General features: G+C 42.6%; 3 protein-coding genes across 3 annotated transcripts; all 3 read left to right on the top strand.

The window, feature by feature from the left end:
- The first annotated feature begins 15,014 nt into the window (after positions 1-15,014).
- LOC125554424 (protein neprosin-like) lies at positions 15,015-21,728 on the top strand. Its single transcript, XM_048717985.2, has 7 exons — positions 15,015-15,191; positions 18,176-18,262; positions 18,377-18,622; positions 18,728-18,895; positions 20,278-20,331; positions 20,444-20,590; positions 21,360-21,728. The coding sequence occupies exons 1-7, from the start codon at positions 15,021-15,023 to the stop codon at positions 21,726-21,728; spliced, it is 1,242 nt and encodes a 413-aa protein (XP_048573942.2). The 5' UTR covers positions 15,015-15,020.
- Positions 21,729-38,221: 16,493 nt separating this feature from the next.
- LOC147977277 (uncharacterized) lies at positions 38,222-47,800 on the top strand. The gene is made up of 7 exons (XM_087519235.1): positions 38,222-38,478; positions 44,501-44,574; positions 44,650-44,747; positions 45,969-46,075; positions 46,212-46,497; positions 46,580-47,114; positions 47,621-47,800. Exons 4-6 carry the CDS (start codon positions 45,971-45,973, stop codon positions 47,095-47,097), a joined length of 909 nt encoding a protein of 302 aa, XP_087375361.1. The 5' UTR covers positions 38,222-38,478; positions 44,501-44,574; positions 44,650-44,747; positions 45,969-45,970; the 3' UTR covers positions 47,098-47,114; positions 47,621-47,800.
- A 2,924-nt stretch (positions 47,801-50,724) lies between these two features.
- On the top strand, positions 50,725-53,120 carry LOC125554425 (protein neprosin-like). Its single transcript, XM_048717986.2, has 4 exons — positions 50,725-50,998; positions 51,094-51,339; positions 51,481-51,627; positions 52,997-53,120. Exons 2-4 carry the CDS (start codon positions 51,094-51,096, stop codon positions 53,057-53,059), a joined length of 456 nt encoding a protein of 151 aa, XP_048573943.2. The 5' UTR covers positions 50,725-50,998; the 3' UTR covers positions 53,060-53,120.
- The last annotated feature ends 18,969 nt before the right edge of the window (positions 53,121-72,089 follow it).

Genomic DNA, 72,089 nt, shown 5'->3' with positions numbered 1-72,089 from the left:
GAGCACGACATGCCTTTACCTATTTGAAGAAATCCTCACTTATATTAATTTGAGAGTTATTAATTTTGAAGAAATTCTCTCAAGCTTGACTTATATTATTTTGAGTGATGAAACTTGTATGCCCATGTTCTTCACTTATATCCATGTGAGCTTGTCAAAAGTAATTGCAATATATGAAACTAGTCCCAAACTGATAGATATTCAAGAGGGATATAATAAAAACTTTCATGAAGATCATTGGACAAATTAAACTTGATTCTTTGTAATAGTTTTGAGACATGACAATAGTGATATGTGAGTTATGTTGATGAGTAATTATGCTTAGTAAGAATATTGGTGTTAAGGTTTGTGGTTCCCTATGCAAGCACGAAAGTCAATAGTTGTGCTACGAAATTACATCCTACTTATGGTGCACTATTCAATATTAGTTATGCTTAATGCTCGCATATGTGATTTTTTTCTTTCTTGGTTGGATGCTTCTCAATCTATTTACTAGCCTTCACTTGTACTAAGTAGAAATACTACTTGTGCATCCAAAACCCTTAAAACCAGTTTTGCCATATGTGTCCACTATACGTACCTATATATGGTATTTCCATGCCATTCCAAGCAAATTTGTATGTGCCATCTCTAAATTTCAAAATAAATTTTCCTTTTTGTGTGCTCGTACCGCTCATGAAACGGTAGGGGGTGACCGATATTTTTCCATTGCACGAGAGTATGGCAGTAATAGGGACGCCCATTCCCGAAATGAAATGAAAAATAAAAGAAATTTATTTTATGTTATCAAATAATAAATTCCTTCGAAAGTGTTGGTATGAAAGGCAACCGCGGATTCGGCTAGCCATGGAAAGTGAAAGTATGGTGGAAAAAGGAATAAACTTTATTTTATATTTGGGAACCGCTTATGACGCATCTAGTGTGGAAAGATATTGAAAGCACTCAGTCGTTTTCGTCGATAGGAAAGGCATGCCACTCAAAAACAATTCTCTATCAATTTAAACACTTGAGCTCTGGCAGTCTGGCACCTCTAGAAATCCCTACTTCCCTCTGCGAAGGGCCTACCTATTTACTTTATGCAATTTTTTCTTTTTAATTTGAGTCTCCATCTTCTCTTATAAGCACCAACTAGGGGGCACTATGATCGTACTTGAGCATTAGGTATAGCTAATATTTGAGTGTGTATTATGAATGGATCAATGATCGAGCATGATGGGCTAGGGATAACTTGCTTTAGTGTTGATATTTTGAAAGACATGGTTGCTTGTTGATATGCTTGAGTATTAAAGTTTTCATGTCAAAACTAGACTATTGCTTTGCACTGGTACGCATCGGTGCTCTAGAAACGAATTTTAACCCCTTTCCGCGACGGCGCTCAGAACCGTCACCTAGTGAATGTGGGCAATAGGGGGGGTCCTTCCCACACGACCCAGAAACCATCGGGGATATGGAGCCTTGATGCATATAGTTGATCCTCTATAACCGTTACCGATGTCTCGCATATCCGAAACGCTTCATCCTTGCTACTCGTTTGTGCTCGCATTGCTACCACAGTCGGAGTTTTGTGGTTTTACCTAAACCCAGGCAGATTCCAGGCACGGGAGTTTTCTAGGTACGTACCAAACTGGCTCTACGTTTACGATGCCTGGCACATCACAAGCAGTTCATGATTATAAACCGTGTACGATAGGTAGACATTCACACACATTTAGTTTTCCCGCATCGTATGTGATAGTGTCTGACATCACACACGCTTTGCAAACAGCAACTGTGTGCATTGTTACACACGTTTCCACTCCATGACCGTGTAGGATTATGATGTATATCGCGCACGCTGTGCTTTATTAACCGTGTGCGCCATAAGACCTGCATACCGTAATTTCTCCATAATTTAATTGCTTCTATTTAAAATTGTACCTAATTTAGACTTGAAAGTAGGCTATAGCTTTATTCATATCCATCGGGTTCAAATTGTACCTAGTGAATGCTGTTTCGTGGCAATATGTACTTATTGCCACAAATTGGCATGTATCACGACGAACAATTTTGTTGCAATAGACCCAAATCCTTGTAGTGAACCAACGCATTATTCAATTCACAGGTACCTATGTTTAAGAATTACATAAGCACCAAATAAAGAATGATGAACCAGGGTTCTATAATTGTACTATTACAGATGGTAAAGAAAGAGGCGACAGACATTCTGGTTGCTGAATAAGGTGAAGCGGAATGGCCCTATCGTGCTCTCCTGGATGCAGAAGGCACGCACGACTCTAGTCCAACCCCTTGTGATGGCCGGCCGCCAATCATGTAGTTTGAGAGGTAATCTTGAGTAAACTGCTTCAGGATCCACTACAAAGGAAAAAAAGATTCAGATATTGTCATCTAACACAACTCATTATGGGCAGTAAAAAGAAGGTTACAGGGTTCTTACTTACCATCCTGCATTTCACTGTTGTCTTGCATAAAGTGTAAACATATAGTTCAATTGACATCTTTTGACCAATTTTAATAACAATCTTTATGAATTTCCTCACTTGATGCTGGTTCATGAATATCTCATTGCCCCATATGCAGAAAGGGTCGAAGTGTGGATCTTTGGCAATGACATGTGTACCTAAAAGCAGCAAGTTAATATTAGAAGTTAAACAACAACTACAAAATGATATAGTACAACACTCCCTCCATCCTATTATATAAGATTTTATACACGTATATCTAGAAATAATTAGAACATTAAGGTAACACTGTTCCTTGTTGCTATGTAGCCTGGGATTGCACATTTACTCATTTAGTACAATGCATGTTGCTATGTAGCCTCAGATATATTAAATATGGCCCTAGTTAACCTACTGATAAATGGGTTACAGATATATTCAGTGAAATGTCCGATTCGACGATTAATCCCTTATCAGCCCCTAAAGTTAATGTTGTAAACTTCAGTTTGATCAAGTCCAAAGCAGGTTGAACAAAAAGTAGCATGCATTCAAACATAAACATAGAAAGTTTTCATAACCGAACATAAAAAATAAATTTAAACTAAGCTAAACTACTTTCGGTCAAAGTAGAGGTCGAGCCAATCGTTCCTCGTCAGGTACGGTGTGCCACCAGCCGGGTCCGGGACGGTGCTGTCATCGGGGTCATTGGGGAAGGCACTCCTCCACTCGCCGATGTCGATCTCCTCGTCCTCACCGCCCACCTGGACGCCCTCCGTGCCTCCGTCCTCGCCGCCTTCGACCTCGTCATCAGATGGGAGTGCGACAACCTCGCCGCCCTTCGTGCCGGCAAAGATCGCCTACTCCACCTCACGAGCTCTGGGTGCTACAGGCGGAGCTCTTGCATGTAGGCGTCGGTGGCGGCCTCGGCCTCGAGGCGCTCATACGCCACGCGGTCCTCCCACTCCATAGCCGACCTCACCACCCCTGGCTCCGGCAGAACAAGGTGGACTGGACGTGTGCCGAAGGGGAAATTGAGCGTAGCCGTTGCGCCATGGTAGAGGACCTGCCAGCGGTCGTACTCCATGTTCGCGAGCTCTGCCATGTGAAAGCTACCGAGCCACCGGCGGGTGTGGGTCTCCCGATCTGTAATCTCGGCGACCCACGTCCCCCACTGCCGGACCCTGAGGTAGGACCTCGTCGGCTGCCGGGTCCGAGGGAGGACGCGGAAGTTCTCGAACCGGCGTTGGGGCGCGGCGGCAGGCGGATCGGGGGACCAGCGACGACGGATTGATAAAGAGCCCGCGGAGGACGACGGGGACACCTCAGCGGCCACCTCGCCGGCGTCGGGCGAAGAGGCCACGATAAACCTCTCTTGGGCCATTGGCTCCTTGAGCTGCCCGACACACAGGCAGAGGTTGAGGATGGAGATGGCGGCGATGGCGGCGACCTACCAATGGTTACGGGGGTGGTGTGTGTCGGTGAGCGCATGTTTTATGGAGTGTGGTGTGTGTGGAGGGGGGAAGGGGGCCAGGGGGCTTAAGGTGGTGTTTGAGGAAATACCGCGGCAGCTAAAATTTTTACTAGGCGGGAGTAACAAGGCGGGGGCTACTGAAAATTTGGATCAAGGGCGAGCAGATATTTTTGAGATTGCCAGGGATGCAGAGGCGGGAATATTTGGGGACCGAGCTATTGTGCTTGACATACCGGCTGTGGACTGTAGGCGATGCATCTTCTCGTGTAAGCCATAAGCGTACTATACACCGACGGTGCTCCAGGGTATTGTGTACTCCATCTCACACGGTTGGTGATAATAAACTGTGTGGCATCTACTTGATTTTTCATTTTGATTTGAATTACATAATGGGGTCACATCGGTAATGGACAGTGTTTGAATTGCTAGACCATTTATCTGCAGTGAACATACAACTATATGTGTGTCGTAAAAAAATGGAATTATTCAGGGTTCGTTTGGAAATTTTAAACATTAAATTGGTTTTCTAGCAATTTCAGGTGCACAATTCAAAATTAAAGCACATGCTCCAGTCCATAAAAACGGGTTGCAAAATCAAATGTTTGCCATTGGTTGCAAGCTTAGGTCACATGCAAGAAATGACAACGAATGCCAAACACCTTGACATTGTCGCTCAGCCGCTAACATTGAGATACATGGTCTTAAAATTCTAGTAAATCAAAAACTTGGTTGAAATTCATGAAACTTGACATGATATCATGGAACGGCATCGACATGCCGTGGTAAAAATATTTTCCAATTTGGGGCAGGTTTGTGTATAAGCTTCTCGCAAACCGGAGCTTCTCTCACAACAAGCCAGATGGTTTCGACAGGGAACGTGCCACCTTGGGGGACAAACGATATATGTTGCCTCTTCTCAATTTCTAAAATTTTCTTGTGTCAACATAGAACAACACGAGTGTTGTGTCATTTTCGGGAGTTTTCAGGGTTCGCTTGGACATTTTTATACATTAACTGAGTTTTCTATGCATTCATGTGCATAATTCAAATTTGAACTACATGCACATGCTCTAGTGCATATAAAGTGGTTCAGAATTGGAATGTGTGTCTTTGGTTACATGCTTAAGTCCCATGCCAGAAATGAGAATGAATGTCAAACACCTTGCCACCGTTGCTCGGCCGCTAACATTCAGATAGTACATGGTTTTTAAATTCTAGTAAATCAAAAACGTGTCTGAAATTTATGATCCTTGACACGCTAGCATGGAACAACATCAACATGAAATGGTAAAAATATTGTCCCATTTGGGGCAGGTTGGGGTATATAAGCTTCTCACAAACCAGAGTTTCTCACAACAAGCCTCATGGTTATGGTAGGGAACGTTTCACTTTTCTGGACAAAACGATATCCGTTGCCTCTTCTTGATTTCAATTCTTTTTCTAGTCACAACATAGAACAACATGAGTGTTGTGTTAAATTTTGGAATTTATCGGGGTTCGTTTGGACATTTTTATGCATTAATTGACCTTTCAATGCCTTTATGTGCACCATACAAATTTGATCTACATGCACATGCTCTAATGCATACAAATTGGTTGAAAATTCAAATCTGTCTCCTTGGATGCATGCTTAGGTCCCATGCAATAAATGGGAATGAATGTCAAACACCCTGCCACCGTCACTCGGCCACAAACATTGAGATACCTGATTTTTAAATTCTAGTAAATCCAAAACTCGTCTATAATTCTTGAAACCTGGCATGCTATCATGGACTGGCACCCGACATGCTGTGGTAATTTTTTTGTCCCATTTGGGGCAGGTTTGGGTATAAGCTTCTCACAAACCAGAGCTTCTCACAACAATTCCGAAGGCAAGATTTTTGTTGCTAAGAACGGAACCTTGCTAGAGAAGGAGTTTCTCTCGAAAGAAGTTAGTGGGAGGAAAGTAGAACTTGATGAGGTAATTGTACCTGCTATCAATTTGGAAAGTAGCTCATCCGAGAAATTCCTTCATGTGATGCCTACACCAACTAGAGAGGAAGCTAATGATAATGATCATGAAACTTCAGATCAAGTTGGTACATAACCTCGTAGGTTAATCAGAGCATGATCCGCACCAGAGTGGAACGGTAATCCTATTCAGGAAGTTATGTTACTTGAACATGACGAACCTACGAACTATGAAGAACCTATGATGAGCCCAGATTCCGACAGATGGCTTGAGGCCATGAAATCTGAGATATGATCCATGTATGAGAACAAAGTGTGGACTTTGGTGAACTTGCCCGATGATTAGCAAGCCATTGAGAATAAATGGATCTTCAAGAGGATTATAGACGCTGATGGTAAGTGTACTATCTATAAAGCTCGACTAGTCGCAAAAAGGTTTTCAACAAGTTCAAGGTGTTGACTACAATGAGATTTTCTCAACCGCAGCGATGCTTAAGTCCGTCCGAATCAGAAGGTTTTCGACAAGTTCAAGGTGTTGACTACAATGGATTCATTTAAGAAGTGTTGTATATGATGCAACCAGGAGGTTTTGTCAATCCTAAAGGTGCTAACAAAGTGTGCGAGTTCCAGTGATCTATCTGTGGACTGGTGCAAGCATATCGGAGTTAGAATATACGCTTTGATGAGTTGATCAAAGCATATAGTGTTATACAGACTTTCGGAGAAGGCTGTATTTACAAGAAAGTGAGTGGGAGCACTACAACATTTCTGATAAGTATATGTGAATGACATATTGTTGATCGGAAATGATGTAGAATTTGCTGAAAAGCATAAAGGAGTGTTTGAAAGGAGTTTTTTCAAAGAAAGACCTGGGTGAAGCTGCTTACATATTGGGCATCAAGATCTATAGAGATAGATCAAGACGCTTGATAAGATTTTTCAATGAGTACATACCTTGACAAGATTTTGAAAGAGTTCAAAATGGATCAGTCAAAAAGGAGTTCTTGCTTGAATTACAAGGTGTAAAAATTGAGTAAGACTCAAAGCCCGACCATGGCTGAAGATAGAGAGAGAATGGAAGCCATTCCCTATGCCTCAGTTATAGGTTTTATAAAGTATGCCATGCTATGTACCAGACCTGTTGTGTGCCTTGCCAATGAGTTTGGCAAGAGATACAATAGTGATCCAGGAGTAGATCACTGGACATCGGTCAAAATTATCCTTAGAGGACTAAAGAAATATTTCTTGGTTATGGAGGTGATAAAGAGTTCGTCGTAAAGAGTTACGTCGATGCAAACTTTTACACTGATCCAGATGACTCTGAGTCTCTATCTGGATACATATTGAAAATGGGAGCAATTAGCTAGAGTAGCTCCATGCAAAACATTGTAGACATAGAAAATTTGCAAAACACGTACGACCCTTAATGTAGCAGACCCGTTGATTAAACTTCTCTCATGAGCAAAACATGATAACACCTTAGTACTCTTTGGGTGCTAATCACATAGCGATGTGAACTAGATTATTGACTCTAGTAAACCCTTTGGGTGTTGGTCACATGGTGATGTGAACTATGAGTGTTAATCACATACAGATGTGAACTATTGGTGTCAAATCACATGGCGATGTGAACTAGATTATTGACTCTAGTGCAAGTGGGAGACTGAAGGAAATATGCCCTAGAGGAAATAATAAAGTTGTTATTTTATATTTCCTTATATCATGATAAATATTTATTATTCATGCTAGAATTATATTAACCGGAAACTTGATACATGTGTGAATACATAGACAAAACACCGTGTCCCTAGTATGCCTCTACTTGACTAGTTCGTTGATCAAAGATGGTTAAGTTTCCTAGCCATGGACATGTATTGTCATTTGATGAACGGGATGACATCATTAAGAGAATGATGTGATGGACAAGACCCATTCATTAGCTTAGCATTATGATCATTCAGTTTTATTGCTACTGCTTTCTTCGTGTCAAATATATATTCCTCCGACTATGAGATTATGCAACTCCCGGACACTGGAGGAATACCTTTTGTGCTATCAAACGTCACAACGTAACTGGGTGATTATAAAGATGCTCTACAGGTATCTCTGAAGGTGTTTGTTGGGTTGGCATAGATCGAGATTATGATTTGCCACTCCGAGTATTGGAGAGGTATCTCTGGGCCCTCTCGGTAATGCACATCATATGAAGCCTTGCAAGCAATGTGACTAATGAGTTAGTTGCAGGATGATGCACTACTGAACGAGTAAAGAGACTTGCCAGTAACGAGATTGAACTAGGTATGAAGATACCGACGATCGAATCTCGGGCAAGTAACGTACCGATGACAAAGGGAATAACTATGTTGACATTGCGGTTCGAACGATACAGATCTTTGTAGAGTATGTGGGAACCAATATAAGCATCCAGGTTCGGCTATTGGTTATTGACCGGACAGGTGTTTCAATTGTCTACCAAAATAAGCATTGAAGTCTTCTTGTTTAACAATAAAATTATCAAACTCATCCAAGCATTGACTAGCAAACTTAGTAGATGGGATTTCACACTTATCAAATCTATAGAGAGAATATACCTTTACTACCTATGTCGGGTTATCAAGACCATGTATCTCTTCAATATAGCTTTAATACCCTTTTCTTTCATAGATTTCTCTGCCTCTTGCATATCTTCAGGACTGAGAAATAGAATACCCCTTTTTTAGGAGTTGGCTTAGGAGTTTGTTCGGGAAGTGTCTAATCATTATCATTACTCAATATATTATTCAATAGCAATTCAGCTTGCTCAACAGTTCTTTCCCTGAAAACACAACCAGCACAACTATCCAGGTGGTCTCTGGAAGCATCGGTTAGTCTTTTATAAAAGATATCAAGTATTTCATTTTTCTTGAGAGGATGATCAGGTAAAGCACTAAGTAATTGGAGAAGCCTCCCCCAAGCTTGTGGGAGACTCTCTTCTTCAATTTGCACAAAATTAAATATTTCCCGCAAGGCAGCTTGTTTCTTATGAGTAGGGAAATATTTTGCAGAGAAGTAATAAATCATATCCTCGGGACTACGCACACCACCAGGAGCAAGAGAATTAAACCATATCTTAGCATCACCCTTTAACGAGAACGGAAACAATTTAACAATATAGTGATAGCGAATTTTTTCCTCATGAGTAAATAGGGTGGCTATATCATTCAATTTAGTAAGATGTGCCACAACAGTTTCAGATTCATAGCCATAGAAAGGATCAGATTCAACCAAAGTAATTAACTCAGGATCGACGGAGAATTCATAATCCTTATCAATAATACAGATAGGTGAAGTAGCAAAAGCAGGATCATATTGCATTCTAGCATTCAAAGACTTTTCTTTCAGCTTAGCTAACAGTTCTTAAGATCATATCTATCATTGCAAGCAAGAAAATCTCTAGCAGTATCTTCATCCATAACGTAACCCTCAGGTACAACAGGCAATTCATATCTAGGGGGAGAATCTTCATCATCATTTTCATTAATATCATCAGTTTCAGTAATTTCATTCTCCCTAACCCTAGCAAGTTGTTCATCCAAAAATTCATCTAGTGGCACATTATTATCAAGCAGAGAAGTAGTATCATTATAAGCATCATGCATAGCAGAAGTGGCATCACCAATAGCATGCGACATATCAGAATCAATAGCAGGTGTAGGTGTCGCAAGTTTACTCAAAACAGAAGGGGAATCAAGTGAGAGCTAGATGACAGTTCCTTACCTCCCCTCGTAGTTGAGAGAAATCTTGGTTCTTTGATCTTTCAAATTCCTCATAGTGATCAACAGATATAAATTCCAAGCGACTCAAATGATAGAGCTATGCTCCCCGGCAACGGTGCTAGAAAAAGGTCTTGATAACCCACAAGTATAGGGGATCGTAACAAATTTTGAGGGTAGAGCATTCAACCCAAATTTATCGATTCGACACAAGGTGAGTCAATTCAACCACACCTGAAAGACTCAATATCTGCAGCAAAGTATTTAGTAGCAAAGTAGTATGGAAGTAACGGTAACGGTGGCAAAAGTAATAATAGCAGTTTTGTAGCAATCGTAACAGTGGCAACGGAAAAGTAACTAAGCAAAGATCAATATGTGAAAATCTCGTAGGCAGTGGATCAGTGATGGATAATTATGTCAGATGTAATTCATCATGCAACGGTTATAACATAGGGTGACACAGAACTAGCTCCACTTCATCAATATAATGTAGGCATGTATTCTGAATATAGTCATTCGTGCTTATGGAAAAGAACTTGCATGACATCTTTTGTCCTACCCTCCCGTGGTAGTTTTGTCCTACCCTTCCGTGGTAGCGGGGTCCTATTGGAAACTAAGGGATATTAAGGCCTCCTTTTAATAGAGTACCAGACCAAAGCATTAGCACTTAGTGAATACATGAACTCCTCAAACTATGGTCATCACCGGAAAGTGTCCCGACTATTGTCACTTCGGGGTTTGCCGGATCATAACACGTAGTAGGTAACTATAACTTGCAAGATAGGATCAAGAACACTCATATATTCATGAAAACATAATAGGTTCAGATCTGAAATCATGGCACTCGGGCCCTAGTGACAAGCATTAAGCATGGCAAAGTCATAGCAACATCCATCTTAGAACATAATGGATACTAGGGATCAAACCCTAACAAAACTAACTCGATTACATGGTAAATATCATCCAACCCATCACCGCCAGCAAGCCTACGGCGGGATTACTCACGCACGGCGGTGAGCATCATGAAATTGGTGATGGAGGATGGTTGATGATGACGATGGCGAAGGATTCCCTTTTCTGGAGCCCCGAACGGACTTCAGATCAGCCCTCCCGAGGAAGAACAGGGCTTGGCGGCGGCTCCATATCGTAAAACGCGATGAATCCTTCTCTTTAATTTTTTTTCTCCACGAACGTGAATATATGGAGTTGGAGTTGAGGTCGGTGGAGGTCCAGGGGCCCACGAGGCAGGGGGCGCGCCGTAGGGGGGGCACCCCCCACCCTCGTGGACAGGGTGTGGGCCCCCTTCGGTTGATTCTTTCTCCAGTATTTTTTATTAATTCCAAAACGTGACTCCGTGAAGTTTTTGGTCATTTCGAGAACTTTTATTGCTGCACAAAAATAACTCCATGGCAATTCTGCTAAAAACAACATCAGTCCGGGTTAGGTCCATTCAAATCATGTAAATTAGAGTCCAAAACAAGGGCAAAAGTGTTTGGAAAAGTAGATACGTTGGAGGCGTATCATTACATAGGGACCCAAAACATAAAACTATGGTTAGTCATGCCTTCATTATATTTAGTAGTTAGCCAGGTTGGAAGGTGGGTGCATAATGATAAGAACATGTTAGTCATTGGTTTGCAAAATTTTGGCTTAGGCTCTATCCACATGACACCGATCAAACAATCAAATACATGACATCTAGGCCAATATTCCACAACCTTGAGAACCATCTAGTCTTCCTAAGCACCTTTGTCACTTCCGCATTCAACTAACTTTTATTGTCATTTAATTACTTAAAACTATGGAATCAATCAAACACATGATTTTCACTTAGTTGGTGGCTTTTGCACAATGTTGGGGATATCGCTTATCGGGAACTTATCGGTCGACCCATGATAAGGGGTAAATCGGCCAGTTTATCGGCATATTGGCTGATTTATCGCCATATCGGCTGATTAATCGGCCCATTTATCTTATCGGTCAGGCAACGGTAAGCGATAAATCGGCCGATTTATCGGAATATCGGAAGATATCTTGAACAGTGCTTTTGCATCATCCTATTTATTTCCACAAACTAATTTCTTCTCCTACTCATTGGGTTTGACAATATTAGTTATTGAAAATTCCTACAAAATACACCCTATGCTAGTGAGTATCAATCGCTAGGTGCCTTGCCAAAATCATGTGTCCTGGCCACTCCCGACCAAAAAAAAACCTCCACCAGAGAATCTTCCATGACTTTCGTCTTAACTTTTCTAGAATGTTAATTTTTGGCTTTGTCATTAGTTGGTAAAGGGTATTATAGTATTAATCTAATATTTTCCTTTGTTTATGTCCGACACTTTGCAAGAACAAACATGGACATGTATTAATTTAATAGTTTCCTTGCCCCTTTAGGTATCTCAAAGGAGTACAGCGTAAACAATAGCTAAGTGACAAAAACTTTAATAAGGATAAGGCACCCTAGTAGGAAGTGAGCTTCCTTCGTCGAAATATATTGCCCATCTGTCTCCATCAGTTCACCTTTTTGGAGCAACTCGTCAGTGCATGAATTCATTATGGTAACGGCCGTGTCAAGAGGTCTTGAGTTCAAGACCTGTAACCTCAGTATCGTAAAAAATATTCCGAGGTCTACATCGATCCCACGTGTACGAACTAAATAAGCCTAGACGTGAGGGAGTGTTGAAACATATTGCCCGTCTGTCTTCATCGGTTTAGACTTTTGAGTAACTGGTCGGTGCATGAATTCAATACTTTTAAACAATTGGACTTTTTTCAAACCGGTCCTTAGTACCCTTCCACTCCTTGTTCAGAGTCTTAAAATGATGGAGAGGGATACCAAAATATCGAAATGGGAGTGAGGCAATTTCACAACCATGTTGCACATACATACTCTCAACTTCTTTGGCCTTACCAAAGTAGTTGAGCTCTCTTGTGGACATTCATCTTGAGGCCAAAGAGTTGCACGCAGAGGTATAATGTTAGTTTTGTATCAAATGTCTTGGCCATGCCATGTCCGCATGTTGAAGGATGGACACCCCATTGTCCATTAGGTTTGGTGTCATGCCACTTACTTGCCCATCCATTTTAGCCCATGAAGTGAAGACATCTAACATATTGTCCACAACATTGAAGACGATTTGTGACTCGGGATCCCATGGCGCAAAAGCTTCATAATTTGGAAATAAATGATCGATGGAGAGTAGTATTTGTTGGAAAGCAGCTCTCCAGCTCCAAATTTCATGCATGATTTGGAGTTTAAAGATAAAACAAAGTGGATAAACATACACATTAGCAGAATAACAAAAAAAATCCCAAATGGATGCCTTTAATGGGCTCATTGTTCCAGCTCCAAAAATTCGTAGGGGCCAGAAATGGCACCAGCTCAAAACATTCTTCGAACTACTGTTGTAATTAAGTGTGGTAGATGCTAGCACACGGAAGTGTTCTCTATTTTTGGCCCTTTTTGTAGATATATTTCTGCATTTACACTTAGAAATTGATTCCATTTCTATTGGGTGATCCACCATACGAATCACCCTTGTAAATTGAACTGGTTACTGTGACGAATTCTGGGGTACTACAAATAAGGCGGTTTTCATAATCCCTAGTTAGAGACGGGACAAAAACTATTGCATCTAGCCTACAAATAAATAAAAAACATCACTGGAAATAGTTTGTGTAGTAGTGTTACCATCTAGCTCCCATTGTCAATACTAGGTATATTGTAAATATTGTATGTCTACATACTATAGAACACTTCAAACTTTGATTAATTGTTATTTTAGATGTTTGCAATGAAAACATAAAAATATTTCTTAAAATTAAGTTTGCCGAGTAGCAGGTGGTGGAAAGGACTGCAATAAAATCCAATTTGGCACAGCTCTAACTCCAAGATCTATGTATGATTTGGAATAGGCTAAACAAAGTAGTCACATAGACATTTACTTCGGAATAATACTCCACAAAAAATGCTATACTCAATGCCTTCAATGTGCCCATAGCTCTAGAACTGTCAGGTCTCCATGCGTCCGTAGATAAACCTATCCTCAAAAAAAAAGGAAAACGTAAAGACCTAACAGAACGAGGGGCTTCTACCAAAATTATTGGGTGTACATATGGATATCCATGTCCTTCTGTAGCTGCGCCCATGCCTCCAATGTGTCCCGTTTGTTGAATTGACATCTACGCACTGTATTGATGCTTGTCTCTTAGTCTGTTATAACCAGGTCCTCGAAGTGTGACACCTCACTTTTCAGTCTCCACCGTGGCACCTCTGTCGTCTATCTCTTGCTCTATCTCGACGACATCATCCGCACCGCCAGTACCACCAGCCTGCTTCAGTCGCTTGTCGACTTCCTTGCCGGTGAGTTCTTCATGACTGATCTCGGTGATATCCATCACTTTCTTGGGGTGAATGTGCATCGCTCCGCTGCTGGTCTCTTCCTCTCTTAGGAGCAGTATGCGCTTGAGATTTTAGATCGTGCCGGCATGCTTAACTGCAAGCCTATTTCCACCCCTGTCGACACTAGTAGTAAGATATCCGCCACCCATGGGGTGCCCTACTCCGATCCCACACACTATCGCCGTCCTGATCTTTCGTAATGCCATGCAGCAGCTTTGTCTCGTCATGCATGCCCTTATGGATGGTCACTACCAGCTGCTTAAGCGGGTTCTTTGCTAGCTTCGTGGCACCACACTCTGTGGGCTTCAGCTCTACCGCTCATCCTCGCATGATCTCCTTGCTTACAGTGATGCCGACTGAGCCGGCTGTCCTGACACCCGTCGTGCCACCTCGGGCTGCTGCGTGTTCCTTGGCTCCAACCTCGTCTCTTGGTCCTCCAACCGAGAACACACGGTGTCCCGATCCAGTACCGAGGCGGGGCACCGCGCGGTCGCTAACTGTGTGGCTGAGTCGTGCTGGCTTCACCAGTTTCTCATTGAGCTTCATCGCCCTCCTCGCCGAGCTACGATTGTGTACTGTGATAATGTGAGTGCTCACTCCATTTGAAGCTCTTCGACCATGTGAAGCTTTAACGGCCGCAACTAAAATATACGGTGGCGAGGTCAAGCCTGTAAGAAACAAGAGATGATTCATTCAGGCGTGATGTTCCCTTGGGATCACCTTGCCGTATATTTTTATTGCAATAGATCGATCCACGACCAGAGATCGTTTACAGAACGGACCGATTCCGTCATGGCCATCAAGGCCGTGTACATCATGGACTCCAAGTTCCTAGTAGTAGTCCTATACGTATTCTAACAAGGCCGACGGAGACGTCGATCGTCTGCACTCTCGGCTGGCCCTATAAAACGCCGGGACGCTCCGCCTCCTCTCGATCACTCATATATAGCACGGCAGCCGAATCTACGAACCTTACACCAACAGGCTTGCAGATAGCTAGCACAATGGCGGCGACGCGAGGGTGCTTGGTCGCGCTCGTTGTGGCTCTTACGTTTCTCTTCATGGAGGGCCGGGCGACGGCAGCCCGGATGTCAGCCGGGAATTTGGTGCAGCGGCGGCTGGAGGTGCGAAGCCTCCTCAGGCGGCTCAATAAGCCTCCTGTCGCAAGCATTCAGGTACATATGTAGCTGTGCCGCGTACTTTCACGTTCGGTTTGATTGTACGATGGAAGTCTTGCTTCTCTGGTGTTATGCGCTGCTCAGCACACATACATGGTTCACCATCCATGTTTAACTGGAGTAGCTTGCATTAATTTGATCCTTGTTTATCATTAGCTTGCGTGTTCTTGTAAGTGTTTAATGTCGCTCAGTCTTACAAACCATGCAGATGCATGCAAAGAAATTGGGAATGTAGAAGGGATAAATAAGGATTGGCGTAACATGATGTATATATTATCAAACCTCGAGTACGAATATATATTGAGCACAAGAGTTGAAGGGCAAGACACCTCCTAGAGATAATATGGAAATATTCTATCTAATCCCGGGCAATCCCTAACTACAAAACATATATCTAACATCCCCGCAATCGTAGCGGTAGCTTTGCGAACAACAAAAGCATTGTGGATGGTCAGACTGAATAGAATAGTAGCCGATGAACTGACATCCCCCGCAGTCATAACGATAGCACCGCAGACGGTGTCCTGTGGCGGACGCATTGACTGTAGACGAAACCGACGAGTTGCCCAAGCCAGGTGATAGCCCTTTACGCTGGTGTCGATGTAGCCGAGAGCGTAGGATGATGTACCTGTGGTCGAGGAAGCCGTGCGAGGGACGCCGTGGTCGATGTCGAGTCGGGGTGGCCGGTGTCGAGGTAGTCGCTGTGGATAGGAAAGAAGAGCGGCGGTGGCTAGGTTAGGAGAGTGTCGACGATGCTCGAAGTAGGCAAGGCAGAACCCGACAACGTGATGAACACGGGCGCGGACGCGACATTCTCGCGTCTAGGAAGGTGTTGCGGCGCATACCACAAAGAAGTCGGTGCGCGTGGACAGCGAAGTGGACAGCGTGCTACCCGAAGGGGTGATGCAGCGGCAACGCGCCGGTCGGGGCAACGGCGGGGAAGACCTCAGGGCGGCAGCAAGGACCGCATGCCACGCTCGCTACGATCCGATGGGGCGACGCAGCAGCCGCACGAGGGTCGGTGCAGCCACCGAGACGGTGGGTGACGGTGCACCGCGGGCCGCGGCACTATGGCCCAAAGGGGCGACGCAGCGACAGCACGCGGGTCAGTGCAACCACGGGAAGAACCGCGGTGAGGCGGCGAAGACCGCGTGCCACGCTCGCTAAGGCCTGATGAGGCAACACATTGGCAGTGCGAAGGTCGGTGCAGCCATGAGGACGACCTGAAGCGAACGACCACGAGACAAAGGTGGACCGCTGGCCGCGGCACTATGACCTGAGTGGCAACGCAGCGGCAGCACGCGGATCGATGCAGGCATAGGAAATACCATGGAACGGCGGTGCTGCGACTGATGGGACGACACAGTAACAGTCCGTTGCTCGATCGGTGAAAGAACACGCATACTCATTGACGATCTTTACGGAATTCGGCACAGACGCGCACAGGTGCGGTTGATCAGGCCGGACGACGTGCGTTTGGCAGCATGCATGACCCATGCACGAGCAGCGCTCAACATGCAGGATCAGCCACCATGCACGAACAGCGAGGACCACGGCCGAACCAGCGCACTGACTAGCGACATCCGTGAAGCCCGCGCAGTGTGTGGCCGTAGGCTCGGTTCCGCTCGAAGAAGTGGCGGCGACGGCCGGCGGTGGATGTGCGAGCGGAGTGGCATTAAAGCAGCGTCGGACGGAGCGTCGCCTGCCAAACCTCGTCGCACAGTCGAAGATGGCCGGTGTAGTCGCCGTCGAGGTCGGGGTAGAGGCGTGATGTAGGCGACAGACGGCGGCGGAGGACTCAAACCGATTTTTGTTCTGTCTTTACTCCAACACATATTTGTATGACCAATATTTTTATATGGGCATGTTCGTCACTAGCACATCCACGATATTTCGTTTATTCGTATGGCCAATAATTTTTATATTTGTGTGGACACGTTCCGACGAATATTTTTTGGAAGCAGCTTCCCACCACAATAAAATTATGGTACAAACGTGATTTTCTAACTCAGACTCATAAGTTGAGATTTTTTTAAAAGGAAAACATGATACCATATTTTGTTTCTTGCAATTTTGGATGTTTCTCACCACGAGATCTTCCAAAATAGATTTCATATGGACCGGTTCTGGTGGATAGATTTAGAAATCTACTTACTGTGTTGAAACACACAGTAAAGGTTCATGGTTAAAAATATTTTTATGAATCGGTAAACCGTCTATTTTATGAATAGCATGTGCTAACATAAATGTTCATGGTTACGAAATTATATATACAATTTACGAGTTTTCCCTATATCTTTCGAACGCGGATTAAGGTGACGGGAGTAACTTCTAATACAAACATGTATTGTATTTTTTTTCTATATTATCTCACTTTAACAAAATGATTGACTTATCATTCCCGTAGAAATTGGTCTAAGGTAGAAAGCATATTTGCACCACAAACGTGTTTTTTGTGACTCAATGTTTCCTTTCAAAACTATTTGTCAGAATAATCCCATGTGGGATTAGCTTAAAAGGTCTCGGTGTAAAACACTATGGAGAAATGGATTTTTATTTGAAAGTTTAGTTTAGAAGTAGTGCATTTTCTTAATATTGCAACTAATTTTGCATGTAGTCAATGTCATCTATTTTTGGCTTGGTGTCATTTTGTCAAAATTTTGATATGTAGTATGGTATGAGGCGCTCCTGAATTGACAAAGCTCATGAGCGCTCGTGAGCAGTGTCTAGAGATGTAATCCTATTTTTACTAACATATGAATTTAATCTAATATATTGAACCCTATTCATTTTAACAAAATTAAATGAATACAACGTATAGATATTTTATGCAGTCACCAAAAACAAATCACATTATCCTATTCTATATTATTCATTGTCCATAAGTAGAATGTAGGAAAGATCTAATTTTTTCTAGTTTGCTTGCACTATTCTCTATTTTTCCTATATTGTTACAATAATTAATTCCTAGAAATTAACAGAGCCCGGATGGAGATATCATAGACTGTGTGCATATCATCAAACAGCCTGCATTCGACCATCCTCTCCTCAAGAACCATACTATACAGGTAATACTTGGCACATCATTTTCATTTTCATATAACGATTGATTATAAGAAGTTGCACTGCCCCATAATATCACACTCACATATCAGGATATCACTCAATTGTCATATTTTAAGATGTGTCCTTCTTACAACCCAAAAGGTGTGCAACATCATTCCAATATCACACCCCATCTAATCACCCAAACATGGCATCAAAATGGAAAGTGCCCTGAGCACACCATACCAATACGAAGGACCAAGGAGGAGCATGTCTTGAGGGCCAATTCAGTTAGGAGGTTTGGCACGAAGATGCCTAGGAGCATCCCACTTGCCAATCCAATCAATGACACTAACACACCCAACATATTAAGGGGCCACCAGGTAAAACACATTTAAGAATATATGATTAATAATCTTCTTCTTAGATTGGTACTATTGTTATTGTCATATTTACACATTTAACTTTGTTTCTCTCCCATTAAGCAGTATGCCGCCGCATCTGCACGGTACGATAAGTGCTATGGAAGCAAAGGCACCTTCAATATGTGGAAACCAGCGATTGCCAGGGCCAACGACTTCAGCTTAACACAGCTTTGGATCACTGCGGGTTCCTACAATGACAACAACCTCAATACCATTGAAGTAGGATGGCAGGTGAGACCTGAAGTAACTGAGATTACTATTTAGGGTTACTGTAATGATAGTCAACATATTTAATCTACCTCTTATATTTAATGAATGACATGCCAGTGACAATAACAACTTAGGTTAAAGTATATTAATGCTATATGGCCAACAAAATGTCATTATAGATAATATATTATATTCATATTAAATTGTTGTAACATATTACATTGTAACACAAAAATTTTATTTTTTTTAAATATGCACTTACCATTCTTTGATAGCGGAAACACAACTTCTCCGTTACCGTGGTGTTGGCTAAAATGTTTGCTCATAACACTTTACTAATCAATAGTGGAGTGCATAATATAATATATTTTTTTCTTAACATTTTTTGTTTCAACTAAACACATGGATGAATAAAGTTATAGCGGATTAAACTAGGAAGCCAAAATTTTAACGGATGAAATCATGATGGATGGCTACAACAAGAGCTAACATAACTCAAGCTAAGTTTTCAAATTAGCACCTGTAAAACACATAAAGGGCCGAAATGCAAATTGGAAAAACTATCAATCAAGATGTGAAATTTAGTTTGTAATCGAAGTCTTGTTTATCGGGATAAAATTGCATGGTATATATACAAGATTGTGAAAAAAAAGGATAAGAAATTTGATTAGACATGGACCTCAAATTTTATCCACGAACATCCAATTCTTTTGTATCTTATAAAATACTTAAGTCTCTTATGCTCCTGTGGGAGCATGGGTTCATGGACTAGTGAGGTACATTAGGCATGTGAAATTATTTTTGACACTATTAAGTGCTATTGGAAAACTATATCATCAATATTATAAAGGAATTTACTAGATATATAAGCATGTATAGCGTGAACATTTAAAAAGACTCAACTAAACGAACAAGCAACCAAACTTCTATGAGCCATCACATGTGTTGAAGGGATAAGATGCAACTACCGAGGGATTGGAATAAAGAATTTGGAGAAAGGACTAAAAAGAGCGAGATTCCATGGGCATTTCTCATATTGGTGCCCTTTTTGGCATGGCATCACACTGTATTTGGATAATTGCAATGGAAGGAAGGGAGAAACAAGCTGTCTACAAAGACTTATTCTTGCTTGTTTTTGTTTGTTGTAGCAAACAAACAACTTTCTCTCTCTCTCTCTCCCTCCCTCCCTCCCTCTCTCTCTCTCTGTGTGTGTGTATGTATGTGTGTGTGTGCGTGGTATCAATTATATATCTATGTATCTCTTCCACCTAATGAATAAATCCCATGTGGTCATGCTTAGACATAGCTATTATACAAGTCCAAAACATTTTGTAATGGTCTAGTCAGTTATGCCTTATCTTTCATTGTGCCTAATGGCCTTATGCTCTCTACAAATATTGTAGGTTTATCCAAATCTATATGGTGATAGCAATACGAGACTCTTCATCTACTGGACCGTAAGATAAACTTCATATTCCATTTTATCTTGATAAATGATAGTATTGAGACCTTTCCTAAGGTTTGGAATAATACAAAAATACTAAATTTTTGTCGTATGGAATATTCTAGCGCGATGCGTATCAAACTACAGGATGTTACAACCTATTATGCTCGGGGTTCATCCAAACAAGCAATCAAATCACAATTGGCGGCAGTATCTCCCCAACATCCACCTATGGTGGCACACAATATGACATCGATATTTTAGTTTGGAAGGTAACAAAATAGAAAAGATTTCCAATCATAAATATTTTTAGTTGTGAGCGCCTACCAATTCAATCAAAGTGGTGAAGCTATAGGGGAAAAGTGGAAATTCAGTTATACTTTAATATTCCCCGTGATGTGCAGGTTCCCTTACACCGAAATGTTCAAATAGGAGTCTACTAAATATTTTTATTTTATTATATCCCCTAGGATTTAAACTCGAGACCTCTTGCTTTGAGTTGCATGCACCGGCAATTTCAATCCGAAAACTGTATGTTCACTTACACATCTTGTGAATTTTATGGGATGTCTGCACCACCACTTGATCCTCGGCTAGCATAGAAGGGCGTACTTTTACCCAAGATGCATGATTGCATTCCTCGCAAAAAAAAAGATGCATGATTGCATGCATCGTCAAGAGGACGTCTTGTTGTTGTAGATTCTCCAGTTACATAGATGGTTAGGTCTGTCTCTTTCCAGTTTGATTGGCGGACTCGAGTATTTTAGTGCTCAAATAATTTACCTTGCTTTAGTCCCATGGTTGTTGGAACATATTTTTACAGTGCAAGTCTTCTAAATCGCGAATTGATTAAACTACACATCTATAATACATATCATATTTGAGCTCACTAACAAAAACACTCATCCCTGTCAGCTCACCCTCGCCTTTAGTGTTCCCTTTTCGGCCTTGATTTTGACACTTACAGAATTTAAACAATATTCCCTCCTCATGTTTAATCATCTGTGTTCTATTCTATAGTAATATAATTTTTCCTTGTAGGACCGAGCAGGGGGTAATTGGTGGCTACAAGTTGGAGGATATAATGTTGGGTATTGGCCATCGTACATCTTCTCTGACTTGGCACATAGTGCCTCCACTATTATGTGGGGCGGCGAGATATTTTCACCTGATGTCGGCCAAACATCCACACATATGGGTAGTGGACACTTTCCAAATGAAGGGTTCGGTAAGGCGAGTCACATCAAGAACATCCAAGTGGTAAATTCATCCAACTGTCTCAATCTCCCAAGTGACGTGGGCTTGATAACTGAGAAGAACAATTGCTATAATGTGCAAAGTGGCAACTATGGCGACTGGGGAACTTACATCTACAATGGTGGCACTGGGAATAACCCTAACTGCCCATGACGAGTACCACTTTCTATACCTACTACTATTAAAGGGTGGATGATTTCATGGTTCTTCATCCGTCATCTCTTTGCATCCGTTAAATCTGTGTTAACCTTAAAGGTTAACGGCCGAGATTAAAAGAAACGCACACAACAATGTTTACGGCCGTTTCTCCTTTATATACGCAAGGCGTGCGTGAAAAAATTAGAGGAAAAAATGATCCGTTTTCAGCGGCGGTGCTCGCGTCCCAGCTCGTGGCATCGTGTTCTTCGTCGGGGCTGCTGCTGCGCCGGGTGTCGTGGCGGCTCGGGCATGTTCCACGTGGTGTGGTTCATATCGTCATCCATTTTCACACTGCTCATAGCTATCGCACACCGTGTTCACGTACGCGGCCACGCTGCCCCTGGCTCTCACGTTCCTGCTAATTGCAAAGGCCTGTGTCGCCGGCATTCTGTGCGAGGACCAGCACCAGCGGCGACAGGCATGCATGTCACTGCCGCCTGCGGCGCCGTTGCGCGCACGTACTCGAGTGACTCATCATGCTCTTGTTTGCGCAATAAGCCATCTCCTTGTGGTGGTGACCGGCGTCCGGCACGCCAGTTCTGGTCCCATGGAGAGTGTGGTCGTGCGTGTGTGTGTCTGGGCACGGTCTGACCATTGTACTGGCATAGTCCGACATGTCTATGGCCTCTGAGTGTGTGTGCGTATGTGGCGCGGGGTGTGCATGTGTGCGCACACTTTTTTTTGCGGGGAAATAGGGTGTTTTTGTTACTCAATCAATGGACAGTCCGCCTTACAAAGTTCTGGAACAATACCCGGACCCGATCGAATCCACATAGCAGTGCAATTCTCACATCTACCAAAATTAGCTAAAAAATGACTCACAACATTTTGATCACGCTTAACATGTGTGATCTTCACCTCTCTGCCCTCATGTAGGGATCTCAAAATAGTATCCACCATCATAGTGTATCTCGAGCGGCCAGCGTGTCCTTGAGACAGTCGGTCTCCAGAACAATCGGCGATAGTAGTGGGGGGTGGTCATGGCGTTCTGTTGGAGCCCGACTGTGTTGATCGCGTCTGTGTGCGACGTGGGCGTGAGCCATGGCGTGCGGAGCGCGTGGGCGTCGAGGAGTGAGGAGCGCGGCGTCATGTGGGATGTTGTACGTGTGGATTCGAGTTCGTGCTTCAAGGAAGAAGCCGTTCGTCCGGGGGCGCTCGTGCGCCGGAACCACCGTGTACTGTTGTACGTGTGGATTAGATTTCGTGCTTGAAGTAAGAAGCCGTTCGTGCGGCGGAACTACCGTGTCATGTGTCTCCCCCCTTCTTTCTTCTTCCGCGGTTCGAGAGAGAGAGAGAGAGAGAGCAACTAGAGAGAGAGAGAGGGAGAGAGCAACTAGAGGGAGAGAACTAGGGCTAGAATCCAACAATTGGCATCAGAGTTACCAGGTTCAGGCCCTTGGCGCACGGTGGCGAGCGTGGTGTTCATGGAGGACGCGGTGCATGGCGAGCGCATGGCAACCGCGACACACGGCTAGTCCACAGCTCTGCATGCGATGTCGTGCGACACGGAGGTCGCGGGGGCGAGGGTGTCGCAAAGGACCTGCACGGTGGCACCGCGGTAGCGACGGCTCGGTGCTACGACCATGGAGGCTCAGTGGCGCTGCGCGGCGGTGCACAAAACTATGGGCTGCTATAGCGGCAGCGAGCAACGGCTCTTGCCGGAGGCGCGCGACGACGTCATGGCTAAGGGGGTGATTGTTGGCGCAATAAACCATCTCCGTGCGGTGGTGACCGACGTCGGGCGCACGAGGTCTGGTCCGTGGAGAGTGTGGTCGTGTGTGTGTCTGGGCATGGTCTGACCATTGTACAGGAATAGTGCGACTTGTGTATGGCCAGTGAGTGTGCGATGCATGTGTGGCGCGGGGTGTGCATGTGTGCACAGATTTGATACGTGGTTTAGTTCGCGATAGTAGTGGGGGGTGACCGTGGCCTTCTGTTGGTGACCGGCCGTGTTGATCACCTCTGTGCTCGACGTAGGCGCGAGCCAGGGCATGCGGAGCGCGCGGGCATGGACGACTGGGGAGCACGGTGTCGTGTGGGTAGTTGTACGTGTGGATTCGAGTTCGTGCTTCAAGAAGGAAGCCGTTCATGCGGGGGGCGCTCGTGGCCGGAACCACAGTGTCCTCTGTCTCCATCCTTCTTTCTTCTTCCTCGGTTCGAGCCAGTGTGAGAGAGAGCAACCAGAGGGAGAGAGCTATGGCTAGACTCCAACAATTGGCTTCAGCGCAACCAGGTTCGTGGCCGTGGCGCGCGGTGGCGAGGTCGGCAAGCGAGGCGGACATGGAGGTTGCGGCGCTCGGCGAGCGCGTGGCAACCGCAACGCGCGGCAAGTCCGCGGCTGTGTGGTGTGATGTCGTGCGAGGCGGACATGAAGGCTGCGGTGCGAGGCGAGCGCATGGCAACCGCGACACGCGGCGAGTCCGCGGCTTTGCGGTCTGATGTCGTGCGTGCGGCGAGTACAGCGGTCGTGGAGTCGAGGAGGTCACAGAGGACCATCATAGTGGCGCTATGGAGGCTTAGTGGTGCGGTACGGCGGCGCACGGGACTGTGGGCTGCTAGCTGCAGCGGCAGCGAACGGCGGCTTGTGCCAGAGGCGCGCGACAATGTCATCAATTAGGATATGATTGTTGGTGCTGTTGGAAATTCGCCTTTAGGATCAATCACATAAAATTGCATGAACACACGCACACACAAAACTGATAGCCAAAGGGCTCTTGTCGTGCCCTCTTTTCTCTTTATTTTTTCTGGGAGTGTCTAATTTTCAGTCATCTGTTTTCCCATTTGGTTTAGGTCGTTTTTCTTGTCCACACAGTTCTTTACACGTGTCTTTGTAGTAGTTTCAGTCCAGACTGTAGAGCCAAAAAAACGATTGTTTTCATTTCAGTTTCAGGTCGTATTCTCCCTCCCCCTCGTCTACCTTCAAACACATGTTGGCGCCTCTCCCTAACGGGTCACTTGCAAACCCGCTACTGATTCATACCTTGACATTTTGTGTGGACATGGACTAAATGGGAGTGACAGTATAGCTTAAAAAAAGTAACAAAATAGGAGCCAAGTAAACATGATGCTGGATGCAAACCAGAGTCTCGCTTAGCTATATGTCCCTTGAACTTTCTTCTGTAGTTCAAAACTGACCACAACAAGAATATACTGGAGACCATAAAACTGAAGATTGAATAGTCACACTGAAAATGAACAAAAAAAAGATGCACAAATGGCAACCCATGTATCCGTTGGTCAATATAGTAGAGTTTCATACATCTTTGCACTCTCTCTTGCCTTCTTCTTCATGTCTTCCGTGAACACATCCACTGGTAGAAAAAGGGCCTATAGTCCCGGTTCCTGAACCGGGACTAAAGTGTCGGTACTAATGCCCTGACCCTTTAGTCCCGGTTCAATCCAGAACCGGGACTAAAGGGCGCGGCCACGTGGAGCTCCACCTTTAGTCCCGGTTGGTAACACCAACCGGGACTAAAAAAAATTTTATGATTTTTTTTAAAAAAAAATTGAAATTTTTTTGAAATTGTTTTTATTTTCAAACTTCTAAATTATTTTAACCTCTAGTCTGTAATCACCACCCCTCATCACTTCTCAATTTATCCTCTAATCACCCCTCATCATTCCAAATCATCTAACTTCCCGAACGGTCACCCATCCTCCCACTCACCCATCCTTTAGTCCCGGTTCAATCCAGAACCGGGACTAAAGGGCGCGGCCACGTGGAGCTCCACCTTTAGTCCCGGTTGGTAACACCAACCGGGACTAAAAAAAATTTTATGATTTTTTTTAAAAAAAAATTGAAATTTTTTTGAAATTGTTTTTATTTTCAAACTTCTAAATTATTTTAACCTCTAGTCTGTAATCACCACCCCTCATCACTTCTCAATTTATCCTCTAATCACCCCTCATCATTCCAAATCATCTAACTTCCCGAACGGTCACCCATCCTCCCACTCCCCCAGCCTGAGCACGCTTAACTTCCGGGTTCTATTCTCCCTCGCTTCAAGTCTACACTTGTTGTTTTCCTGACAATAGTAAGATGTCAATCCTATTAACCTTCAGGAATTTTGCTTGAGCATGAAGTGACACATTTCACTGTTTGAGTTTGAAACTATTGTTTTAAAAAACAATAATTATTTAGTAACACTAATATTTCTTGAATAATTAGTTTGACCATTGTTTGACCACAGTTTGACCAGATTTGACCAAAATTGAAATAACTAAAATAATTATTTAGTAACACTAATATTCTAGAATAATTAATTTGATCATTGTTTGACCACAGTTTGCCCACTGTTTGAATATTTTTCAATTTTTTCCACTCTAGATCTTAAAAGCCCCGTAACTTTTTTTCTATTAGGTTTTTGAGGATTTTGAAAATGTTTAACAGGGTATTTTTTGGATGTAACTTTTCGAGTAGATGATTTTTCATATAAAAAACTTTTTCATCCGAGTTAGTATGCAAAAGTTATGCCCATTTTTACAAATTTCAGAGAGATTTTGCAAATAAAGTCAAAATTCACATTTGCAAATTTTCCCAACAACTAGACCACATATCACATGAGAAACTTATTTTCTTTTATTTTTTTTACATTTCCATTATTTTCTTTTATTTTTTTTAAACTGAAAAGGCGATCCAAGGGGGGGGGGGGTAGAGTTTGAAAATGAGACCTTTAGTACCGGTTTGTGGCATGAACCGGGACTAAAGGTCTCAACCCCATTAGTCCCGGTTCGTGCCATGAACCGGGACTAAAGGTCTAATCTTTAGTCCCGGTTTGAGGCACGAACCGGGACTAAAGGTCATCGCACCCTTTAGTCCCGGTTCATGTCTTAAACCGGGACTAAAGGGCCCGAGTGAACCGGGACTAATGCCTTAGCCGCACGAACCGGGACCAATGCTCACATTAGTCCCGGTTCTAGACTGAACCGGGACTAATGTGCTGAGCCGGCCTGAACCATAGCCCTGTTTTCTACTAGTGATCAGCCTCAAGCGCTAGATCAGCCTGGTTGGGAGGTGGCGCAACCATGCAAATCAGCAATTTTGGCACTGGTCCATCGAGTACAAAATGGAGCAAAACTCCCTCACTGAGATTGTTCAACGTGATGAAGTCCTCCCACCCAACGCCACAGATGCAGGTCCTCCTGTGTTCTTTCCTGATCTCGGTGATGAATTTGCGCCCCTCAAATTCCTCAAAAAGCATGCCGCCAGTGGCGCAATTGAATTCGACCGTTCAGTGGCATGGGATAAACTGCAGGAAAAAGCAAAAAAAATGGAAAAGGAAGAACAAAAGATAGGCTATCCTCATGCTTGTTGGGGCATGAGACGTTTGCAGATGAGACTGACAAATAGCTAAACTCTAAAAATTGATAGACTAAAAAGGAAAATGAATGCAACAAAAGTAATGACCGAAAATTAGAAAAAAGAAATCTAAGAAAAAGCTAAAGTTGCTATAATTCTATCAGCTAAAAGGACTAAGTTTATATCTGAAAAGAAAAAAAATGAAATCATACACGAACTAAAGAAGAAATGAAATGTTTAACTGAACAGGACAACTATTATGCTATCACAAAACATACAGGGAGGTATGGTAATATCCACATCATAGCCTCCTATAAATGCGTGATGAATGAAAAATTGACCATAACAGAGAAGTAGACTGTAGTGATAAATTAATAACTGACCATGACAGGGAACTAGACTATACTGATAAATTAAGCATATTCAAAATTATGTTACCACTGAGCTTTCAATGTCTTCAGACAATCAAACACCAAAATTTATACCCGATGAGTGATGGCTAGCTCAGTCGGACTTGCAGATTGGGCACACCATCCCTGTTACTGTTACACATGTGGCAGAAAAAAATATATTTGTTAGCAAAAAGATGACTGAAAAATTAAGAATAGAAACTCACCAGATAACTAATTTAAGCTACAGGAATTATAAACACATATCAAGTCTAACCATTTCAAAATGAATGCTGAAAATACAAGAACAACAAAATAAATTGAAAATAATAAGCTGAATGGAAAGTACACTAATAAATGACTGAACATAAAACTGATAGACAAGAACAAACACTGACCAAATAACTAAAGAGAACTACAATGAGACACTTAAGATACTGAACAAACACTGGCGAAATAATAACCACTTAACATAAAGCTGAAGAGAACTGAGACTGATACTTAGGTATACTGACGACTAAAAATTGAAAATAATCTAACAAAAAACCAGTGCAGAAACTGAAAAAATTTAGCACTTACAGGAACATAAGATTCACAACAGAAATAATCATCTACTAAAAGACAAGACCCATGAGAGATAGGACTGAAGAAAGATGCAAATGATAATTAAATATGATAAAATGAAGACTGATACTATTAAGATAAACTAATATAAGACTAAGAAGGCAAGCTTACAGACCGACGAACAAAAATAATGAAAAATGAACACTTAAGAATATGAACAAAAAATGAATGTGATGTTTTCATGTTATTTGATAGAGATGCAAAGAGGGACTGATTCGAGACATCTTTGTTAGAGTCTTCGTAGCAGTAGTGAGAATGAGCATGGCATCTGTCAAAAAAGAGCGGCCCACAGAGTGAGGTTTTAAAAAAAATCACATCGGTAGAAAAGTGATACACACTGCAGAATGAATTAAGAACCTACTGGTTCGGACACTAAACTGACAGACGCGTAACATTAGAAAAACTGACACTTAAGATACTGATATGGTGGGGTACTGGTAGGTGGTGTGCAACAGGAGAGGTCCCAAGACTGATAAACCTACAAAACCTAACACTGAAGACTGACACCTGAGTAGCATAGTATAACAAACCTAACTTGATTACTGAATCCGAAAAGAAATCATAACAACCAGCAACACTACACTGAAATCGTACTCAAGAATACACACTGAATAAGTGAATATGACTTGAAGACCTTGAGTACTGAATCTGAAACAGATGACTGATAGAAAGAAAAAATCATATTGAGGAACGCACACTGAATATGACCTGAAGAACTTGATTACTGACTCCGAAGCAGATAACTGATGGAAATAGAGGACTGATAGAAAGAAGAACTCATAAAAATAACTAAGAATAATAAGACTGAGAAGAATACCAAGAAGACTAAGGAATGAAGATAACTAAGGACTGCTAAATAAGAAAAGACGACATGGAGACTGAAGAGTACTAAAATAAGTGGGACAAATGAGAGACTAATCTACTATCATTTTTAGCTGAAAAAGCTATGCTAACTGAGACCAAAAAAAGAGACAAAATACTGCAAAAAATGAAGAAGTGGAAATGATGAATGGCAAGGAAAATTAAGTGAAGACTTTCCATCCTGTATAAATGACAAGATGGAGAAGAACAAGGCGGATAAATGAAGAATGACAAGTAAACAGATGAATGAAAAAAAAATGAAATAGCAAGCCTACAGAATGGCAAACAAAGTCCAGATTGAAAAAATAGAGGGGGCGAGACTGAAGAAGGATGAGAATGAGGATTCGGTAACAACCATGCCTATCTGGAGCCACTTAAGTAGGACCCTCCTATTTATACACAAAAAATGAAAACTAAAGAAAAAAGAGTGAATAGTTACCAAAAGGATAGCCAATTTTAAGTTTTGAGCTTGAATTTTAAAAGGTAGACACTTAAGTAGGACACTACAAACTGATTTGCAAGAAGAATAGTAAGAAGTCAGTTGTTCATCTTAGAATTAATATATAGAGAAAATGCTAGATAACAATATAAGAGACCAAAACAGGAGACTTAGGAAGAAATGGACAAAAGACACTATAGTGAAGAAAATGAACAAAAACCACTAGGTCATGACCACACACGTCTCTAGCCAGCTGGCCAACACCTTACAATAGTGTATAATGACATCTACGATTCCGTGCTCGTGCAACACTAGCGATGTTCCTAGAAAAGATTAGCATATGAGAATGGGCCAGAGCTCAACTGATTAGGAACCAAGGGGGAACTTGGCCACCTCAAGCAATCTGGTTGAGACTACTCATAGAAAAAAAAGGAACTACAACTTTTGCATAAGTATCAATACATTCGTAGAAAAAAAAATCCCCGTATGAATTGGTTGGGGGGGGGGGATGTATATGTTTAACAAAACACTAGAGACGAAAAGAAAAAGATGGGGTTGCATAGACTACAACTTAAGCTATATAAAGTTGCAATGAAACCTTCTGACTTTTGAAGAAAAATAATGGTCAAGGGAAGCAACAAAAACTTATATGCATACTCCCTGTACAAGCTTAATGACCGAGAAACAGGGACTTACGCGACAAAAAAAAGAGAGAAAGATATAGAGACAATAAAATAAGATGGAACACCTCAGAGTATGTGATTCAGGGTACTGCTTGTACCAAATTGCTGCAGTTTTTCATATGTGCAGAATGTAACACAAGACTACAACATTCATGGACACCATGAATCAAAACAAACAACCTAGTAACTAGTATATGTAGTATACTATCTTTACAAGCTAGCACGACTTTCACATTAAATAAAATTGAGCATATGGTAGCATTTTAGTTCCATCTTGACACAACAAAATCATCACAAAGTGTCACATCACAAAAGCATTGTTGTTACCTTCTTTTTAATTGACCGCTGCAGAGACTTGAAAACTGAATTCCAATCAACCTGAAACAGCGGAAAGGGATTAGGACTTGATTGTTGCAGATTTGCAAAACTGAACCCGAATTAACCTATACAAAAACACAGAGAATTAGGATTTGAGATCTGCTTGTGTTTTAGGGTTCAAGAAGAGAGAGGACAGACTCATAGACACAAGAATAGAGAGTAATGAGGCGCCACATGAAGAAGGGAGGGGGAGGGGTGCCATGGGAAAGGAGAGAGGGGCACCATGAGAGGGGAGGGAGGGAGAGAGAGAAGGCGCCATGGTAGGGAAGGGCATGCTGGAGGAGAGGGGCAACAAATGGACAGAAGAAAGGGAGCAGATATGCTAGTGAAGATAATATCTGAAGGTTTACCTGCGCCGCCATCGCCAGGACCTCGCGGCCGTCGCCTCGAGCTCGCCGTCGTCGCCATGGATGAGGAGAGACCAGATCCTCCACGCGACCCTGAAAAAACAAAGCGGGTGCGAAAATAACCCGAACCGATCCACTGAGACCCACTAAGACAAAGCGGGCCCGAAAAGGACACCGCACCAGCATAGATCTCAGAACTAAATCCAACGATTGAAAATTCGACCTGAAGCCAATATGAAAACAGACGACTGATTTTTAGTAAAACTGTTTTTCTTCTTTTCTCTGTGGTGTTACAAATCTCACGTTGGGGCTGTGCATATATAGCATATAAACCACCGAGCCTTTGACCTCTCCTAAGCCTACACGGACATAGCATAAATTCCAAACCGGACTCAACGCTAGGAAATCCTAACCAAACTTAGCTAGCTACTGGTGACTCCAATTATGACACGGACTAGCCTAAACCTATAGCGCATGTGATCAAGATCCTAACCGGACTCTCCTAATCACCGGCAAGCTTGATCACCTTTTGCTAACTAAACTTCAAACTTGTTTGGATTAAGCTAACATTCACGCCCCTAATCCAAACATCCCACTCTTTACTCGATCCAACACGCAGACGATCACCTCTTCATCTTGTCCTGCCGATTGCCTCCGGTGACGCGACTTACCGGACCACAACTTCTCTCTTATTGCAACGATGGCCACCACTTCATCGTCACCGCAACTTCGACGATTGTCTCCTAATCACCGCAATGATTGTCTCCTAATCACCGGCAAGCTTGATCACCTTTTGCTAACTAAACTTCAAACTTGTTTGGATTAAGGTAACAGGCGCAATAAGCCATCTCCGTGTGGAGGTGACCAGCGTCGGGCATGCCAGGTTTGGGCCGTGGAGAGTGTGGTCGTGCGTGTTTGTGACCATTGTATTGGCATAGTCCGACTTGTGTACAGCCTGTGACTGTGAGTGTGCGTTCGTGTGTTGTGCGGGGTGTGCGTGTGTGCGCACACTTGATGCGTGGTTTAGTTGGCAATAGTAGCGGGGGTGATCGTGGCGTTCTGTTGGAGCCCGTATGTGTTGATCGTGTCTGTGCCTGACGTGGGCGCGAGCCAGGGCGTGCGGAGCGCGCGGGCGTGGACGAGTGGACAGTGCAGCGTCGTGTGGGCTGCTGTATGTGTGGATTTGAGCTCATGCTTGAAGGAAGAAGCCGTTCGTGCGGTGGGCGGGTGTTCGTGCACCGGACCACCGTCTCTTGTGTCTTCAACCTTTCTTCTTCCTCGGTTCGAGCCAGTGAAAGAGAGAGCAACCAGAGGGAGAGAGCTAGGGCTAGACTCCAACATCCGGCAACGCCGCCTTCTCGCTGCTCTTCATGGCCTTCAGCGCTATCAACCTCTTGGGGTTCACCTCCCGTGCGTCCAAGCTCGCACTCTTCACCGGGGATGCCATCGCCTACTTGGTGGTGGTCAGCGTCTCCACCGTCATCCGCAACCTCGGGTTGTGACCAAGGAGGAGTGCTGCGCTGGGCATGCCATGGTGCTGAGGGCGTGCGTCCTCATCAGGGCCGCATAGCTGCCGCGCTGGCGCTGTTCCGGATCCGGGTGGTGTTGCAGCTCCGGAAGGCCGGGAGGCTGGCCCCAGGCGTTGCCGGAGGCCTTCTCGATTGCCGACATCCACGCGCTCTGCGACGTCCTATAGATCATCGTCAGCGACATTATCTACTGGAGCTGCAGGAAGAGAGTGAAGGTTATGAGCTGAGACTGAGAGAGCTGGAGCCCGTGGAGAAGGGTGACGTCCAGGCTTCAGAGCTCCACTATCACCATTCCTTTCCTTCAGAAAAAGAATAAGCCATAGATATTGTTGGGTTTTCCCAAGGATCGAACACACGATCAAGCTGCGGCTCAACTGGTCGTATACGCGCAACTTGCCTTGACATATAAGAACTAGCTGTAGCACTTGATATTGCACCGACGCTCACGCAAACACTGGAACCAGAACACACTGGTCGTATACGCGCAAACTTGCCTTGTCTTCATTTTTATCTTATGTTTGATGAAGGAAATATTTGAGATAACTGAATTGCTTGGCCAAGCTTTGCAAAAGAAGTCACAAGATAATGTGAATGTTGTCCGTCTGGTATCCTCAACAAAACAATGTCTTCAAGACTTGAGATCAGATAATGGCTACCAAGTATTTATTACTACAGTTGTTGAGTTTTGTGTAAACAATTCCATTGACATTCCTGACTTTGAGGAAACATACATCATGCGTGGTGGTCGTGCCAGTCGTCAACCTGACCACTTCACCAAGGAGCATTACTTTCGAGTGGAAATTTTCTTTTCGACACTTGACACTCAACTATTTGAATTGAACTGAAACTTCAATGAGAAGGTAATGGATCTTCTAACCATTAGCGCCACCTTGATTCCTAGAAACAAATTTAGAGGATTCAAAGCTAGTGATATATGTGAGATGGTGAAAAAGTACTACCCAGTGGATTTCCCCTCGTGTGCACGTGCCTCAGTTTTCGGTGGGAACTCCATCGTAATGATTTAATGAAATTACGACAGGTCCATGCCCCGTCCCTCCTCCCACCACATGGGCGTATAGTAATGAATACATGAAACATAGTAACAGCTTACTATAGTTAGCAAAGGAAATATAGTAATCAATTACGTGCCCAGTTTTTTATAAAATAGTAAACCTAATCGTAATGCAATTACTACATACCAAGTGACTAGCAAAATTAGCATGTGCGGAGCGATAACACCGTTACCATAAGTTCATTTCTGATGCAAATTCTTTACCACTGTTGTATTATTACAGTAGGTTACACTATAAATGATAATTGTATTCACAATATGTGGTAAACCAATTACTAAATGGACTACTAACAAATGCTTACAATTTTGGAACTATAGCTTGAAACTATTTTCAAGTATTTACTTGAAGCAATGATTTTTTCTTTTTTATTTGCAAAATAAATGAATTTTCATTCTAACATTATAATGTGATTATTTTATGATTAGAGGATCAAAGAGTAGTGCAGAAGAGTCTATAATCATTTTAATTTTTTACCATATATATCAAGAGCACTTCATTATTTCATTCTTGCGATCATTCAAGTGTTTTTTCCAAGCACATGTAGTAATCCATTACTACATATCGGGCTAGTTTACTAGGTTTACCATGTGCCAGGATCAAAGCATCTACAATTTTTTCGTTGGTAATTATTTTTTTCATTACCATCCACTCCATCATTTTTACTACAGCCAATAGTGAGTGTAGTAATTTGTAACTACATGTTAGCAAGATTTTGCTATGTTTAGGGCTTAAACCAGTGATTACTCATTGCCTGGTAAGTATTCTTTGTCCATTACCATCTCTAGTATCCTCGTTACTGCCAATGAATAGTGATCGCAGAATCAGGATACAGTGGACTAGGCATGGTAATAAAATTAAATGCGTTACTTTATTTTGCAAGGACCGTTACCCTCAACCAAATTAGTGATCGAGAGTAGACTTCTCCACCGCCCAGCCCGCCTAATTAGCATAGGCCGGAGCGCACGCTAAGCAATTATGCGTGCTCGCACAGAATAGCACCACCGTGTCCTTATGATTCATAATTTGAAAAAGAAATTGTGGTCTCCTTTAGTCCGGCCCGCCTGACCTTTTCTTTCAAGCTCCGCCACTGCGTGCACATATGGACTGGCCGGCGACTTGCACTACATAGCCTGTGGCAATTCATCTATATTTGTTTCGTGTTCGTTCCAACGAGAGAAGTCGCTACGTTCCGAGAGACGGTCAGATCGATCCAGCAGAAGCTAGTCTCGTACGTACGTCTACGGCAAGACCGCGAGAGTAAAGTTGCCAGCCTGCAAGCTTTGCACGTCCACTGCTGCTGCTTGAAAATCAATCAAGCTGCTCACGTGTGCTAGCTTGCACGTATGTGCTGTTTCTGGACGATACGAACTAGGGTTCTAAAACCAACACGATGCACAGACACGGCCGACAGCCTCAGCGCCGCCGTGCACACGGGGAACTTCCAGTCGGCCCCGGCCCGGATCAGTGCCGTGTGCGCTCGTGGCAACTTCATGCCCCCTTCTCTTCCCTTTACAGGTAACATACTACTATCAGGGACAAAATTGTCGTTGCACGTCCTAGTTAACACCGCTGGATGGAAAAATGGATGAAAGGGTCACATAGGGCATAAAATAATGTTTGAGTGTCAAAAAAGGGATGAAAAAAATTAGGGGACCAAAAGGAAAGAAAATGACAAATAAGGAATTCTCTCGAGCTAATTAGGCAAGTAAACAAAAGCTTGAACTTGCAAGATAACATTACTGAACCATAGTTAATTAGGCGAGTCAACAAAAGCTAGAACTTGTACCCATAGCAAAAGGGCCCGTGCGTTACAATGGGAGAAAAAAGAAATCATAATATCCAATAGTGTTGACCACATTTTGCTACATCATCGATATACATTATCACTGTCAATTTCATCAAATCATGAACAATTGTTGAAATCATGAAGATTTTCTAAAACTCGTGCACATATTTGAAATTGTGAACATTTTTCAAATTCATGAACACTTTTACTAAGTTTCGAAATTTTCTGAAATTAAGAACATTTTTAGAATTCATGAACATTTTATACTATTTTAAAACATTTTTGAAATTAAAAATATTTTATAAAAAATTTCCTAAACCGATGAACATTTTTGTTGGAAATTTGTTGAACAATTTTTTCAATTCATGAACATTTTTTATATTTAACGAACATTTTTGAAATGCATGATCATTTTTTCAATCAGCAAACATTTTAGGATTGAATGAACTTTTTTGTTAGTCATGAACAATTTTCGAATTTTTAGGATATTTTTTTGCATTCATGTACATTTTCTGAATTGGCTAAATTTTGTTCAATTTTATTAACATTTTCAATACACAAACTGTTTTATAAAAATTCTGAACATTTTTTGATTTCCCAAAGATTTGTTTTCAAAATTGCGAACATTTTTTGAACATGCGAACATGTTTTCCACAAATTAGGAATATTATTAACATTTTATGATTTACTAAAATAATATTTAAACATCTAAATTTATTAATTTTCGGAAATTTTTTGAATTACCAAATTATATAAAGGAGGAAAACAGAAAATTGAAAAAGAAAAAAAAATTGAAGACAGGCCGCGCAGACATGGGCCGGCCCAAAAGGTGAGGCTGCGTCTTCTCCCAACGCTCGGAGCGTGGTATAGGAGATCCCTACATGGGGTGGCGCAGTCTGTGGGGTTCCTCTGTGTGAAATATTTTTTTGTCACTTATAGATACAGGTGGGTAGTATTTTACAACTTCGAGGGAAATTTATATGACGTATCGCCAGAAGCAATAGCTCCTTTATTAGGTAGAGATAAGAATAAAAGTCAAACTTGTAAACTTTGGCCAAGTTTATGTAAACAAATATGAAAAAATTACAGTATCAAATATATCTCTACTCTTATAAAAACCGGGTTGGCGATGATGGTGTGCCTGCCATCCTATAATATCCGTCCAATCTATATCTGACGGATAGAAAGTAAACTATGGCTATTTTGCAAAAAGATACCCGCACCCGTCTCCATATTTGCAGATAAGGCCTTCCCTCGTTCATCTTTGTCTCCCACAAGATAAACAGCTTGTATATATAAATGCATCTTGATGTTCCGTGCAACGCATGGGCCTCTTGCTAGTATCATATGGAAATGGGAATATATTTCAACGATGATTCTATATTTATTTGGTAATTAAGATATAGATAATTTTCTCAATAAACCGGTTCAATTTTTATGAAGCTTTAGTTTTGAGAAACCAATGCACAATATATTATGGAACTCGATGAGTTTCACTGTGCAGTGGATCGAACTTGATGGATATAAGGAAACTGTTGCGGCTAACGCTCAGCTTGCTTGCTATGCTTCATCTTGCTCCCTCCTCACCACTCTGTTTGGAGGGGACAACTATCATAGGTCGCGAGAAGCATCGCAGGTTGTGGCCAGAATGGGGGTAAAAGCTCGTGGCGAAGGGAAGAAGGCACTTACTTACTTGGAGTGTACGCGTTAGCAATCATACGTATGAGCAAGTGTAATTAAATTTAGCGCCTTTTCTCTGGCTAAATACACCACTATTTCGTTGATTGCCATGCTGTCAACATCATTTGATCTAAAATATTCATACAAATTATTCACAAGTGCATTATTGGAGCAGATTTTGAATCAGTAGCCTCTTATTAGTTTTGTGTCTCTAGAAAACAAGGTTGTCACTATCATTTCATCAGCTATATGTTATCTGCGGGTGTCAATGAAATACAAGAATGACATATATACTCAGAAGAGTAGAAGACTAAATGCTAGTTCCAGCTTCATGCATGTCAACTAACAGAAGTTGTTGAGGATGCTGGTGCGCTGGAAAGATGTTGTGGACGGCCTCCAAGTTGCAGTACTGTGCTGCTCCATCTAATTTTCAATTGGAGGTCAATGAGATGGGGGTGGGGAGACTTGCCTGGCGCTGGAGAAACTAATAGATGTTGTGGATTTCTATGTGATCGATGTACATTGTTCAGCAAGATGCTTGGTTTGACCACTAACCTGAGAATTCAGAAGTTGGTTCATTATGCATCCCAGATGTATAATACAAATACATTTTAATTCAGACCTGCCCATCCTAGAAGTTATGTGGGGGCTCTAATATTTATCGGAAAAAAGTAGAATAGAACCTATACATAGATGTAGACGAGAGATAAACAAGCAAGGGAGATCGGTCACTATGTTGCACTACTCGTCTTTGATCGCCATCCTATGATCAGGAAACTCGCTGGAGTAGAGCAATCCAAACTCAAAGATCTGCATGTAGTTTGGTTGCCCGCATTAAGCCCAACTCGCATACTCTCCGTAGTGTAAATTGCACTAAGCCCAACCTGCATCTTGAAAAACGGTCAATTTGAGCGTTCCTGGCGAGCCAGGTTTTGGGCGCTTTAAGTTTCGTGCGGCTCAGTTTCTATGTACGAGCCAGGCAACATGCTACTTAGCCTGCCAGAGCCTGGTTGGCTTTAATGCAGGCTACCAAACGCGCCTATAGTGTTACTGGGTATCCTTCCAGTGAAGACTTCTGATAGGCGACTAAGCGTCATTCTCAAATCAGCCAGCTTAAGAGAGGATGATAGTTTTCCAAGAAATTGCTGCAGCTTACTTAAGAATTCCAATTGGACGCGGACATGCAGTTCAATAGTACTCAGCTGGGGCCGCTTGCTGATTAGTCATTCCTTGTACAGTATTCCACTACGGTCGGTCGCTCCCAACTAAAATATACGGCGGCTGAGCACACTCGGCCGGCCTTATAAAACGCCGGGATGCTTCGCCGCCTCTCCATCGCTGAGATGTATATATAGCACGGCAACCGAAGCTAGCAAAACCTACACCAGTACCAACAGAGCTTGGTTGCTTGCTTGCTAGCTAGCTCTGATATTTAGCAGACGCTCAATGGCAGCGACGCGTGCGTGCTTGGCCGCCCTCGTCGTGGCTCTCACGTTTGTCTTCTTGGAGGGACTGGCAGCAGCGGAGCCGGCGGCTCCGGAGAGTACAGCGCAGCGGCGGCGGGAGGTGCGAAGCCTCCTCAGGCGGCTCAATAAGCCTCCTGTCGCAAGCATTCAGGTATATAAGTGTCGCAAGCTACCTTCAGGTTTATATCCTTTCACACATACGTTCTCTGATTTATTTTGTGTTAAACTTTGTACTGGCCAAATTAAAAAAGGTTATCAACTTATTTTTTGTACGATGTAAATTTAGTATCATACATCTTTATATATATTTCTCTATATTATAACTGGTCTTAGAACAAATCAAATATGCACTATCATGCCAAAGATTCCGCTTTCTTTTGTTTGTCGGAGTAAATCCATATCCAAACCAAGACGAGAAAACTTGGCATATGCTGGTCTGATCTCCTTCTTCCCTGTACACCGTACCTTAATTACCTCGTAGTCAAAACGTACACTTCGATTCCTGTGTTAATTTGGTTGTACCATACATGCATGATTTGTACCGACTAGTTTATAGGACTAGATGATGTTAGAATTAATCCGAGGTACCTGGTCGATCATGCAAGGAGCAAGCAATCACATGATGCACAACACCGAGATTTATTAACGAGGTTAATAAACTTGGCTACATCCCCAAGGCATGACTACGTGCGCTCCTACCCGTGACGCCATCACAACACCAGACAACCGCCACCGGGGCGCCGACACACGCCGCCGGCTCTCCCTGCATGCTTGTGCTGTTATATTGGCATGAGAATTTTGGATTTCGTCCGGAAAAAATAAATTTCGTCCAATTCGCCCATACTATTTTTGGGCCCGGTGTTAGTGTGACCCGGTCAAAAAATTCAGGTCCTACGTCCAGCCTACTCCTCCAGCGCTCCACGTGCGCCCAGCCTCTTCCTCTTCCTCCAGCGATCCGACTCCACCCTACCCAGCCTCCTCTTCCTCCAGCGGTCCGATTCCACCCTACCCAGCCTCCTCCTCCACTTTCTTCTCTCTCCCATTGGAGGGTGAACGTTGTGGCAGCGGTAACGCCCGGGCACGCGGGCGACCCTGTAGACGGCGGCAACACCGTGGAGGGCCACCACATGAGGTCGTAATGACTTGGTGCATACATTCTACAAGAGTGTTAATCTAGGGTTCATGTCGACTGTATAATGTTCAATTCTTGGTCTATAATGTTTTGATCCATGGATTCTGTTAATTGATTTCTACATTATATATTTTGATAAAGACTCTGTTCTTTATATTTTTTCTGGTTTATTCCAAAGAAATTGCCAAACTGTAGTCAGATTCGTTCCAAATTTCAAATTTTGGTTTGGCATTTTCGTGTAAAACCAAATTTAATCCATTTCGCCAAGGCCCGGTAAATTTGGCAAAACGAAATCCAAAACTATGGTTGGCATAGATTATATCGTGCATCTACCCCTCATTATATAAGAGGCTTAGCATACAAGTGTCCTATTAGGACATGATTCCATATCCTGTCTAAACGCAATACAAATCGAAGTCCAACTATAACCTACCTTGTACACTGTCTTCGGCACAATTTCAACAAACTCCCCCTTGTACATTGGACTTGAGTTTATACCATGAGTACCGCTGCTACTCCTACTCCATGTGACTGCACCTGCAACTTGTAGTCGGTTCTTTTCTTGATCACTGTCAACACCCGGGAAAAATTTAGTTTCTCTTTACTCTAGTTTGTACTCCCAACTTCTAGAGTATCCGTTCAATATCATCACACATCAATCACTGGTATGCGTGAAAGTGAACAACTCACTTATTAAGTGTTACAGATAAGAGTTAACTGAACTCAACATCACCACCCCTTTCTTGACCGCCTGTCTGAAACTTGAAGGAATTTTGCCGTTGCTTGTCGTCATCCCGAATGAAATTCACAGTTGTCCCACACATGTATGACCACCAGAGCCCTGACACGTCTTCATGTCTCATGCATACTACATGCTTCGCCGCTATTACTGCGTCATGCCTTTGCTGTCCCGGTTGAGCCTCAAAGGTCGCGAACCCACACCACACAAACCCCACTGCAGATTACCACCAATCATCACCGACCGATGACAATTATCACGTTTCAATCAAACCACGGAGCTCTAGTCTGAACTACATGTCAATCGCTTTTTTCCCGTTGAAATAGGCTTTGACTCTCTGTCAACTTTCGATGTAGCCCCTCAATCAGCACCTAATGATGTATTCCAGAATTTAGCTTCACCTTCAACATGACTCTATGTTAGATGATCAGCCCACACTCACCCCTCGTTGCCTTCAAGGTCCCGTGTGCATCGTCTTCTGTACCAACCGACTTGCATCGATCCGTCAAACTATCTTGTCCGACCCAACTGAACTTGTCTGGCTGCATGGAACGCTCGAGGCTCCCAAATCATCTTCCGTGAGTTTTAATCCATCACATAATAATTCCATCTTAGCTGACATGATTTCCAGCAACGCGATGAAGCATCCCTATTGTGCCAACAAATATTTCACCTTATCTTCCATAACCCAAAGTTTCTTGTTCCATCGAACTTCTTCACCTCAAACCTAGTTTCTGTTGGTGCCATTGTTCTTCGTACTGGTAGTAGTTGAGAATACATATGAATTCGACTACTGGTAGTAGGAAAAAATATTTATTGAATATAAGTAACATAATAGAGTAAAAACTCTCATGCATACTTGCATGCTGAAGTGGGTCTTCCTTATACATGGTTGCATGTCGAGGTACCATGTTGAGAAAAATATGTTAGTAGGGATCACCCAGTTAGTTATATAATATAGGCTAAATATCTTTTGTACCAGAGACAGATTATTTGTTTTAGTGTGCGTGTAAATATATATTTAGCATCATATATATACTCAAGGAAAAAAAATCACTACTGCTGCAGTATGTGATTCTTATTAATAAACATGCAAAGTGATCCACAATATTTTGCTGGCATCATCATTAGTATTCTTACTATGATGAAAAAAATATTTTACTAGATAAAATATTACAAGCTATCAATATTTCTATGTGAATACCGGCACACTAATTCTAGTTTAAAATTGTCATGGCACAAATAGTTCCAGGTCAATGCTCATGAGATGATTAGGTGCATTTATGAAGATAATTTCCGTATAGTTCGTTATAATATGGGTCCATAAAATGAATGTTCACATCATGCTAATGCCAGTTATGGAGATCTATAAATTCTCATCCAATGATAAGGTGCAGAAAAATCGAACTATTGTGACAATCTATGGGATGGACAATCTATGGGACCCATGGAGCATATGCTCTGTTTGTCCATCCCATAGAACTAAAACTCATCAAACTTTAATTTATTTTAACAGGTAAATGCCAGAGATAGGATCTCTTAACAATAAATAAGTTTGTTGGCATGATATCTATAGTATCGCTATTGTTCTCATTTGTGTGAACTTATGCTAATTATGAACCTATGGAGCATCTCACCCATAGCTTGTCCATGCTTTCATCTCTCTTTATCAAACACATCAAATATAGGAACATCTCTATAGAATTAAGATTCTATAAAATTATTTCTAAATTCCTAATAAAGTCCTAAGATATAGGCTCTCATAACAAATTGTTAGTATATTTCTATTGGACCGTCATCGTTATCCCTTGTGCAAACACTTGCCTGACTGTCGATCTAGGAGGCTTCACCGCCATTTACATCTTCCCACAGATCTATCTGTTTTGCTGGCATCAAGATTGTGAACATGCTATGGATTATTGTTCAATCAACCTCGCATATAACTACAAGAAATCCAATTTAGTTCACTTCATATTTCTAGATCTAACGTGTAGTGTTAATGTTATAGAGAGAAAGCATCGGTCAAGTCGTCTAATCTCATTTGTAAAATATGGTTTCTCTAACATTTTTCTTGCACATACGTATAATCCGATTGATTTTTTAGCACATATTACTAGGATATTTTATGATAACATCTATTTCATGATGTTATCTAAGGACATATAAGAAGATTCATATGTACTTAGTGATTGTTCTTAGTTGACCCCATAGATTTTCTCTAATTCTACTCATTTTAGTCCAAAAAGTTATTACATTTAGTGGCTTTAAATACGTTTATACCCACATATATTTAACCATAGCATGACACAATTAAGATCATTTTTTTTATTTAAGAACAGTTTACCCGGTTAATGAGCATAAATTTTCTCTAGTTCTTCTAGCCATTTTTTGTTAAGTTGACATATGAGTAAGAAGTTTATGGAAGTTAAATGCCATGCTATTCCAAGAAGGTTGTGAGAATCGTCAAAAGTTATATGCTAGTACATGAAAGTAAATTAGTTCAAAGAATTAAAACACTACTAGGAAAAGGGCTATAGATAGGATTGACACTAATGGCGCATCAGGGTTGTAGTGCGCCACTACTATATACTAATGACGCACTAGTTTGTGATGTGCCATTGGAGTGGAAGACACTAATGGCGCACCCGATAAAAGGTGCGCCACTAGTGATATTTTTTTTTTCATTTTTACATACATACTAATGGCGCATCCGACCGAAGTGCGCCATTACTAGTTCTAACTAGTAATGGCGCACCAGACAGACAGTGCGCCATTAGTATTTTTTTTACCTTTTTGCAAAACTACTAATGGCGCACCGTGTCACAGTGCGCCATTAGTAGTTTAAACTAGTAATGGCGCACTTTTCCACAGTGCTCCATTAGTGTATATATATATTAAATTGTATTTAAATTGTAGCCTTCATTTCTCGGGCACTTTTTGATATCATGAATATTTTTAAATTTCATGGGCACTTTTTGAATTCATGAATATTTTTTCAAATTTGATGATATTTTTTCATATTCAATATGAAAAAATATTGAATATTCATGAGGACACTCGATCTCAATCCCCCTCCCTCTCGATAGCTATCCCCCTCGCCAGATCCCCCTCGCCGCCGAGCACCCCCCGCACCCTCCCCCCGCTCCACCGCCGCCGCCGACCCCCCGCACCCTCCCCCGCTCCACCGCCGCCGAGCACCCCCTGCACCCTCCCCCCGCTCCACCGCCGCCGACGACCCACCGCAGCCTCCCCCGCTCCACCGCCGCCGCCGACACCCCGCACCCTCCCCCGCTCCACTGTCACAAATGAATGCAACTAAAAATAAAAAAACAATTTTGATTATATTTTCAAATAAAAAATTTGATGATATTTTCAAATAAAAAATTTGATGATATTTTTTCATATTCATAAATATTTTCAAATAACAAATTTGGTTGTATTTTTAAAAAAATTATTACTGTTTCATATTCATATTCATTTTCTAAAAAATTATTAGATGCAGCAAAAAATAATAATAAAAAAATTACTTATGGCAAAAAATAATTAAAAAAAACATACTAATGGCGCACTGCCAGTGGGTGCGCCATTAGTAATCTTGCCCCCTAGCTAATTCGGCAGTCCCACCCTCGCCATATCCACTTCCCCCGTCGCCACACACTCACGCGCGCCCCCTCCTTCCGCCGCCCGGTCATCGCCGCGACACCGTGCTCGCCCGCCCTCTCCCCCGCTCGCCTTCTCCGCCAGATCCCGAGCCTCGCCGCCGTGTTAGCCGCGGCCATCGCCAGACCCCTCCCCTCCTAGGTCAGTGTCGTCCATCTCCTCGCTGGCACCTCTCTCTCCGGCCATCTTCCCCACCCCGTGCCGCTCTCATCTCGTCCTTCGCGCGCTCCCGGGCCCTCGCCTCCGCCTCCGCGCCCGCGCCGGCCTCCCCCAGGCGCACCAATGCCACTCCCGCAGCCAACACCGCCGCACCCTCCACCTCCCCTCCACCCTCCTCCCCGTCGTCAGCCCCGCACCCAAGTCTGAAGCTCCCCGGCTCGCCGCCACCCGCCGCGCTCCCCCTCCAAAGCCTGCGCCTTCCACGCCGCCCCCCACCACCAGCCCTAATCCCCATCGCGGCGTCCGTGGCGGGCTGCTCGGCGCTGCCGTCATCTCGGACCTCTGCCGCCTGCTACCTTCCCATCTCCATCCCTTTCCTATGACCTAGTACCTGTCCACGTCTCCTCCCGAGCCCCATCTCCACCCCCTCTCCGTTCGAGCTGCTCGACATGAACCCTGACCCTCTGCTGTTTGTTTTTTCAGGTTTAGCTACTATTCTGTCCGAGATTGCCAAGCTGTACTGTTGGTTGTAGTGGTGTTGTTCTCCCAGGTTGAAGGTATTTTGAATCATGTGGTCTCCATTCGAGCAGCTCGACATGAACCCTGATCCTCTGCTGGTTTTTATTTCGCAGGTTGACCTGCTGTTTTGTCCGAGATTGCGGTGGTGTACTGGTGGTTGCAGTGGTAATCTTCTCCCAGAATGCAGTGGTGTTCTTCTCCCAGGTTGAAGGTAATTCTTGATCCAAACTTATGCAAATTCTTTACTGTTGTCTTCTTGTATGCGATGCATGTTTTATTGTGTGCACAACATCTTACAATTAGATAATTGCAATGTAGCAGAGTCATGTGAGATCAATTAGATTTGGTTTCTTGCATATGCATTGTGTTTAACTAAGTGGAACTTCCATGCCTTGTGCACCATCTTCCATGCCTTGTGCACCATATTTTTTTTACAATGGCAAGGTTTACGAACATATTTGATTCCTAAGAAAAGCATGGCAAAAATTCAAAATGCATACACTATAATTTTGCCATGGGAGATGCATAGGCTATATTTGCCATGGGAGATGGTGGTTGCAGTGGTTGCAGTAGTGGTTGCAGTGGTTGTAGTAGTATAAATTCCATGATGCATAGGCTATATTTGCCATGGGAGATGGCAATTTTGTTGGATCATGATCCAGAGATTAAAAAAATGCATTGACTATAATTTCCTGGCATGATCCATAGAATAAAAATGTAGATTAAAAAATGCCATGATCCATACACTATAATTTTCATGATGCATAGACTATATTTTCCATGGCCCGGTGCAAAAGAAATTTGCCATGTTGCAAAAAGAAAAGAAACTTGCCATGGTGCATATAGTAAAAACAATGCCACGATCTGTAAAATACATTTGTCATGCTCCATGAAAGTAAATTGCCATGGTCCAAATGTAGCAGAAGTTTCAAGTAGTGTTTTGTTTCTGTGTTTAAATAGGCAGCAAACTTTCTATTCTTTCTGTGTTTGTACAGACTTGCTAAACTATTGATGATTTTTTGTTGGGTGACCTATTAGATCTGGAACGGAAGCTCACATAAGTTGAGCTGATTTTTGTCCATATGAAAGCAGAGAACCATATGGTCTGTGGCCTTTTCATCCATATGAAAGTAGAGGCACATTGTGGTGCTAGTTTGCTGGGTCTTGTCTCCGACCATTGTGTCGTGATGAATTTGCAGGTACCCCGAGAGGCCCTTGAGTTTGCCGGAATGTCGATTAACTTCCGTTCCGGCAAATTCGGGTACTCCATATGTCCTATTTTCAGCAAAGGTAATGCTGAAATTTTCCGTGAATTTTAGCATGACTTTGCTAAAAATAGGACATATGGGGTACTTGCGACTAATGCCTGTTATCATGCATGTTTTATGATCTGTTGTAAGGGTACTAATTGGTCTCTTCTGCTGCTTATCAGAGATGGCGGGAAGCAGCCACCGCCGCTCTGCGACACCGCAGTACGAGTTGGATGCTTCCAAATTCTTCACTATCATACTTGAGACTTCAGTATCATCCATGACGCAGGTATATAAAACGAGAGATCTCCCCTTCACCCATCTCATTATGTTGTTTGCAGGTATATAAAACGAGGTATCATCCATGACTTCAGTATCATCCATGATGTTGTTTGCTACATCACACTCATTGTCCCAAACTGCAGAGGCTGCCTGACAGTTTTATGAACATGCTGATGGGTGAAGATCCGCCAAATAATGTGAAGCTGCGACAGGCCGGCAGCGGGTTTTGCAGGCAGTGGGATGTGGAGTTGGTGATCAAGGAGGGCCACATGTACTTGTCTCGTGGGTGGGAGAAGTTCTATCGTGCCTACGACCTGCGGCTAGGGTACTTCCTTCTCTTCAGGTACGACGACGACACCACCATGCTCATCGTGAAGGTGTTCAACACGACTATGTGTCGCATGCGCTACGCTGACGATGATGATGCCGGTACGTTCTGCCTCTTCTTATTCCTCTATATTTGGCTTTGTCTCACATCGATTGTTAACAGTCATTGTTGCATTTTGGACAGGTAATGGGAGCAGCAGCAACGACACTGGCTACAGCCAAAGCAGCAGCGACTATGGCTGTAGCGAAAGCAGCAGCGATTCTGGCTGTAGCAAAAGCAGCAGCGATTCTGGCAGTACCATAGGCAACAAGAAGGATGATCCAGACTGGAGTGCGGGAGAAGAGGAGCAGAGTGGGGATGAGGAGCTGCAGGATGATGATGGGCATCAGGCTGAGGATGACCTAGCGCTGGTGGTGGCTGACCAAGGGCAAGAGATGGTGGTGGCTGACCATGGGCAAGAGATGGAGGTGGCTGAGGATGACCTAGCGATGGTCGTGCCTGAAGGTGGCCTCGCGATGGTGGTGGTGCCTGACAATGACCACGCACCGGTGGTGGCGCCGGCGATCCCACAGCTGGGCGACATGACCACGCCAATTGTGGTAGAAGACTACATCCCACTGCCTCCACTGCCTCCACCGCCTCGTCGCTCTTGGTGCATCAGGCTGAGGAAGGAGAAGGAGAAGGAGAAGAACAATGCATGAGAACTGAACTTTGTCAGGTATGCATGTCAGATCTCCAAAATGATATATATATATATACTTAGTTACCTATGTTATCTCTAATATGCTTAGTTTCCTATAGGTTAGCTTCATTTTTACCTAAGTTGGCTCTAATATGCTAACTTAGAGCTTATATGCTTTGTTTCCTATAGGTTAGCTCCAAAATAACTTATGTTAGCACAAAATGATCAAGTTTACATAATAAGCTTATAGTCTTTTTCTTATTCTTCTTCTTTTCCAAAATGACATAGGTTAGCTTCATTTTACCTAAGTTGGCTCTAATATACTAACTTAGAGCTTATATGCTTAGTTTCCTATAGGTTAGCTCCAAAATAACTTATGTTAGCACAAAATGATCAAGTTTACATAATAAGATTATAGTCTTCTTCTTATTCTTCTTCTTTTCCAAAATTTTTCTTATTCTTCTTCTAGTGTTCTTCTTCTTCTAGTATTCTTCTAGTCTTCTTCTTTTTCTTCTTCTAACTTCTTGTTTATCATTTTGCAGATTTGATTTAATTCACGGAAGCTTGCATGGATGGCGTGCTTCTTTTCCATTTGTATTTTTATTTTTTATGAATGTGAAACTTTTGTGAATTGATGGATAACGGTGTCGGATGAACAATGTGAAACTTTTGTAATATGTAATGATGGAACTGTGTGTTGGCTATGTATGTATATATGATGGAACTTGTGTGTTGGCTATGTATGTATATATGATGGAACTTGTGTGTTGGCTATGATTGTTATATGGTGCTTGTTGTATATATATGTGTTGGATATCTCATAGGTGAAATAGTGACCTGAGATTAAGAAAAACAAATTAAAAAAATTGTTACTAATGGCGCACTACCATGTGGTGCGCCATTAGTATAGAAGACACTAGTGGCGCACTGTGGGCAAAACTAATGGCGCACTGCTTGGTGCGCCATTAGTATACCAGATACTAATGGCGCACTAGTGGTGCGCCATTAGTAAAAAATACTAGTGGCGTGCTACTAATGGAGCACTGGTAATGCGCCATTAGTAGGCAAAACCAGTGCGCCATTAGTAGGCCTTTTCCTAGTAGTGAAATTTGGATTCAGGAATGACCTAACTGCTTATTTTGGAAATATCATTACCGTATAAATCAAAGTTTAATGGTTTAAATACCTACTAAATATAAGGCCCATTATTGATTTTGAGAATATAAGGGTGATCTATATCCCATATACCTAAGTATGTAATCCCAACTACTTCTGTAATCACAAAATGCACATATGCCATCTCACCGCACATGCCACCTCATGAACTATTTTCCTTTTTGCTCTTTTTTGAATTTCATACTCCACCCAATTAGGTTCTTTAATGCAAAATGTGATCTCAACATGCAACCATGCGTGCATGGAAAAAAAATCTCCACCTCAATATATAACCATGCATGGGAAAATGTTTGTTATGATACTTATATTTGATAAACATTTTACACTACACAAGAGTAGCCTGGTATTACTAATCCAAATATTTATGCTCCATATGACAACCTCATCTGAATATATTGCAAACAATTCATACAGAAATGCATGTTCTTGCAAAGATCTAGATTAATCGAAGGGAAAAGGCTTGCCGCTAAAGAAAATTATGCACTACATGCTCCTTATTGGTCCAATATGGGCCTAATTAGGATTTTATGTTTCCATGCAAGCTATGGCTTATGAGTAATGTGTAATCACAACCGATAAAAGTTAGTTAATGGAGGTAAATGCAAATCAATGGCATCATGTTTTGCTTTCTTGGTGAGAATTTCTAGCAAATCTCTTTATTTAATCTTGCATTATTATTTCAATATATAATAGATATATCCTATACATGGCATGTGTGACATGGCCCGAAGTACTTATTTCTACACTGTGCATTCCCAATTTCATCATATAAAATTGTACGTAATTGTATGATAGATTTTTGAGTAGCCTATTTTTCATACTATCAACTCAAGTAAGCATAGTGTATAAATAAGCACATTTTGGATTACATGTAAATGGAAAAAGTGGAACCATGGAATGAGTAGGTAATGCAGTTCTTATATTCTTTTAATTCCTTTACCATTGCTGGTAGCTAATTTAGTGATACTGGTGAATTTACAAACGTCCTAGCGAATAGGTCGTTATGGTTTTTTTCAATTTCATACATAATTTATACTATAATTTGTTCTCAAGTGAATTTATCGAAGCTACTTTGTGCTACGAATATGAAGTACAACCATATTTTATTGACAATTACAAATTAAATTAGTTGACACAATTACTTAGATGTGACTATCTAAACATATCTTTTGTATGGAAGATGCAAAGTTTATTATTTAACTCTTTGTGCCATAAAACGAAGAGTTCTTTGCTTTATCCTCACTGTTCGGTCTATTTATAATAGATCAAACATAGGCTGTGAAAGTAAATAAACTGTGTTGGAACAAAGTAGTAGAGAGCTGAATTTTTTTAGTAATAGTCAAAAAAAATATTGAACCATGTACTAGAGCTAAGAAAAATAAATAGGATCAAGTTTAGTTGTATCAGAGCCATGCCTTCTATGCTGAAAGCAACCACCTCATTTCCACTACAGTGCCACACCCAGCCCTGATTACCACCTATCCATCCTACGTTAGGCAAGACCAATGCATGTTTTTCCATCATTATGATCTAGTCAATATCAACTTTTCTAGACCAACATCCATCATGCTTGATAAAACAAGCCAGGTGAGTCATTTTTTCAATTGCATTATCTGTACTATCACTGAAGATCACAAGCTCTAAATTTATTTTATTTCATGTTCTTGTATTTTTTTATCTTGAAGAGCTGAAGCAGGAATGTGCGCAAGCATAATCACAAAAAATAAACCTAGCAACAGGGAGGGATTGTAAAAACATCTTTAGTTGAACTGCATGTATGCATGTAAACTCCTTTAAATATTGTGGTTATTAGAATTTGCACATCTTTTATGAATGTGAAAATTCTTTTCCTGTCTTTAGGACACACACTAAAAATGATACTTTAAATGTGCCTTTTCCTTCTGTGTATACTGTAGATTCACCTATCGAACTTGTTTTATATTACTCTTCTATTTTTATGCTTGAATTAAATCTTAGCCCTTATAATTTGGTCCCAAAAAATAGATGGTTAGATTTTCTTTCCCGAATTAATGTAAGAACTTATAGGGAATCTCTAGTTAGTATAGTAATAAAGTAATATAATAGATAAACTTCAATTCAAAACTAGATATTTTTGTTTCCATTTAATTAATTGTCCCATCAAACTTCATCCTACCTGGATGTGCATTTTATTCAATGCCTAAGACATAAGCCAAGCTCAAGCATAGAATAAACCATATCAACATAGTCATGTGTACTAACATTAACATCGAAATGTAACCCAACTTTTGTTATAAAATCCAAATATTATATTGTTTAGAAAGATAAGTGGTTCGTATGTAGATCCAATCTGATTAATATGATGTCTAGAAATTAATGTATCGAGCAAGTGTTGTCTTTTGGATACTGAGAGATAGAGTGCATACATCATCCATCGTATAAACAAAGGGAATCCTTGCTCGGCTTTTGTTTAGGAGTGGAATCCTATTTTCTTAACAAAATTAAAATCCCAAGGTTGATTGAGTTTGCATATAGTTGTCGAAAGCAATTTTTTATTTTATTCCACATTATGCATTGTCTATGAGAAGATTGTAGCGAAGATCTAATGTTTTCTAGTTTGCTCGAACTATTCTATTTTTTCTCTCCAATTGCAACCACTGATTCCTATAAGTTAACAGAGCCTAGATGGAGACATCATAGACTATGTGCACATCTCCAAACAACCTGCATTCGACCATCCTCTCCTCAAGAACCATACTATACAGGTAAAACATTGCAACGCCATTTCCCTTTTCATGTCGCGATTGGTTGTTGACAAGTTGCTATGCTCTCCAATATCCAAAATGGTTCCACAATTCAGATGCAGCCTTCTTACCATCCAGGAGGCATGTATCATGAATCTAACATCGCACCCCATCACATCACCCAAACATGGCATCAAAATGGCAAGTGCCCTGTGAACACAATACCAATCCAAAGGACCAAGGAGGAGGATGTCTTGAGGGCCAATTCCATCAAGAGGTATGGCAAAAAGAGGCCCCAGAGCATCGCAAACCTCGATTCAATCAATAAACCAGTAATATCCAATATATCGACGGGGTACCAGGTATAAAAAGCCATTTAAGAATCACATTCAAATGAGAAATAATGTCCCTCTTGGATTATTACTACTATTATTTGATTCTGAAAGTGCTCATTCAAATTTGTTTTATCTCATATTGAGCAGCATGCCATTGTATCTGCATAGGTTGATAACTTCCATGGGACCAAAGCCAGCTTCAATTTGTGGAAACCAACAATTGCAAGGGCCGATGACTTTAGCTTGACACAACTATGGATCATTGGGGGTTCCTATAGTGGCAACGACCTCAATACCATTGAAGCTGGATGGCAGGTCAGACCTCAAAGGGAAACATTAAACCCACTTTCATATATGATGTATTAATCCACTTCTGGAATATAATCTAAACTAACATTTATATAGTCATCTCCCTTACCTACATTGTCGTTATCAAAAAGAACCTAAAGCAACCTATGAGATATATCATGCAAAATAATATCAAATAAACCTCTAAATGCATATCTAAATTGTCCACGTGTGCTATTATAAAACATAATCTTTAGTAACCCTCTAATGTACATCTTCATTATCCCACCAAAATATTATTAAAAATAAACTAACCCTCTAAATCTACATATAAAGTACACACTTCCCTCCTTATTAATATTAATACTACAAAACAAATCCCCATAAATAAGAGACTAAATTAGCTAGCCCTCCCACTATATATAAAGAAAAAGCTAATTGTATGTACATATCCTTCCTAACTCAAAGTATACTCGCATGAAGCGTGTCACACTAGTACATCCAGAATTGGGCTAGGCCCTGGACGAACTCGTTCCATAGTACCAGAAAGAGTCAAAAAGTGGTACACTCATCAAAGAAATCGTATGGCATGATCAGGACTGTGACCCAAGCAGCTCAGGACCGATCGATGCCTCAATGTGCCACCATGTAAACCATGCATGTATGCATGTAGCATGGACTAATAAGCATATCACTTTCTATGGTTTTGCAATCATTAAATATGTTTTATTCATGAAACACATGACAATGATAATAACAAGATGGTGGATAATCAATTTTGAGCAAATGTGGACCTCATTTCATCCAAAAACAATTAATTTATGCAGTATCTTATAAAATACCTATATCTCTTATGTCCATGTGGGTGCTTGTGTTCATGGACTAGTGAGGTACATTAGGCATGTGAAATTTGTCCCGACAACATTATGTACAATACTAAAACTATGACATCCTAGATATATAACCATGGATAGGGTGAATTTTTAAAGGGACTCAACTAAATAAACAAGCAACATTCAATTCTATGAGTCATCAATTGTGCAAAAGGTATAAGACACCACTGCTCAATAAAAAAAATGAAGATGCCAGAAAAAGGATTGAAAAGATGGATTCCATGGGAATTTATCATATGAACAAACTTGTTGGCAAGTCTCATTGTATCTGTATAATTTCAATGGAAGGAAGGGAGAAACACGGTGTGTGCAAAGACAAAGATTGTCTTGCTTTTTCATGTGCTGCGATAAAAGGACAACCTTCAAAATCTCACTCTTCCTCCCTCACTCTCTCTCCCAGTCTATCTATCTGTTCCCCAATCATTCAATATATAATGGTGTAGTTAGTTGTGCAATCACTTTCAATGTGGCTGATGGCTTTGTCCTCTATACAAACATTGCAGGTATACCCAGGTCTATATATGGATAGAAATACTAGACTCATCATCTACTGGACTGCAAGATAAACATCATATTTAATTGTATCTTAATTTTTGGAAATATTGAGCCCTCCTTTTATGAATGTTGGTAATAAAATCAAGATGCTACTTTTCTACTGTGTGAAATTTTGTAGCGCGATGCGTATCAAACAACATGATGTTACAACCTACATTGCTCAGGGTTCATCCAGACAAACAATCAGATCACCCTTGGTGGCAGTATCTCCCCAACCTCCACCTATAGAGGCGCACAATATGACATTGACATTTTAGTTTGGAAGGTAATACAACACTTAAATCCTAAGTTTTGAGTTGTTTGTGCCGAACAGTTCAATCAAAAAGGGTAAGCTGATGGGGAAATGTGGGAGAATTCACTTACTTCAACATTTCCTCCTCATGTTCATGCTCCCTTAGACCTAGGAGTGGAAATAGGAATCGGCCACAATTATTTACTTTATAGCAGTCACTAGGATTAGAACTCGAGAAATCTAGCTTTGAGCTACAGGAGTTCAAACCAAAAGCCTATGCTAATGAGAAAGAGTGAGAAATTCAAGTATACTTCAACTTAGGCATACAAAATCAAATTCTTGAATGGGCACAGAGAATCGATGCCAATGTTCTCTTGTTTTCTCTATCAATTGTGGGTTCCTGGCCTATTTATTGGCACACAAATGGTGTAGCAGTTGTATCCATGCGTATTTCATATTTGTCTTCGAGTGCAACACTGTTAATTTAGCTATTGAACAAGGGATCTTTGAAGTTACACCTCCTTATCTGGTTAGAGTTGAAACGAATAAATATTAGCCATTGACATTAAGTAAGTTAAACTAAGTAAGATATTTAAATAGTTGCACATGAACTCACTAATGTGTTGTGATACACTAGCCCATTAGTTTGTTGTATCATCTTTAACTTGGGAACTTAAGTCATCTATATTCTGTTAATCATTATGTATTTCGTAGTAAACTATTTTTAGCTTGTAGGACAAGACGGGGGGAATTGGTGGCTACAAGTGGGGGGATATTATGTGGGATATTGGCCATCATTCATCTTCACCTACTTGGCGAATAGTGCCTCCTCTGTCTAGTGGGGTGGTGAGGTATTTTCACCTGATGTCGGCCAAACTTCCACACATATGGGTAGTGGACACTTCCCCAATGAAGGGTTCCGTTAGGCCAGTTACATTAGGAACATCCAAGTCGTGGATTCCTCCAACTCTCTCATACCGCCAAGTGATGTGGGCTTAATAGCTCAACAGAACAACAGTTATGATGTGCAAGGTGGTGTTTATGGAAGCAACTGGGGCACTTACATCTACTATGGAGGGCCTGGGAATTAATAACACTAATAGCCCATGAAAAGTATACCTTTTGTAATATAATGCTTTATGTGTTACTTGTGGCCCCAATACAACTCTATGTGTTGTGATGCAATGCCAAACTATTCTGTACCACTTGATTCCTAAGAGATGTGAAAAAGCATTAGAAGCTTGTAACATATGCACTTATGTTTCACCGCATGTTTGGGAATATGTAATAAGTGGCTTTCATCATTTGTTGTTACAACTCCATAGGCACTAGAACTAAACATCATGTACTTTTGGTAAGGATAAGCCTATTTACATCAAACTTTCAGATCTCAAAATAATTGTCCATTAAATATTGTATTTATCACTATATTTTTAAAGAAACATCTAGCAAATCTTAGTGACCAAACCTTTTTTCTTTCTCAATGAGATTTGTTCCCATATGGGACATGATGTTATCTGATTGAGCATTTTCTTCGTCTCCATCGACCAATTTCTCATGAACAAGAACATATTTTCTATCATTCTCCATCGAATATTGCCACCTTGTAGAAGCTTTCTCCTGCCAATAAAGATGATGCCCTTTCATTATTTGAGTCCCGCTAGGCTAGTATTTTATAGACAAAAATAGTGATTTATCTTGAGGTAATATAAATTATACTCCATAACTATAAAATTTACACACGAGAGATTCTAGATTTCTGCTTGAATACCCAAACCGTGGTTCTAAATTTAAACTTGCAACCCATGTATTTTCTATCCTTGAGTCATATAATACCAACTTCAAAATATAAAAAAGAATAGTCTTTCCCCACTTGATGGAAGAGTTCCAGCCTGGTGTGCAAAGGTGTCATAGCTAGAAGAAATTTGCATGTAATCCCACCGTCTTTTTACTCTGCATATAAGACTTGTTTGAAGTCAAATTTCGTAAAGTTTGAATAACTTAATGCTGAAAAAATAAGCATTCACATTGGAAAATAAATATCATGCATCATTAAATTAATTTTCATATTGTATCACTTATGTATTGTAGATACTAAAATTTTAAAATACAAAATTGGTCAAACCATATGAAGTTTGACTACAGACAAACCTTATATGTGGATTGAAAAGAAACGGAAGGAGTATGTTAAAAGTGTGTCGCACTGGACTTCAGAAAAATCTTCCACTAAGTAATGTTCATTTTCTTTGTGGTGAAGGTAGAAGATACCCTAAACCAAATTGCACTATAATTTCCACATGATTCTCCCTGGATGGGCATGTGTTTCTTCTGAGACATGTCATTTTGAAATTATCGTTCATGAACTCAACAGTGGTGGTGTATTGCGCATGGGTAGCCGTTGATGGTCGTGACCTTTTGTATGTATATAGGAACATTGGCCCGTCAGTTAGCATTTATGGTGACAAAAAGCTTTAAAACATTTTTACCAAGAAACTCTTTGGGGTTATTTAGAGCGATAAAGGAGGATCACATTGGTTTTTTCCTCATGGTGCTCATAGTTTTTATCCTAAGTTTTGGAGTGGTCACCATTCTTCTCATAGTGTCGAACACCTCCTACATTGAGAAATTACATATCTATTTTTCAATCACCTACAAGATATTTTGTCCTTTGAGCCATAAATTAACTTAGTAACCTAACTGGCACCAAATGTAAAAAACGAATGTGCACTTTGTCTAAAATAGAACTATTTATCCTTACACTTTCTTGGCATGTTTAAGAGACATTATTTGATTAGAGTTTGCCAACTTTAATATGTAGATTGAGTAGTGATACGTCTTCAACGTATCTATAATTTATGAAGTATTCATGTCATGTTTACAACAATTTTATATGGTTTTGGTATGATTGGCATAGAACTAACCCGGACTAACGCTGTTTTCAGCAGAACTGGCATGGTGTTGTTTTTTGTGCAGAAATAAAATTTCTCCAAATGCAATGAAACTTTTTGACGATTATTTTTGGAACAAAAGAGGCACTAGAGCTTCGTGGGAGGGCCAGAAGAGCCACGAGGTGGGCACAACCCACCAGGACATGCCCTGGTGTCTTGTGGCCCACTCGTGGCCCATCTTCGCATGATTCCAACGCTGAAAAATTCTATAAATAGAGAAACCATCAGAAGTTCCGCCGCCGCAAGCCTCCGTAGCCACCAAAAACCAATCGGGAGACAGATCCGGCTCCCTGCCGGAGGGGGGAAATCATCACCGAGGCCATCTTCATCATCCGTATGGTCTCCATGATGAGGAGGAAGTAGTCCGGCTGAGGGTTTGTACCAGTAGGTATGTGTTTAATCTCTCTCTCTCTCTCTCTTTCTCTCTCTCTCTCTCTCCTGTTCTTGATTTGGCCCGATCTTGATGTATTGCGGGCTTTGTTAATATAGTTGGATCATATGGTGTTTCTCCCTCTCTATCTTGTGATGAATTGAGTTTTCCCTGTGAGATTTCGTTTTATTGGATTGAATACTTTTATGGATTTGAGAGCACTTGATATATGTCTTGCATATGAATACCCTGGTGACAATAGGATATTATTTTGATTCACTTGATATATGTTTTGGCACTCAACTCGCGGATTCTTGAGGTGACATTGGGGTAATCTATGCATAGGGGTTGATGCACGCTTTTCATCCTTGTTTCTCCGGTAGAAATCTTTGGGCGCTCTTTGAGGTTCTTGAAGGAAATGGGCAATAATAAAGTTATTATTTTATATTTCCTTATTCATAATAAAGGTTTATTATTCATGCTACAATTGTATTGATCGGAAACTTAAATACATGTGTAAATACATAAACAATATCGTGTCCCTAGTAAGCCTCTACTAAACTAGCTCGTTGATCAAAGATGGTTAAGGTTTCCGAACCATATACATGATTTGTCATTTGATAACGGGATGACATCATTAGGAGAATGATGTTATGGACAAGACCCATCCGTTAGCTTAGCATAATGATGGTTCAGTTTTCTTGCTATTGCTTTCTTCATGTCAAATACATATTCCTTCGACTATGAGATTATGCAACTCCCGGATATCAGAGGAATGCCTTGTGTGCTATAAAATGTCACAACATAACTGGGTGATCATAAACATGCTCTACAGGTATCTTCGAAGGTGTTTGCTGAGTTGGCATAGATCGAGACTAGGATTTTTCACTCCGACTATCGGAGAGGTATCTCGGGGCCCTCTCTGTAATACACATCATAAGCTTGCAAACAAATGACTAAGGAGTTGTTCACGAGGTGATGTTTTATGGAACGAGTAAAGAGACTTGCTAGTAACGATATTGAACTAGGTATGAAGATACCGACGATCGAATCTCGGGCAAGTAACATATCGATGGACAAAGGGCATTAAGTATGTTGTCAGAACGGTTCGACCGATAAATATCTTCATAGAATATGTAGGATCCAATATGGGCATCCAGGTTACGCTATTGGTTATTGACCAGAGAGGTGTCTCGTTCATGTCTATATATTTCTCGAACCCGTAGGGTCCGCACGCTTAACGTTTGATGACGGTTTAGTATTAAATGAGTTATGTGATTTGGTGACCGAATGTTGTTCGGAGTCCCAGATGAGATCACAGACATGACGAGGAGTCTCGAAATGGTCGAGAGGTAAATATTGATATATAGGGCAATAGAATTCGGACACCGGAAGTGTTTCGGAGGGTATCAGGTACTTATTGGGTCACCGGAAGGGTTTCCGGGCACCCCCGACAAAAGATATGGGCCTTATGGGCCAAGAGGGGAAACACACCAGCCACAAGGCGCTGGTGCGCCCCCCATATGGGTCGACCTAAGGAGGGGAAGGAAAGGGGAGAAGGGAAAGGAAACTGGGGATGAGGGTTCCCACTCCCTTCCCTCCCCCCTCTTTCCTTTCCCATCGGTTATATATGGCAGGTGTGCGCGCGGCTTGGGAGGGACTCCAAGTAGGATTCCTCCTACTTGGGCTGCTCCTCCCTCCCTCCCACCTATATAGGGGGCGCCCTAGCGCACACCAGACAATTGCCTAGCCGTGTGTGGCGCCCCCCTGTCGGTGTCAAAACCGGCGGATCTCGGGTAGGGGTCCCGAACTGTGCGTCTAAGGCTAATGGTAACAGGAGGCAGGGGACACGATGTTTTACCCAGGTTCGGGCCCTCTCGATGGAGGTAAAACCCTACTTCCTGCTTGATTGATCTTGATGATATGAGTATTACAAGAGTAGATCTGCCATGAGATCGTAGAGGCTAAACCCTAGAAGCTAGCCTATGATGATTATGATTGTACCTGCCCTACGGGCTAAACCCTCTAGTTTATGTAGACACTGGAGGAGGCTAGGGTTACACAGTGTCAGTTACAAAGAAGGATATCTAATATCCGGATCGCCAAGCTTGTCTTCCACGCAAAGGAGAGTCCCATCCGGACACGGGACGAAGTCTTGAGTCTTGTATCTTCACGGTCCATCAGTCCGGCCAAAGTATATAGTCCGGCTGTCCGGATACCCCCTAATCCAGGACTTCCTTAGTAGCCTCTGAATCAGGCTTCAATGATGATGAGTCCGGCGCGTAGATTGTCTTCGGCATTGCAAGGCGGGTTCCATCTCCGAATACTCCAAAGCAGGTTAAGGATTGTGTCTGACTCTGTGAGATAATTTCCGCACACCACCGTAGAGAGCATAACATTTTACAAATCTAATCTGCTGACAATCTTTTTACGGTGTGCCCTTACGCCGCGGCCTGGCTCAATACGAGCTAGTTTTTCTCGGCCTGCCTCGACACACGTTGCGAGGTGGTTTTATTGGCACGCCTTTGTCGAAGCAGAGATCATGTTCCCTTTATTGCGGGATCCTCCATCAATACGGGCGCGGGCAACCCCACTACGCGTGTTGGTATGACTCTGGGTTTTTAGGCAAGTCTCTGACGGTCACGCTGGGGATGCTTGATATTCACCCCCTTTATAGAGGGTCGAGGCCTATCCCTCTTTCCTACCACGCTCGCGCCTTTCCGCATCTCGAGTTCCAACACCTGAAGCCCAAGCTTAGGCCCTTCGGATCTTCAATCATGTCTGGATCCAACCTTCAAGGCCGGTGGATGGCCTCCTCTGTCACAGAGGAGGACATTGCGAAGCTTAGGGATGTTAGATATCTGACCGCCGACATCAAGCACAGGCTTCCTGCTCCAGGGCAGGTCATCTCTACTCCCAAGCCCAACGAGAGCGTCGTATTTGTTTCTCACTTCCTCCGCGGCTTAGGCTTCACCCTTGATCCCTTTGTGAGAGGGCTCATGTTCTATTACAGGCTAGATTTTCATGATCTAGCTCCGGACTCCATCCTTCACATCTCATCGTTCATCGTCGTGTGCGAAGCCTTCGTCCACATCACCCTGCACATCAACTTATGGCTCGAGACCTTCAATGTGAAGCTGAAGATGATTGAGGGGCGACACGCGGAGTGCGGAGGTGCTGCAATAAGCAGAAACGCCGACGCTCCATGGCTAGAGGGCCTCTTCCCGGAGGTGTCCGATCTATGGTAGCGGAGGTGGTTTTACGTCACGGCTCCCAGAGGCACAAAGTGGGTGGCTGCCCCCGACTTCCGCTTGGGCCCTCCGCCTCAGTTGGCGTCATGGGCCAACATGGGACTGGATTGGGGGCCTACTAAGGATGCACCAACATTGCAGAGCCGCATTCAGGAGCTTCTTGAGAGGGACATTAGTCTTGTCAGCGTAATTCAGGTAATGCTAGTCCGACGGATCTTGCCGTGCAAACGTTGGCCTCTCTGGATGTGGGAGTTCAACCCAGAAAGTACGCAGACTATTCAACACTTCTTCGGCATGACGCTCGAAGGGATATGTAAATTATTCTTCGGACCACAAGTAAAGTGTCTGGACACCACCGAGGATGCGGGCCTGAGCTGCAACCGCCCAGATACCCAAGTAAGTAACCCAGAAACCAAACACTTCGTTTATATTTATCATAACATTATTCTAAAAACCATCCGCGGCCAGGATTGGCTCAGCAAGGCGGAGAGAATCAGGTGTCCGGCACCACTTCCCGAAGGCTCGCCTAGTCCTGCCATAGCCAGGATGCTTAGTCGTGTGCTAAGTCAAGTGCCCTCGGGGAAAGACGAAGGGAAGAACAGAGAAGCAGAGCTTCACACATTGCACATCCAAACCGGGGGAATTACTACCTCCGCAAAGGAGGATAGTCGGGGAGGGGAATCTACGGTCTCCTCCCCCCGCGAGAAGAAGAGGGCCGCCTCCGAAGACTTGGAGACGGAGGTGCCTAGACAAGGGAAGAAAACTTCACCAGGGGGCCCTGCCCCGAAGGGCGTCCTCATCGCGCCATGCCCGCAAATGGGCCAGCCCTTAGCCGAGCTGTAACTTAATCATAAATACAAAGCTACTGCTTCCTCCTCTGAGAACAATAACCAGGATCCATTCTTTGCAGTCCGGCTAGCAGCTCTTCTCGACAGAGTTCGTCTTCGGGGGATCTTCTTCCGGAGATGATGGAGAGTGAAACCCCACCTGCCTCTCCGCCTCATGGGGCAGGCGACCCCGAGGTGTCGTCACGGAGGAGTCCAAATTTGCCGAGGGCAGAAGCTAATACTTTGGCCGCCCTGAGCCCAGAGCGTTCGGCTCCCACGGGGGGCGATAAGAAGGGTCCGGCACAGATCGGCGACCGGCCGGACACGCTGACGGGTCTTCTGGAGCAAGCTGCTCTCTCGGAGGATCACCATTCATTAATGAGCACGGTGCTTGAGAAGATTTCATCCGCCACAAGCGGGTTGAATGAAGCTTTTACGAGCCTGCTCAAAGACTTTGAGGTATATAATGAAATACGTAATTTTTTGGTTGTGGCGCACGCGCTAGGTGTGCTCCGTATAGACAGTAGCCCCTGAGACTCTGGTTGCCAGCCCTAGGCGGCAAACGGAGGATCATATTCTGAAGTAATGATCGCACTGTATTCATACACAGGTGGCTAAGGGTCCGGCGTCCGACCGGACCGGTGAAATCGCCGAACTGAGGCGACAGATTGAAGTTGTGGATGCCGACATCACACTTGTGAACGAGCGGCTTAACGAGTCACGGAGTATGTGCTCTGTTTTCCTTGTTTTTATAGGAAATATTAAGAGGAGCATAATGTTAATGTGATATGCTTTGACTGCAGGCGGAGTTGCTGCCGTGGAGGCCCTGAGGGCGGAGCTTGCCCTAGCCAAGGAACAAGCCCGGGCTAGTAATGCGGCTGCCCTAAAGGCGGCCGAAGAGTTGAGAGCCGAACAGGCTGCTCATCGCTGAAGCAAAGATAAAATAGCCGAGATGGCTATGTAGCTGAAAAACGCCGCCGACCGGTATGAGCTCCTTGAAAAGGAGAATCAGGCAAAGTCGGCTGACCTGAAGTAGGCCCTTGATGCGGCCAAGGAGACGCGTTCCGAAATTAGGGATGCGCGGGAGGAGCTTCGACAGGCCGGAGAAATCGCGGCTGGAAGCCCCTATTTGTTGTGGATGAAGTTCTTAGATCCCAAGTACGCTCCTCTAGATCGGCGTTGGAGCCCTGCAGATGCATGTGCGGATCTGGCAAAGAGTATGGCTGATGCGGGCAAGTTTTTCGAAGATCAAAAAGATAATGAAGTGGAAAGGCTGTTCTGGTCGCAATTCAGTACTCCAACGCGTCCGTTGCCATTTAGTGAAAGGATGGCCGCTGTGGCTGAGCTCCATAGGTTGTCCGGTCTTGCGATGAGGTCTGTAATAGACCATCTATGGCCGAAGGGGCCGAAGCCGGATAGTTATTTTGGTTTAGTGCAACAATTCCTTGGTGCCGTATCACGAATCGATGCCATGAAGAGGTCGGCGTGCATAGAGGGTGCGCGGATGGCTCTTGCCCGTGTTAAAACATATTGGAAAAATATGGAGGCCACCATCATTGCAACCCAGAATCCGGCGGGAAGCCAGGATCCAACCGAGCAATACTTGGAGCAGGTAACAGAAGGTGCTCGTTTAATAGAGGCTCAGTGCTTGAAGAATGTCATGTTCGAGTGACAAATCGTTCCGTTGTAAAAACAGTTGTATTTTAATTAGAGAGGCTATGTTTATACTTTCGCCCGAGAGTGTTATTGTCCCTCCTGTGCGGCCGTTTGATGTATGTATAACCTGAAAGTTAGCAGTCGTTGGCTTCAGCCCCCACGCATATAATGCGGGGGTGTTCGCAAAAAGATGCGTAATCACACATGCTCCAACGTCTTGGTCCGTTAAGGAGGTGATCGCATGTCGAACTAGGCAACCGGACTATATAGCTTTAACACTTTCACTTAGCCATAGGAGTTTGACGGTGGGGCTACTATGTAGCCCCTGGTACCTTCGCGTGCATCCGGATACGGGCGCGTGTGTACATGACCGGGGAACGGCCCTTCGTTAATGCGGAGGAACCCTAAAGATTCCGATGAGTCCTCGAGTGGTTGACCAGTCTCTCGCTATATCAGGATAGTCAGTTTTCGGCTTTCTCTACTGAGGTGCTCATCCGGAATAACCAGGGCACAATCGCAGTAGTTCTCCTTTGGCCGCCTTAGCCGATAAAAACGGAACGTAAGGCAGCAAACCCAGGAGCCGGGCAAACCCAACATTTGAGCAAAGACATGATTCGGAGCCGATGCATATAAGACCAAACTCGCGACGCCGAACACTCCCGAGGGTATTCGGACTTTATAACATATACTGGGCTGAGTAACGCCCTTTATTATGAACCATGTATTTCTAGGTACGTGCATTATTCTGTCGTGGCGAAATGCCAATAACACCAGTACCCCCTGTGGGTGTATTGAGTACCCATGGGATGTTAAGCAACAGGAGACAATAAAGAAGGTTTACACAGGGGCTTAATCTAAAGAGAAACCTTTGAGTGGGGCCCTGATGCACGTCTGCGCCTTTGTCTCCGTTGTGCCATGTCCTGGGAGGGTATCGCAAGAATGGTGTCTGTAAAAAGGAAAACTCATGTAAAAGAGTATGACGTAAGCGTGCGAAGAGTTGGTTATTATCAGTGGATAGTAGAAGTGTAAGACATTGGCCTGTTAATAAGGTCAAGCCAAAAGGTGTGTTGTATTGCATGTTTGCAGCCCCTGGTGCCTTCTATGGGATTACATGTGTAGCACCCAGCTCAGGTTTATCTGGGCTGTTACCAATGGTGGTGTGCCGGACTTGTCTAACCGTGTCTGTGGTCTTAACGGCCGATTGTGCGTTCTGATAGGAGAGGCCGCTTAGTGTCCGGCTGCTAGAGCCGCCGCATACCCTTCCGCACGTAAGGAATGCTCTGTATTTCCGCTAACGGTGATGACGCCACGTGGCCCGGGCATCTTGAGTTTAAGGTAGGCGTAGTGCGGTACTGCGTTGAAGCGAGCGAAGGCCGTTCTTCCAAGCAATGCATGATAACCACTTCGGAGGGGAGCGATGGTGAAGAGTAATTCTTCGCTTCTGAAGTTGTCTGGAGAACCGAATGTCACCTCTAATACGAGGGAGCCCCTGCAGCGAGCCTCAACGCCTGGTATCACCCCTTCAAAGGTGGTGTTACTTTGGCTGATTCTAGATGGGTCTATCGCCATCCTGTGGACAGTGTCCTGGTATATTAGATTGAGACTACTGCCGTCGTCCATGAGGACACGAGTGAGATGGTATCCGTTGATTATTGGGTCGAGCACCAAGGGAGCCGATCCTCCGTGCCGCATACTAGTCGGGTAGTCCCTGTGATCAAAGGTGATCGGGCAGGCCAACCAAGGGTTAAGTTTGGGGGCGATGGGCTCTACAGCGTATGCGTCTCTGAGCGCGCGTTTGCGCCTTCTCTTGGGTATGTGAGTCACGTAGATCATGTTTACTGTCTTTACCTCTGGTGGGAATTTTTTCTGTCCCCCGGTGTTTGGCTGGCGAGGTTCATCCTCGTCTTCACTTGGTGTTTCCCTTCCCTTGTGTTCGGCATTTAACTTGCCGGCCTGCTTAAAGACCCAACATTCTCTGTGAGTGTGGTTCGCAGGTTTTTCGGGGGTGTCGTGAATTTGGCACAGTCAGTCCAGGACTTTGTTCAAGCCGGACGGTCCCTCTTTGCAGCCTTTAAATGGCTTCTTTTGTTGACCGGGTCGAGAGCCCCTGAATCCGGCGTTGACCGTTGTGTTGTCCGGACTTTCTTCCTTGTTTCGACGCTTGTTTTTATTGCGCCGTGGCTTCCTGTTGCCATCCCTGATTTCGGCTGTGCCTGGGTCGTTGGTGCCTCTGCGGGCCAACCAGCTCTCTTCACCCGCGCAAAAGCGGGTCATAAGGCTTGTTAAGGCTGCCATTGTCCTCGGCTTTTCTTGGCCGAGGTGTCTGGTGAGCCACTCATCCCGGATACTGTGCTTGAAGGCCGCTAGGGCTTCGGCATCCGGACAATCGACAATTTGATTCTTCTTAGTGAGGAATCTATTCCAAAGCTTGCGGGCAGAGTCTCCGGGATGTTGAATTATGTGACTTAAATCGTCAGCGTCCGGAGGTCGAACATAGGTTCCTTGAAAATTGGCCCTGAAAGCGTCCTCAAGTTCCTCCCAACTTCCGATTGAATTTTCGGGGAGGCTTTTCAACCAGTGCCGAGCTGGTCCCTTCAACTTGAGGGGAAGGTATTTTATGGCATGGAGGTCGTCTCCACGAGCCATGTGGATATGAAGGATAATATCCTCAATCCAGACCCCGGGGTCTGTCGTTCCGTCATATGCCTCTATGTTCACGGGTTTAAAACCCTGTGGAAATTCGTGGTCCAGTACCTCTTCGGTGAAGCACAGAGGCTGAGCAGCCCCTCTATATCTGGACATGTTGTGGCAGGCTGTCCACTGTTGTTGTGTCCGGTGCTGATTCCCAACTGGTATTCGATCAGTCTGATCATTTTGGTGACCATAATCCTGCGCCGGAGCGTGTCCTCTAGATCCATAGATGGACCTTGTCGCGTCGGCCTTTTTGTCTAGGAGCTCACGTAAATCGTTTGCGGCATTAGTAGCTGCTCTATTGCAGTCATGAAGTGGTTGGTCCGGCCTACTGGCTGTACTGTTCTTCGGCGGAATGGCCTCATCGTCGAATTCTGGCAGCAGCTTGCGCTTTGGGTAGCTCTTTTTGTGGCGATCGTCGCCGTATTTTTCTTTAGTGTCTAGCACTTTATTCCATCCGCGGTTGAGCGTTTCCTGCGCGGCCTTAAGTCTTTGCTTCTGCTTCTTTAGACTTCTCACAGTGGCCATAAGCCTTCTGTTGAGGTTATCTCGTTCCAAACGTTTTTCCGGGATGATGAATGCATCGTCATCCGGACTGTGCTTCTCTCCCGGGGCAGGTTGATGAGTTCGGCCCTCGGGATCGCTGTGATCGGGCGTCTGCTCCGGGCTGTGTTCGGCGTGACCTAGCTCATCCTGCTCCATCGATGGGTCCATATGGTCGTTGTTGCCTTTGGAGTTGACTGGGGTGTTGATCTTTCTAGCGCTGTTACCGCTGTTTTTACTGTGGCTGGACTTAGAGCGGCGTCTGCGCCGTCGTTTTGGCTTTTGTCCGGGGGGTTTATCCTCCGTTGTTTCTTTTTTGTCGCCATCGTCCTCCTTAGGCGTGTCCACCATATGTATATCATATGATGAGGTGGCAGTCCAGCGCCCCGTGGGCGATGGCTCCAAATCGTCCCCTGCGCCGACGTCCATACCGTCGGTGTCATCGGAGTCGAAGTCAAGCATGTCTGTTATGTCATCGACAGTGGCTATGAAGTGGGTGGTGGGTGGGCAATGAATTTCTTCGTCGCCTTCTTCCCCCTTGAGCCGGACATAGTTCGGCCAAGAGTCTCCTGTCAAAGAGAGAGACCTTAATGAATTCCGCATGTCGCCGGAGGGCGAGTACTGGAAGATATCCGCAGCGATGAACTCCATTACCGGAGCCCAACCAGATTCGGCGGGCTCGGGGGCGCGCGGTCTGGAACCTGCAGCCGGACACAAGTCCGGAGGTCCGGTGACACAGACTTCCTTGGGCGTGGAGTCTGTGTTCGACTCTATCACCGATGAGTGTGTGGCCTTCGGGGCGGGGTCCATCCACCCGTCCTCGGATGACGCGATCTGCCCCGGATTTAGGTCCGGAGCTCCTGCAGGTGCGATATCCTGAGTATTGTCTGACAACAGGTCTAAGCCATGCTCGTCGTGACTGTTCGGCACTCCCGGTGTAGGCCCGAATCCGTCGAAGATCAAGTCTCCACGGATATCGGCCGTGTAGTTCAAGTTTCCGAACCTGACCTGATGGCCAGGGGCGTAGCTGTCGATCTGCTCCAGATGGCCAAGTGAATTGGCCCGAAGTACGAAGTCGCCAAACACGAAGATCCATCCGGGGAGAAAAGTCTCACCCTAGACCGCGTTGTTGTTGATGATTGAAGGAGCCATCGAGCCTTGCAGCGACGACACAGAGGAACTCTCAATGAAAGCACCAATGTCGGTGTCAAAACCGGCGGATCTCGGGTAGAGGGTCCCAAACTGTGCGTCTAAGGCTAATGGTAACAGGAGGCAGGGGACACGATGTTTTACCCTGGTTCGGGCCCTCTCGATGGAGGTAAAACCCTACTTCCTGCTTGATTGATCTTGATGATATGAGTATTACAAGAGTAGATCTGCCATGAGATCGTAGAGGCTAAACCCTAGAAGCTAGCCTATGATGATTATGATTGTACCTGCCCTACGGGCTAAACCCTCCGGTTTATATAGACACTGGAGGAGGCTAGGGTTACACAGAGTCAGTTACAAAGAAGGATATCTAATATCCGGATCGCCAAGCTTGTCTTCCACGCAAAGGAGAGTCCCATCCGGACACGGGACGAAGTCTTGAGTCTTGTATCTTCACGGTCCATCAGTCCGGCCAAAGTATATAGTCCGGCTGTCCGGATACCCCCTAATCCAGAACTCCCTCACCCCCTCCACAGTTTATATCCCCGGCCATATTCTCACGGTGCTTAGGCGAAGCCCTACAAGGATTACTTCACCATCACCGTCACCACGCCACCGTGCTTACGGAAGTCATCTACTACCTTGACGTCTTGCTGGATCAAGAAGACGAGGGACATCACCGAGCTGAACGTGTGTAGAACTTGGAAGTGCCGTACGTTCGGTACTCGATCGGTGGAGCATGAAGAAAGTTCGACTATATCAACTGCGTTGTGAAACGCTTCCGCTTATGGTCTACAAGGGTACGTAGACACACTCTCCCCCTCATTGCTATGCATCTCCATGGATAGATCATTGCGTGTGCATAGAATTTTCTTTGTTTTCCATGCAACGTTGCCCAACAGTTCTTTGTGTTGGATCAAGTTTTATGAATATGAAATTGTTTGATGCATATTGTATAACTAACTCACGGATACTTGTGGTGACATTGGAGTATCTAGGTGACATTATAGTTGGTTGATGCGTATCATATGGTGTTATTTTTGTACGAACTCTTGGATATATCGATCGGAAAGAATAACTTTGTGTTATTTTAGTAAGAACTCTTGAATAGATCGATCGGAAAGAATAACTTTAAGGTGGTTTCGTACCCTACAAACAATTTATTCTTATGTTTTCCGCTAGATAGGAACTTTGGAGTCATTCTTCATCGCACATTGAAGGATGGTTATATTATCCAATTAGATTAGCGTTGTTGAGAGATTGCACTAGCGAAAGTACAGAACCTAGGCCTCATTTTCAAGCATTGCAATAGTGTTTGTGCTCACTTTTATTCCTTGCTACCTTGCTGTTTTTATTTTTTCCTATTACCAAAACATATATCTACTATCCGTATTACACTTGTATCACCATCTCTTTGCTGAACTAGAGCACCTATACAATTTACCATTGTATTTGGTGTGTTGGGGACACGAGAGACTCTTTGTTATTTAGTTGCAGGTTTGTTTGAGAGAGACCATCTTCATCCTACGCCTCCCACGGATTGATAAACCTTAGGTCATCCACTTGAGGAAAAATTGCTATTGTCCTACAAAACTCTGCGCTTGGAGGCACAACATGAGTCTACAAGAATAAAGTTGCGTAGTAGACATCAAGCTCTTTTCTAGCAATGTTGCCGGGGAGGTGAGTACTTGAAGGTATATCTTTAGATCTTGCAATTGAATCTTTTAATTTCTTGTTTATCACTAGTTTTGGTTACAGAAAGAAAATTACAAAAAAATGGAATTGAGGTGGTCACATATTGTTCATCTTTATAATATCTTTCTTGAAAATGATGGATCAGAAAATTGTGCTCAATTGATAGCAGAAGAATTCAATAAAATGTTTGGCATAAAATCCTTTAGTGATGAGCATGATTGCAATGTTGTTAGTTTGAATTATATGAATATCCAAAATGCTAATGATGATTGCACTAGTCATGATAAAAATGTTTCTTATAAGCATGTCAACTTTTGTGGAGTGGAAAGACTTTGTGAAGACGTGCCTTATAGGGATGATTGATTTTGTAAGAAGCATAAACTTGGTAGAACCAATTTTTTTCTCAAAGTGATAGATGAATTTGCTACAATATTATGTTCTCTTTTTCCTATTACTTGTGAAATTTGCGATAAGGTTGGTCATCTATATTTCCAATGCAAACTTTTTCATGACCAAATCATGGCCAAATATTGTAATGACTTGATCACCCTTGAATTTATAATAGGTTTGTCTATTTTTGGTGAGTGAATAGTTGACACATAAAAATATTTGGTTTCAAGTATTCATTCTCACGGATGACATTGAAACTAATCTAAAAAATATTTATATGTTTTGCATGGTAAATTGCAATGAGAATGCTTATATTGCCAACTATAGAAAGATGGGAAAACCAATAGAATATAAAAGGAATATTAATGAAAGGGTAAAGATTTCCACTTTCCCTCCTATTGTCTCTCATGATGAAATAGGTTACGAGAAGGAGCTCCTTATTCAACCAATATCATCAATAAGAAGCTCGAAAAAATTGATTAAACCCACACATGATGTGGTGAAGAAGAAGAAAAGAAGAAAGAATAGAGGTAAAAGAGTATCCCTCCCAAATAATTATTGTTGTGTCTCATGAAAATGAATCAAAAATAATTATGGAAGATGATGCACTTGATGATGATATTCCTTCTTTGCCCTATGGAACAACGTCTGAAAGAACTATTGATGACGGTTTTGTTATGCTATTGCTTGTTGTGATGATAATGATTGGGAAGATAACACTAGTGCAGAACCGGCCTTTAGTGCCGGTTCGTGACGGCCTTTAGTGCCGGTTCGCCAACCGGCACTAAAGAGTGGGGACTAAAGGTCCCCCCCTTTAGTACCGGTTCGTCACGAACCGGTGCTAAAGTGCAAACACATGGCACGAGCCAGGCCCGGGTGCGCGTAGGGCTTTAGTACCGGTTGGTAACACCAACCGGTACTAAATGTTTGGGTGTTTTTTTTAATTTTTCCTTTAATTTTGTGTTTTCAATTTAATTTAGTGATTGTTTTACATTATAGTGAGTTGTTAAATCATTAGGTGAAAGTATCGCGGATTAGTTTCGACTGGATGCATTTGGATCTAGCTACTAGCTAAGTGATCAAGTATATGTACTTGATCACCTAATTAGGTGATCAAGTATAATATATATGGATATGGCATATATATACTTGACCACTTAGGTAGGATCCATCCAGCTGAAACTAATCTGTGGTTTCTTTCATTAAATGATATAATAACTCATCATCATCATCATATTAATATAAAAACTCTTGCATCATATCATCAACATGAGTATATATACTCTAGCTAGTTAGCTAAAAATCATCGTAGTCGTCATTATCACTATTTAATCATCATAGTCATTACCGCTATCTAATCACCACCAACAGTAGCTTAAAGAAGAAACATTCACTTGTACCGGAAGCAAAAATATCATCGAGTTCAACATGATTGTCATGATATTATAAGCGTTCATATATAACACCACAAAAGCAAATCACTCTTTGAGATTAAGTTCAGAACGAAGAAAACGGACATGAAAGGATAAGTACTAAGAGCATGAACTAGCTAAATCACTCCTGCTACTCTCTCTCAGGTAAAATAGCATAGAACATGTATAGCTCTCCTGATTCATCATACTAGAGCATGCAGATGAACCTGTCTCCTAATCGTGGGCTGCGCTTCTCATTGCTGCCCCCTAGTACTTCTCTGCGATCGTTAACAATTTTCCTCCAATCTTTCACTATTAAGCATTCATCGCTTCTAGAAATCCTGAATGCACTCACGTGCAATGCAGGATATCTTGGCCGTAAGCTAACAATTGACATGCGACCTTTAGTCTCGATCCCCTGAGGCACAACTGTCATCTGGAGTCCCTGTTGAAGAACATCGTATAGTACTGAATTAATATACTTAGCAATGAAAGTTTAGCAAAAAAATTATGTATGCAAAAGATGCACTGAGGACAAACAGTAAAAATCTTACCATCATTCCTAAATAGATGTGACCGTAGTTCAATACCATCACTATTGGTGCACGTTTTGAGTACTAACATTTCTAAGTGCAGGAAGAAAATTTTTCTTGACAGTATGAAGATCCTCAAGCCATGAAACATAATGACTTATCTCCTCGCAGTTTAGTTCAGCTCCGGGACAGTAGTAGGTCCTGTCTACCAAGCGCCGGACATGTTTGCTTGAATGGAAATAAGCTATCAATAGAACTTAGTTGTCAATTATTTTTGAATAAGCAATATCAAAGACAAAAATATAGTTGAGAAGAACTCACATAATGGTAGAACTGGAGGCGTCTGCACATTGACCCATATGTCTCAATTACCTTCAATATCATCTTCCGGACGAATATCAAAGGTGATAAACATACCAGGCTCAAATGCATAAGCCTTGCATAGTGCTTGCCAAGTTTTGCATTCAAAATAGGTGTACGTGTATGCATTGTATACTTTGACGTTGAAAGTATAACCATGCTCAATTTTCAGGTAAACTCTCTTTACCTCCATAGTTTCCATATCATTGAAACCTATCTTATCCAAGACAAAAATTCTTGCATGGCAGGGATGCGCTAGTAGAATAGTGAAAGTTAAAACTTATAAGTCAGGCAAATGAAGCATATATAAGTCATGCTTAATTACGAAAACAGACTTGTCGTTGTGACTTACTGTATCGAATTCGAAGGTCTCATCCAGCTTGATGCTGAATCGCCTATCATCAACAAGGAAATTTCTGTTGCACTGGCCGCGCTGGTCTTCACAGTATTCGCACATAATGAAATTTTTTCCGTTGTCAGACGACATTTCTTATGTTCATATAGGTAAAACATTAAACACTTACTAATTCAATTAATTCAACTACTTCTATTAATTCAACTAAGCATTTACTAAAAATAAACTAGTTATATTAATTCAAATAATCTCATATACCTAAATTTTCTTACTAAAAATAAACTAGTTCTATTAATTCAACTAGTTCAACTAAGCATTTACTAAAAATAAACTAGTTATATTAATTCAAATAATCTCATATACCTAAATTTTAATTAGTTCAAATAATCTCATATACCTATAAATTTTCTTACTAAAAATAAACTAGTTCTATTAATCCAACTAGTTCAACTAAGCATTTACTAAAAATAAACTAGTTCTATTAATTCAACTAGTTCAAATAATCTCATATACCTAAATTTTCTTACTAAAAATAAACTAGTTCTATTAATTCAACTAGTTCAAATAATCCCATATACATAAATTTTCTTACTAAAAATAAACTAGTTCTAATTCATCTAACATTAACA

Source organism: Triticum urartu, chromosome 4A, assembly GCF_056163025.1.
Source record: "Triticum urartu cultivar PI428250 chromosome 4A, HENAU_Tu73, whole genome shotgun sequence".
Classification (NCBI taxonomy): Eukaryota; Viridiplantae; Streptophyta; class Magnoliopsida; order Poales; family Poaceae; genus Triticum; species Triticum urartu.
Note: the sequence above shows the minus strand (reverse complement) of the source record. Positions and strands in the feature narration are given on the sequence as shown.

Bases quoted from the DNA above. Each gene is read 5' to 3' on its own strand.
- LOC147977277 (XM_087519235.1), top strand. From the start codon at position 45,971: ATGGCGGGAAGCAGCCACCGCCGCTCTGCGACACCGCAGTACGAGTTG. The intron at 46,076-46,211 runs GTATATAAAACG...CCCAAACTGCAG, and splicing joins CAGTATCATCCATGACGCAG to AGGCTGCCTGACAGTTTTAT. The intron at 46,498-46,579 runs GTACGTTCTGCC...CATTTTGGACAG, and splicing joins CGCTGACGATGATGATGCCG to GTAATGGGAGCAGCAGCAAC.
- LOC125554425 (XM_048717986.2), top strand. From the start codon at position 51,094: ATGCAGCCTTCTTACCATCCAGGAGGCATGTATCATGAATCTAACATC. The intron at 51,340-51,480 runs GTATAAAAAGCC...GTATCTGCATAG, and splicing joins ATATATCGACGGGGTACCAG to GTTGATAACTTCCATGGGAC. The intron at 51,628-52,996 runs GTCAGACCTCAA...CAAACATTGCAG, and splicing joins CCATTGAAGCTGGATGGCAG to GTATACCCAGGTCTATATAT.
- LOC125554424 (XM_048717985.2), top strand. From the start codon at position 15,021: ATGGCGGCGACGCGAGGGTGCTTGGTCGCGCTCGTTGTGGCTCTTACG. The intron at 18,623-18,727 runs GTAAAACACATT...CCCATTAAGCAG, and splicing joins ACATATTAAGGGGCCACCAG to TATGCCGCCGCATCTGCACG. The intron at 20,332-20,443 runs GTAAGATAAACT...GGAATATTCTAG, and splicing joins GACTCTTCATCTACTGGACC to CGCGATGCGTATCAAACTAC.